At 34.6% G+C, this 60,948-nt stretch overlaps 8 protein-coding genes, 1 long non-coding RNA gene and 1 pseudogene across 13 annotated transcripts in view; 4 read left to right on the plus strand and 6 right to left on the minus strand.

Moving 5' to 3' along the window:
- LOC144553063 (BTB/POZ and MATH domain-containing protein 1-like) overlaps positions 1 to 919 on the minus strand; it is a 1,760-nt gene extending 841 nt beyond the window's left edge. Inside the window, exons 1-2 of the mRNA XM_078301135.1 lie at positions 758 to 919; positions 1 to 532 (exon numbers count right to left, since the gene is read on the minus strand). The exon at positions 1 to 532 is cut by the window's left edge and continues 841 nt beyond it. Of these exons, the coding sequence (XP_078157261.1) occupies positions 1 to 506 (506 nt within the window). The 5' untranslated portion in view covers positions 507 to 532; positions 758 to 919. The remainder of the gene's footprint in view (positions 533 to 757) is intronic.
- Positions 920 to 1,723: 804 nt separating this feature from the next.
- Positions 1,724 to 2,425, minus strand: LOC144552463 (BTB/POZ and MATH domain-containing protein 1 pseudogene; annotated as a pseudogene).
- A 5,736-nt stretch (positions 2,426 to 8,161) lies between these two features.
- On the minus strand, positions 8,162 to 9,265 carry LOC144552464 (BTB/POZ and MATH domain-containing protein 1-like). The gene has a single exon (XM_078300445.1). The coding sequence runs from the start codon at positions 9,263 to 9,265 to the stop codon at positions 8,162 to 8,164; it is 1,104 nt and encodes a 367-aa protein (XP_078156571.1).
- Positions 9,266 to 17,585: 8,320 nt separating this feature from the next.
- LOC144553642 (pectinesterase/pectinesterase inhibitor PPE8B-like) lies at positions 17,586 to 22,179 on the plus strand. Its single transcript, XM_078301888.1, has 4 exons — positions 17,586 to 17,729; positions 17,862 to 18,359; positions 18,683 to 18,887; positions 21,317 to 22,179. The coding sequence occupies exons 2-4, from the start codon at positions 17,913 to 17,915 to the stop codon at positions 22,027 to 22,029; spliced, it is 1,365 nt and encodes a 454-aa protein (XP_078158014.1). The 5' UTR covers positions 17,586 to 17,729; positions 17,862 to 17,912; the 3' UTR covers positions 22,030 to 22,179.
- Positions 22,180 to 22,943: 764 nt separating this feature from the next.
- LOC144552465 (pectinesterase/pectinesterase inhibitor PPE8B-like) lies at positions 22,944 to 29,920 on the plus strand. Its single transcript, XM_078300446.1, has 5 exons — positions 22,944 to 23,471; positions 23,609 to 24,097; positions 24,227 to 24,431; positions 24,528 to 24,701; positions 29,393 to 29,920. The coding sequence occupies exons 1-5, from the start codon at positions 22,944 to 22,946 to the stop codon at positions 29,917 to 29,919; spliced, it is 1,923 nt and encodes a 640-aa protein (XP_078156572.1). The 3' UTR covers position 29,920.
- On the plus strand, positions 26,655 to 28,860 carry LOC144553644 (uncharacterized). 5 transcript variants are annotated; one of them, XR_013511409.1, is made up of 5 exons: positions 26,655 to 26,941; positions 27,124 to 27,561; positions 27,978 to 28,041; positions 28,469 to 28,501; positions 28,605 to 28,860. It is a non-coding gene; the product is annotated as an uncharacterized LOC144553644 (long non-coding RNA). The 5 variants fall into 5 exon arrangements; XR_013511407.1 differs by lacking the exon at positions 28,469 to 28,501 and having other exon boundaries at positions 27,124 to 27,299; positions 27,456 to 27,561; positions 28,599 to 28,860; XR_013511408.1 differs by lacking the exon at positions 28,469 to 28,501 and having other exon boundaries at positions 26,655 to 26,945; positions 27,153 to 27,561; positions 28,599 to 28,860.
- Positions 29,921 to 38,104: 8,184 nt separating the features above from the next.
- Positions 38,105 to 40,707, minus strand: LOC144552747 (Plant invertase/pectin methylesterase inhibitor superfamily). The gene is made up of 5 exons (XM_078300743.1): positions 40,159 to 40,707; positions 39,661 to 40,068; positions 39,296 to 39,456; positions 38,801 to 39,138; positions 38,105 to 38,629 (listed from the first exon to the last, which is right to left on the minus strand). The coding sequence occupies exons 1-5, from the start codon at positions 40,686 to 40,688 to the stop codon at positions 38,270 to 38,272; spliced, it is 1,797 nt and encodes a 598-aa protein (XP_078156869.1). The 5' UTR covers positions 40,689 to 40,707; the 3' UTR covers positions 38,105 to 38,269.
- Positions 40,708 to 43,632: 2,925 nt separating this feature from the next.
- On the plus strand, positions 43,633 to 46,434 carry AIP2 (RING/U-box superfamily protein). Its single transcript, XM_078300529.1, has 5 exons — positions 43,633 to 43,855; positions 44,227 to 44,440; positions 45,225 to 45,454; positions 45,882 to 46,088; positions 46,226 to 46,434. Exons 1-5 carry the CDS (start codon positions 43,706 to 43,708, stop codon positions 46,373 to 46,375), a joined length of 951 nt encoding a protein of 316 aa, XP_078156655.1. The 5' UTR covers positions 43,633 to 43,705; the 3' UTR covers positions 46,376 to 46,434.
- Positions 46,435 to 50,344: 3,910 nt separating this feature from the next.
- Positions 50,345 to 52,000, minus strand: LOC144552564 (E3 ubiquitin-protein ligase RSL1-like). Its single transcript, XM_078300528.1, has 3 exons — positions 51,413 to 52,000; positions 50,750 to 51,079; positions 50,345 to 50,447 (listed from the first exon to the last, which is right to left on the minus strand). The coding sequence occupies exons 1-3, from the start codon at positions 51,880 to 51,882 to the stop codon at positions 50,378 to 50,380; spliced, it is 870 nt and encodes a 289-aa protein (XP_078156654.1). The 5' UTR covers positions 51,883 to 52,000; the 3' UTR covers positions 50,345 to 50,377.
- Positions 52,001 to 52,431: 431 nt separating this feature from the next.
- Positions 52,432 to 60,475, minus strand: LOC144552563 (AT-rich interactive domain-containing protein 4-like). The gene is made up of 14 exons (XM_078300527.1): positions 60,035 to 60,475; positions 59,369 to 59,554; positions 58,836 to 58,978; positions 58,214 to 58,472; positions 57,719 to 57,775; positions 57,597 to 57,628; positions 57,374 to 57,506; positions 56,957 to 57,118; positions 55,939 to 56,466; positions 55,102 to 55,239; positions 54,595 to 54,693; positions 53,774 to 53,874; positions 53,370 to 53,460; positions 52,432 to 52,893 (listed from the first exon to the last, which is right to left on the minus strand). The coding sequence occupies exons 1-14, from the start codon at positions 60,176 to 60,178 to the stop codon at positions 52,771 to 52,773; spliced, it is 2,196 nt and encodes a 731-aa protein (XP_078156653.1). The 5' UTR covers positions 60,179 to 60,475; the 3' UTR covers positions 52,432 to 52,770.
- Between the last annotated feature and the right edge of the window lie 473 nt (positions 60,476 to 60,948).

Genomic DNA, 60,948 nt, shown 5'->3' on the forward strand with positions numbered 1-60,948 from the left:
AAACCAACCTTGTGACTTAGAGGTGGTTTTTCCCATGCTTCGTTCATTACCTTAATGTCGCAAGAGAGAAAAAAGAAACCATCTCTGACATACTGTGACTCTAACACTGACCTCTGGATGAACGCACGGAAACCGTGGTAACAGTTAATGGCTCTAAATATGCATGTAGATCTTCTCCATGCAGAGTCTACGGGCAACAGAGTAGTTGACCAATAGCCGTTGTTGTGTAAGAGGCGAAAAGAGAAATTAGTGCATAGAAATTTTGCCTTGCTTTGAAGCTCTAGATAGAGAGAGATGTAGGTAGCGTTATCCTCAATGTTGGAACCCTTTGGTGAGTAGCGAATGACCCAAGTGCGACCTTCAGAGATGAAGGTTGGTGACCTGATGAATGTGCAAGCATCCTTGTCTTTGCTTGCTGAGTAGTCTATTTTGAAGATACCATCACTGTCAATTGTTATGCAATCGAATGCGTCCCTGATTTCACCCGTCTTGATTTTATTCTTCATTTTTTTTTTTTTTTTTTTTTTTCTACCTGCCAAATGAAACTATAAAGTATATTGATCTAGCCAGCTAGATAAGACTTAAAGAAAGTAAATTGGAATCCCCACTTGGTAGTTTAGTACTTTAGTTATAGCTATAGGTGATGCTGCAAATTGGCAACTATTGAAATTATTAGCACACAACTCAACTCAAATCAACCCTAAAACCCCAACCCCAACCCCAACCCCCATGGTTTCGAGAATCGGAAGAAACTCACCGTACGAGAATTGGTGCGCCGATTGTTGTGGATGCGGGTTTAGGTTTATGATCGGAAGAAAGAGAGAATTGGGGTAGCGTAAACGGGATGTAGGTTTGAGGTTTCGGAACAAAGAGGAACAAGGGTTTGTACTTTGTCGGGTGAGAAGAGAATGAGATGAGATCCGCTGCTATGGCTATTGCTAATTTTGCTATTGCTATAATATAATCTAGAATCTAATAATAATAAGGCGGTCACCGGTGAGGTGAGGGAAAAACCATTTTTATTTGGGCCGTCCATTTAGAGCTATTGGGCCGGCTATCATCTACTTGGGCTATAATATTATAGGATTTCTATTTTCTGTTTCAATTCCTTACAAATTTACAAACTGTACATAAAATTACATAAATTTATTAGTCCTAATCCTTGGTATTACACAATAAAATTAGTAGTTTATAATTATAATGAATAATTAATATATTTAATTAGCAGAGGTCACATGTCAACATCCATGTTCTAGAGTAAAAGAAAATTAAATGCATGTTGTTTCCCAGATTCAGCATACATTGATCTACATATATATATATATATAGACCGATCGATCGACACAATCATCTCTTCATAGTATTCATCCAAGTTGAAACATTCTGACCAAAGTTTAATATATCATTGTATTCTCAAATTAATTAATCCAATTCGAAAAATAAAAGATTCGTGCAACCTCTTGCATTGAATGAAATTAAATAAAAATACTAACTCTTGAGGAGGCAGGAGGGCAATGCCAATAATATATAGAGAAATTAATTAAGGAATTACCAAGACAATTAAGGAGAGAAGAGAATTAATATATAGGCCAATTTTCCTTTTGTATCTTAATCATCTTTATCAATCCTTACAAATTAATCTGGGATTAATTGCAGCTACAAATTAACGCCTAACATCGATCGTTTGAACAGTAATTAATTAGGAAATCAATATCCATCTAGTCTAGTCTAGTCTACGCCTTTTTAAGGTTACATGTGATGAACTTGAGCTTGAACTTGAACTTGAACTAGTGTTGTTAAAATGGCTCCTAAGCTCGGCAAGAAGTGATGGAGAAGTCTGCATCAACAGCACATAAGGATCTGTACTAGCCAATTTCACAAAATTTTCCGGCATTGTCACAAACTCAATACATGTATCTTTCAAGCGGTGACAGTTCAGTTGGTTGGCCAAAGAAAGCGAACTCACAACTGTTTCTATAGTGAGCCCCATGCAAAGCTTCTCTTCACAAATTTCCTTTAACCCCTCCAGCTGATACCGATCAGCAGCCATTAGTAAATGCTGAGCCAAACTATACAAATCAGTCATTTTCTCGCCAGATTCGCCGTCGAAAAGCTCAGCTACCTTAGGTAATGAATCAGTGTACATGAAATGTAGCAAGACTTTGAAAACCAAAGCACTCATATCGTTTATTTGAATGCATTTCATGTTTGCTTCGGCCATTGAACCGAACAGTTCAGCCTTGAATACCGGTGACCTTGCCGCCAGCACCAACCTATGGCCTAGAAATATCTCACCATCCACCTCAAAGGAAACATCTGTCATCTCCTTCTTTGCCAAAAGCTCATTGAAATCATCATGCAAGAACCGGAAAGCAGGAAAACCAACCTTGTGACTTAGAGGTGGTTTTTCCCAGGCTTGGTTCATTACCTTAATATCACAAGAGATGAAAAAGAAACCGTCTGATCTGACATATTGTTCCTCTAATAGTGATCTCTCGATGAAGGCACGGAAACCATGGTAACTGTTAGTGCCTCTAAATATGAATGTAGATCTTCTCAATACAGAGTCTACGGGCAAGAGAGTTGAGGACCATGTCCCATTATTGTGTAAAAGGCGAAAGGAGAAATTGGTGCATAGAAAATTTGCATTGCTATGAAGCTGGAGATTGAGAGAAATGTAGGCACCATTGTCTTCAATGTTGGAACCCTTTGGATGGTAGCGAATGAGCCAAGTGTGACCATGAGAGATGAAGGTTGGCGACCTTACAAATGTGCAGACCTCCTTGTCTTTCGTTGATGAGTAGTCTATTTTGAAGATACCATTATCACGGTCACTATCACTTGTTATGTAATCAAATGACTCCCTTACTTGGCCCGACTTTCTTTTCAAATTCATTTTCTACCTGCCAATTGCAAATAATATGTGTAATTAATTCATAACACTTAATGACATGAAGGTAAATTAATTAATTTCAAAACACAGACAGACCCATGTACACAAAAGCACACATAACATAACCCCTTTTTGCATATATCATCTAGGGTTTTAATTAGCGACAAATTAAATTAAGAGAGAGACCAAAGACAAGGAGAATCGATTGATAAACCGGCCGACTGCTGTGTTTTGATTTTGGGTTAAAGAAGAGACTCACCTTCCGAGTTGCATGCGCCGATTCTTCAAAAAAAGGTGGATGGAGAAGAGAGATTTGGTCGCAGGATTCGATGTAGGTTTCTGGTTTCGTTAATTAAGAGCAAGAAAGGTTTGTCGGCTAAGAATACGTTGGTTATAACTTATAATAATTAATAATAAAAAGAAAAAGAAAAAAAGGTAATTGTTTGGGCTATTAATGTTTTATGATTTCTATTTTGGGTTTTACCAATTTAGACAGTACATAAATTAATTAAAAATACCTATCATCTTGCCAAATTTAACAACGGAAACTTACGCAAATATTAATCTAGCTATTACAAGTCATCCTTGAAATTGCACAACTAAATTATTAAAATAATTATAATGAATATTGAAAATTTTCACTTATTTTGTCTGTTTCTTGTACTTTACAGTTTTTTTTTTTTTTTATTTTGTTCATACTTAATTAGTTGACTTAATTAACATAAAATTTATTCTAATTGTAATATATATCAATCTCTCTAATCGTATAAGAATGAATTTTTGAACTTTGAACAAGATTTAAATCTCAAAAATATAAAATTCAAATAAATATGAATTTGTAAATATTTGCATTTAAAAACAAAAATACATATACACGTCACGCGCAAAAATTAATAGACAAGCTCATGATAAAAATGTTGTAAGCATTGTGCAATATATATATTTAGCAGAGATACTTCTAAAAGACATATAACATGACAACATCCATGTTCTAATAAAAATTGAGTTAAAACAAAATATTTGTTTCCAAAATTCACCGTACGTACAATATTAATAGATCCTTGTCCTAATATAAGATTCACCTTAATCTATCACCATTCTTATATTATGCATGTAGTTGTCTAAATATATCTTTTTTTTTATTAAATACATCTATTTTATGTATAGAAGTCTAAATTTAGTTAAAAACAAACTTGCCACAAGAACTGCTACATGGTTTGTCACTATTAAAATTAAATGAATCCCTATCGATTTGTTTCCTTATTTCTCTTTACAACTATTTTCAATTCTTGCAATAAAATTGTTTCCTTATTTCTCTGTTTTCTTCATTTCATTTCTTCTCTTCCTCCATAGTTTCGACAATGAAAATGAAAACTATAATATCTTTCCAGATTTTGTTTAGGGCTACTGTATCTTTGTGAATAGATAAATAACAGATCTTGTGCTGATAAAAACAATCATATCTTTCTGATCTGAATATATATGTAGAGAAAATTCTTATTTGAATCATTTAATCATATCTTTTCCAATTTTATTTATTTACATATTATTTCTCCTCTAAATCGTTTAATAACATGTCTTGCTTGTGGAGAAAATTAGATATTAAATCGCAATGATACTTCAAGATTTTTTTTATATTATATTTGATCTTTTTTTTCATTTGTTGTTTCTTTTATTGTTATTTATTATTTGGATATCTATTTTTTCTCATTTGTGTCTTTTATTTTCATTTAAATATATTTTTTCTTAATTTTGTGTGAATGCCAAACAAAAAGGTCTCTTTATATTATATTCAATCTTATAATATGTTCCTATTGCAATGCATGGGAACGATACTATGATATATATAGAGAGAGAGAGAGAGATGGGCTATGGTATATTGCAATGTATAGCCTTCTTTGTACATTGGACTATAAATCACGTGATTCAAAGTCCAAATAACTGATCCAAACCATTCATCTTGTTCTCTATATTAATGTGTTTGGTGACCAAATTTTACATTTTTTGAATTTTTTTTTTACTATTTTTTTAGATTTATTGAAAATCGCTGTTTTCAGACAAATAGTAAAATATTTTCAAAGTGGCTTAATAAATAGTAAAATATTTTCAAAAAATATAAAATTTGGTCTCCAAACACATATTAATATGGAGAACAAGATGAACGGTTTGGATCAGTCATTTGGACTTTGAATCCGATGATTATAGTCTAGGGATCAAGTTACAATAATTTTTGAGTTACAACAAGCATTTTTTACATTTTCAAAGTTCAAATCGTCGATCCAAACCGTTAGATGTGATCTCTACAATAAAATGTGCTTGGAGACCAAATTTTACATTTTTTGGAATTTTTTTACTATTTATTAAGATGGGTACAAAATTCAATGGTATGAATTTGACTAGTTTTTGTACCCATCTTAATAAATAGTAAAAAAATTCCAAAAAATGTAAAATTTGGTCTCCAGGCATATTTTATTGTAGAGATCACATCTAACGGTTTGGATCGACTATTTGGACTTTGAAAATGTAGAAAATGGTTGTTGTAACTTGTTGTAACTCAAAAATTGTTGTAACTTGATCTCTCCTCTCTCTCTCTATATATATATATATATATATATATATTTATATAGAGACAGGCTAATATGCTTTCGGCAGCACTTCGGCCGAAGTGCTGCCACCCCATTTTCGATTTTTCAAAATCCAAATGGTCGATCCGAACCGTTCATCTTGTTCTCCATATTAATATCTGCTTGGAGACCAAATTTTACATTTTTTGGAATTTTTTTGCTATTTATTAAGCCACTTTGAAAATCGCTGATCCAACGGTGAACTGCCAAACAGTAAAATCAGGGGTTCACCGTTGGATCAGCGATTATCAAAGTGGCTTAATAAATAGCAAAAAAATTCCAAAAAATGTAAAATTTGGTCTCCAAGCAGATATTAATATGGAGAACAAGATGAACGGTTCGGATCGACCATTTGGATTTTGAAAAATCGAAAATGGGGTGGCAACACTTCGGCCGAAGTGCTGCCGAAAGCATATTAGCCTGTCTCTATATATATATATATATAGGAATATGTTAATATGCTATGCATAGCATAGAGGGCCTCTCTGTGCAACGGCTCAAAATTCGACTTTTCAAAATCCTAACGGTCGATCCAAACCGTTCATCTTGTTGTCTATATTAATATGTGTTTGGAGACCAAATTTTATATTTCTTGGAATTTTTTTACTATTTTTTTAGATTTATTGAAAATCGCTATTTTCAGACAAATAGTAAAATATTTTCAAAAAATATAAAATTTTGTTTCCAAACACATATTAATATGGACAACAAGATGAACGGTTTGGATCGACCATTAGGATTTTGAAAAGTCAAATATTGAGCTGTTGCACAGAGAGGCCATCTATGCTACGCATAGCATATTAACATATTCATATATATATAGAGAGAGAGAGAGAGGGAGATGGGCTATGGTGCATTGCAATACATGGAGGGGTTTGTGCATTGGACCATAAATTTAAAATTCAAAATTCAAATGGCCGATCCAAACCGTTCATCTTGTTCTCCATATTAATATGTGCTTGGAGACGAAATTTTACATTTTTCTGAATTTTTTTACTATTTATTAAGTATTTTACAAAATTGTTGATCCAACGGTGGCTTAACAAAACAGTAAAATCAGCAGCCACCGTTGGATCAACAATTTTGTAAAATATTTAATAAATAGTAAAAAAATTCAGAAAAATGTAAAATTTCGTCTCCAAGCACATATTAATATGGAGAACAAGATGAACGGTTTGGATCGGCCATTTGGATTTTGAATTTTAGATTTATGGTCCAATGCACAAACCCCTCCATGCATTGCAATGCACCATAGCCCATCTATATATATATATATATATATATATATATAGAGGAGGGATCAAGTTACAATAATTTTTGAGTTACAACAAGTTACAACAACCATTTTCTACATTTTCAAAGTTCAAATCGTCGATCCAAACCGTTAGATGTGATCTCTACAATAAAATGTGCTTGGAGACCAAATTTTACATTTTTTGGAATTTTTTTACTATTTATTAAGATGGGTACAAAAACTAGTCAAATTCATACCATTGAATTTTGTACCCATCTTAATAAATAGTAAAAAAATTCGAAAAAATGTAAATTTTGGTCTCCGACCACATTTTATTGTAGAGATCACATCTAACGGTTTGGATCGACGATTTGGACTTTGAAAATGTAGAAAATGGTTGTTGTAACTTGTTGTAACTCAAAAATTATTGTAACTTGATCCCTCCTCTCTCTATATATATATATATGAGTAAAGCTAATATACACTTAAGTGTACCATACACTTAACCCTATGACCGTCAGATTTCTTTAAAAGTCGTGTAGATTCTTTAAAAGTCGTGGTAGCACGAATCTCAAAGCTAATCGTACGGTCCTAGGGTTAAGTGTAGGGTTCACTTGGTACACTTAAGTGTATATTAGCTTTACTCTCTCTATATATATATATATATATAGGAATATGTTAATATGCTATGTGTAGCATAGAGGGCCTCTCTGTGCAACGGCTCAATATTCGACTTTTCAAAATCTTAACTGTTGATCCAAACCGTTCATCTTGTTGTCCATATTAATATGTGTTTGGAGACCAAATTTTATATTTTTTGGAATTTTTTTACTATTTTTTTAGATTTATTGAAAATCGTTGGTTTCAACAAATCTGAACCATAATAAAACAGCGATTTTCAATAAATCTAAAAAAATAGTAAAAAAAAAATTCAAAAAATGTAAAATTTGGTCTCCAAACACATTAATATGGAGAACAAGATGAACGGTTCGGATCGACAGTTAGAATTTGAAAAGTCGAATATTGAGCCGTTGCACGGAGGCCCTCTATGCTACGCGTAGCATGCTAGCATATTCCTTATATATATATATATGCCTGTCCAAATTTAAAGAAATCATTGTATTAATTGTCTTATTAATCCAATTGTAAAATTAGAATTTTACAAATCAAAGAAGACTATATTAATTATATATTGTCCAATGGTATGAGTATCCCACTAAGTATCATATATAATATAAGAAAACACACATAATTAAGCCAACAAAACTGACTGCCTTTCTGTTATATATGGTCTACGCACTTAAGTTGTAATTAACACACTAGCTAGCTCGCGCGCTTTTATATATGATTTGATGATACAATAACAGAAAGTGTATCATAGTAATATATATATAAGTACTAGCTAGCTAGCTAGTCTTCTCTTAGCCTCATTTTAATAAGGTCTTGAAAGGCAGATGATGATTCAGTACATTTCCGAAGCCCGGCCAATAAGGACGGATAAGTTTGCATCAACTGTATATATCCTTCTTTCAATGTCAACCGCACAAGATTTTTGGGCTCAGATGCAAAATCAAGACAAAAGTCCCTGAGCTGGTTACAGTCGTGCTCCTCAGCACAAGTTAAGATACTGGTAAATGTGTTCAAGGAGATATCTCTTATCAGCCTCTCTTCACATCTTTCCTTCAATCCATCCAGTGCATATCTATCAGCAGCTGCAATCAAGTCCTCAAGCAACACAACCAACGAGATATTCTCATCGTAAATATCTGGCAAAGAATCAGTGTATATGAAATGAAGCATGGCCTTGAATACCACCGGTGCCATATTTTCAATCCTGATCATCATGCTCTTTGTTTGAATCTCGGCTACGGGTCCAAAAAGCTCTGACTTAAAAACAACCGATCGTGCACCAAGTACCAATCTATGAGCATTAAAAATTTCCCCCTCGACTTGAAATGTCACATCCGCTCCGTCATTCCTCTCTAAGAGTTCCCCAAAATGCTCGTTTAAGCTACACGGCCTAATCCCAGTAATGAAACTCTTAGGTACTTCTTTGCAAGAGTCGTTTATAATTGTGACGCTGCAAACAACTGTGAAGAAATCATCTCTCACATAGTACGCTTCCAAATCCGATCTTTTAATGAATGCCAGGGAGCCAAAGTCATCATAGTCGCATGAAAAGGTGAATGTCAATCTCTTGCATGATTTCGGGCACAGATTGCCGTATAGGTCAAGTAGGCCAAATGCAAAAGATGCAGTGACATTTTTGTAGTTGCAATGAATTGCGAGATAGAGACCAATGAACTCACCTTTGCATTCCTTTGTACAACCTCTTGGGTAGTAACGGATTTCACAATCGTAACCGCTGATATTGAACATGGGAGAGGGGATAAATTCAGAAATTCTCATGTTTTGAGTTTTTGAATTCTGGACCTTAAACTGGTAACATCCTGTTTCGATCTCCTTGACAATCAATGGTAACTCACAGGTATCATTGCTTATCATCGTGTTCATTGTCGTTGTTTTAGGTTCGTTAAAATATAACAGAAAACTCTCGTCAGTACCTGTTATATTATATAATTTTGGTGGTTAGCTAGATTTCGTTGAAGCTGCATTTCATCAGACACCTTAATTAATTAGATACACAGTACTATGGTTATTGGTTTGGCTACTAATTAAATTTGTTGCATTAGATCTAGCTCTCAAATTGGAATGTGAGTTGCAACATATATCTAGCTATGTGATGTGATTTAATGAGATTTCAAATATGAAGGAAAATTAAAGGTCCAACATGCATGTACAAGTAGCATGCGTGCATCTATATATATAAAAGAAAAGAAAAGAATATATATTTGTTTTTCCCTAAATATATAGACCCACACTTACAGAAAAAATTGAAATAAATAAAATAAATACTAACTCTTAGGGAGGCCACTTTCATTATGGCAGGTCATGAAAGAGGCTTGAGATGAGAGAAGCGAATTTGGTGGGGTCTCCATTAATTAGGGAGATTAATTAATTAATAATAGAGAAATTAAATTACCAAGAGAAGGAGAGAAAATTAAGAGAATAGCTAGGGGAATTTTCCGTTTATATTTTACATTTATTAATCGATCTTAACAAATCTGGGATTACAACGTTTACTACTGATCATAAACATCTCTAGCGCGTTAGTTAGTTAGTTAGATTAGCTTCTAATTTTGTTTGATTTAATAGTATATAGAGGTGCTATCGGGTCGGGTCGACCGGCCTCTTAATTTAGAGCCTGGAGGGAAGTAACGGATTTTGCAATCATGATCATTCATTTTGAAGATCGATGCTACGTACCTCCATCTTCATTAATTAATGCTAGCTGCATCTCTATCTCTTGTACGTGGAGCTAGCCGTCCTTGTTTACCAAATTCATTATATATATATATAATTATAATTATAGAAGACTATTAATTTGATGCTTGTTATTTATAGGTATTTTATTTTAGAATTAATAATTTATTGTGTATTTTTAGGGATTGGGATCAATTAAACTTTAGATCTTCTGTTTATCTACACTGACTCGCTCCCTGATATGTCCGATGACAATGTTCCAGTACTGGTTAATTACAATGACTCAGCATTAATTTATTAGTAGCTGCTGACAGATATATATGCTTTGGATGGGTTGAAGATGTTGTGTGAATTAAGTTAGTTTAATAAGGGATATCTCTTTGGATACAGCTGTAAGTACCTTAACAGTGGCTGAAGAGCTGGGACTAGAAGATCTGAAGAATAAGTGCCTCTTTTTTGTTAGTGACCCAAAAAACCTTGTCCTGTTGTCGGTAACCGATGATTACACTAGTGGAGAACTTGGAATTAGTGTCGGCTGTTTATGGGTATTAGTGTCGGACATTAGGCGACACTAATCGGGCTGATACTAATACTTTGTAAATAGCCGACACTAAAAGTAAGGCATTAGTGTCGGCTATTTATTAAATGGCCGACACTAATACTAACTTTTAGTGTCGGCTATTTATTAAAAAGCCGACACTAATACTTAAAAAGCTGACACTAATACTTATTAGTGTCGGCCATTTAATAAATAGCCAATACTAATACTTATTAGTGTCGGCTTTTTAATAAATAGCCGACAGTAATGTTTTTTTTTTTTTAAATTTCAAAAATTCACTATAAATCATAGAAAATTCTAAAAATGAAAATTTTTGTTCTGGAATGCTCATATATTTTTGCTGAATTATATATAAAACAAAGATATCAAATAATTCATCATAATTTACAAATAACACTCACTAAATAAAATATCATCCAAATTGCTCATTTATTGTTATCATACAAACCCTAAAACAGAAAATACATAAAAGATACATAAAATACCCTTTATTGTTATCATACAAACCCTAAAACAGAAAATACATACATAAAAGATACATAAAAGACACTAAAAACTCTAAAATTATAAAGACTATACCAAAAGTCCATGAAGGAAGACTCGGATCGCGAATCTGAGCTCGCAGAATGGTGAAACGAATCGTATATTGGTTTCTGATCCGGTTTTGGGCTGTGGAGTTCCTGTCAAAATTTCAGTCCGATCCGACGGACGGATCAAAAGTTACGCCCCTTTTCGTGAAGAAGCGGCTATTTCGTGAGAAGATCAGATCGGAGAGAAGCGCTTTTCGTGAAGCATGCGCAGAAGAAGCGGCTGAGAAGATCAGATCGGAGAGAAGCGTGAAGCGAAGTGAATGTTTAAACCCTAGGCGTGCATTTGAAAGAGGTGCGCGAGACTTAAAATGAAATTTTTTTAGCTTTAGTGTCGGCTGTTTATAAATAGGCGACACTAATAACTGAGAATTAGTGTCGGCTGTTTATAAAAAGGCGACACTAATACATTAGTGTCGGCTATTTATAAACAACCGACACTAATACTTAACAATTAGTGTCAGCTATTTACATTACCCATATAGCCACTTTTGAAAGAGAAAAGGTAATTTTACAGTAATCCCCTATTCTCTGTTTGAACTTTGAAGTGATATAATTTGGATTTTATTTTGTTTATAGGGAATCTAGGGATACTAATTGTGGGAATGTTGCTGTCAAAGCTGTATCCACATTGTCGGTACGTAACTGCATGTATTCCTCGATCAAGTCAAATTTTGAGTATTCTAACGCATAAACTATAAATTGATGTTAAGCTTTAAATACATATATATATTGTATGCTGGAACTGTGTGTCAATGAAATTATATATATCCTAATATTTGGTTTGATTTTATGTTGAAATTTCTCTTCATGTGTTACTTTTTTGATATTGTAGTATAGCTTCCTTTTCTTCAAAATAATCCACCAACTGCCCCCACTCTCACATACACCGGCCCATAAATCGATCATAGAGATCCAAGGATATAATTAAGGTTTCAGACTTTGAGCATTATCGCAAACAGAATTAATAATGGAGTGCTTATAGAACGTTAACTTAAACCATTAAATAAAAGGCCTTCCTTTCCTGTTAATTGGTCTTAGTCAAGGAGAATGTTCCAAACCACCATGTTGAAGATTTTCCAATGGAAAATTAAACCATCAAACATTAAATCCATTTTGGTAGTAATAATTATTATTTTCTGTTTGTTTGGTGCGGTGGGAATTGGGATAAATCACCTTTAGTTTGCTTTAGTTGAAAATTAGGAAATTAATTAAGTCAACTAAACTAATTAATAATTCGGTTAATTTCTTTAGACATTAGTCACATAAAATGTCTGATCTACATATAAATTTTAAGAAATAGCGGGTCTTAACTATGATACTGGTTTTTCGGGTGACAAACAAAACAGAGGCAAATTAATCTCCTTAAGTTCCTCTAGGTCCAGCGTTAAGGTACTTAAAGTGTTATCCATAGTGATATCCATCATTAAACTACCTTCACACAACATCTTCAATCCATCCAAAGCATATATATGATCTGTCAGCAGCTACCAATAAATGCTGAGTCATTGTAAGTTGTAACAACTAACAAGTGGGATGGATATATATTGTCATCGATCGATCGGACATTTCAGGGAGCGAGTCAGTGTAGATGAAATGGAGCCAGCATGGCCTTGAAAACTTCTGCCTTTGTATCTTTAATTAATTAATAGTTATGGCCTCGGTTTTGCTTTCAACCATCGGATCGGCCCGAAGAGCTCGATCTGCATTAATTATTGAATACTGGTGAACATGCAGCGAGTATTGTTGATCTATGAGCAGTGAAGATTTCACCCTCCACCTCAAATCTCACATGATCAGCAGTCTAAAATAAAATGTTCACCTCAAATCACACGATGCCGTTAACAAACAAAATGAGGAATGAATGAGGATTGTTATACAAAGTGTTAAGTGCAATGAAACATATCCATCCCAAAAGCCTGGATCATTACAGGCTTTAAGTGGGCTAGGCCCAGAAAACCTTCTATAAATTTGCTAACATCAACTTCTCAACGCGCTATGCATAATATCATAGCCTCACTCTAGTAGTCTAGTATCAATATAAATATAAATTTGGTTTAAGCTTCTATTCTCATTTGGCATTAAGATGTGTTGGTTGGGAGACTGCTCTCTTCTTGGATCACGTCTGGTAGCTTTAAATGCCCTTGCAGCATTCTCTTTTTTTTCTCCTTCATTTTAATTATGTGATTGTCATTGTGTAGAGTAGAGAACATGGCAAATTAATTTCACGCGTTCACCAAATGGATAAGGGCCCATCAAGTTGAGACATCAATGTCATCTATTTTTGTTTAATATTTTTCTTCATATTTTAACCATTTTTATTTAATTTAAAAAAAAGAGAGAGGAGGTTTTACAGAAGAATTTTTATTTTTTTTAAATGAATTAGCAATTAAATACACAAATTATTAATAAAATTAAGAGACTAAAATATTTAAAAATATTATAAATTTTGTAATATGTGTTCTATCAAATTTGGTGCAATTTAAAGTTAATTAACCATCCACGGAGTGATTTGAGAAATTAATTGCTCGGTCTCACTAGTTCTTGATCAATGACCAATAATTATATATCAAATATTGCATCAAATTTCAGGTATATCTAAGGGTACGTTTGGATGCACTCTAGAATAGCTACTATTTGAGAATAGTAGATGGAAATAGTAATTTTTAGAAGAGTGTGAGAATAGTGTTGCATCAAATTTATCATTTCTGCAAATTTGAAGAAAAAAAAAAAGATAAAGAGACAAACTATATGTAGTTAAAAAATAATGAAAGCGTTTTTGATGAATGAATGTTTTTTAAGAGAGAATTGAGTTGTTTTCTATGTAAAAGCACATTAATTAAAGTGTTGCCAAATACATCACCAAGTCGGTGGCAATTGCTAAAATTAATTGTTTCAATTCTTTAGCTTTAATTGATGTGAAACATATCACGTGTTGAACACAGTCTATATATCTTTCTCTCAAACTGTTTAAGACCCAGTTTGACCGTGACATCCCAACTATGATAATTGATAATTGATAAGCAACTCAAAATTTTATAACAAAAATAATAATAAATTCATGTCATTTTCTTGAATAAAAATATTTTACTATATTTCTCGAGTTTAAATTTTAGCAACTGTTGTTTTGCTACACCAGATTTGCTAATTTCATAAAAAGAAATTGTAAATTAATGTCTGAGGCTACATTTATTAAAGATGATTAAATGATAATATATTTCAAAAAATTTTAAAAAAAAATCAAACAAATTGTAGTGCTAGCACCATCACCATTACTTCCCTTTTTCTTTTCAAATCTAGAAACACAACAAATTCATGTAAAGATTTATTGGCCGAATCTCACAGATTTATCAACCAAACTTTTCCATGTATACCATCAAACTCAAAAGCAAATCTGAGATACCATACTCCCAAAAAGGGGGTCAAAAAAGGAGGAAAATTCACGTATACTCCTTCAAAACATTGAAATTACATACTTTTCCTTTAAAGTTCATAATATTATATATATATGTACCCTTCCAAATTTTAAAAACTCACAAATTTATCTATTTTATTGTCTCTTTTTATTAGAACTCAATTTAAATTTGTAAATTACTTATTTTACCCTTTATTGAAAAATAAAAAAGATATGTAACATGTTAAAGAAAAATACCAATCTTTTAATTTCGTCATTTTTCAAGGGCAAATAGTTCATTTCTCTGTTTCTGACATCTACACAAGCGTATACCTAAATGTTAGTGTATATACGTCAGAAGTAGAGAATAAACGATCTTTGTCTCGAAAACCAACAAATTAGAAGACTAACATTTGCAAAAAGAGCAACATATTTTTTTAATAAATAATAAAATGAATATTTGTGTTCTAAGGTTAGTGGATTTATATGCCTACTAACGATTTTATTGATAAAGAATGTATTTGCAACGAGTCAAATGATCATCCTTCTAAAATCTAAACTCATTTATTCTCATAAAATCATCCAACTCACTCTAGTCAACTGATCATACTTATCTACACTCTTAAACACACTATTACCTCATTACCCATCTCTCTCCGCGAAAGATTTGCTTTCGTCTGATAGCCGCCTCGCTACGATAGCAGAATCTGCTCACCGTCGCGCTCCGATCAAAATTGAGATAGAGACTCTACGCTGCTTCATTTTCAAAAAAACATTTCTCAATAAAATGGATGTTATATAAAATTTAATATTAGCTGTAAAGAAAATACAATAAAATGGATAAATTTGTGAGTTTTTGAAATTTAAAAGACAAAGTATGATATTATGAACTTTAGAGGTGAGAATACATAATTTCGATATTTTTGAGAGGTATGCATGAAATTGCCTCCCAAAAAGACCATACACTAACATCTTAGTACGCGGTTGCTTTGCCTTCCTTTTACAAGGAAGCATTGTTTGATTCTGTACACATTAATTCCAATCTTACTTTTCTCTTTTTTAATTAATTGCACATGCTCTCCTTGCAATTAAAGTTGCAATCAAATTGCTCTTATTCTTTACACATCACATATGCTTTTCAAAATTTGCTATTTTGCTAACATTCTCCTTACATCAACGTGTGTTAGTGATTGAGTTCCTGAAATTAATTTGGAAAATCAATACTTTATAGCGGGATTATTATTTTTATGAATAATACAGATGCTATATTTTTAAAAATATATAATTCCGCTATCAAATCAAGGTAGTGATGCATATATGATTTTTTTTGGCTAAAATATAATATCGTAGGATAATTACCTATTCGTTTATTTTAATGAGTAAGGGTAGAATATAGATAAAACTAATTTTAAAGAGTCTATATTCCCTTGATATTTGAGGTGCAATATAAATAAATGAACGGTTCAGATTAATCTCGGTTGAATTAATCAAACTCAATCCGGTGTGTTGAAAATAAGTTACTAATTATTATTATAACGGTTAGTTTAGGGAGTTGTGTATAACGATTAGTTTGGAAAGTTGTGTATTGTAATAATTAAATTAGAAAATAGAAGTTAGTGATAGCAGTTAGTAATTGTAATTAATATGCAACAGCTAGTTTTTGAATTATTCTATAAATAAAGATACATGTAAAGCTCAAATTAAGATAGCAATAATAAAATAGTTTTCTTACATCTATTCTCTCTTACAAATTTTATCACGGGTCTATAGAAACTATAAAGATCTGCTTTGAGATCTGTGTCAAATTAAAATAACGGTCCGAATTTATTGATTGCACCTGAAATACTACCGCAGCCTGTCTTATATTGTATATCATTATTGTTAGATTAATTAGATCTTTGAGTGCATTTGGATTTGTATATGACCTAAAAAATTGAGTTAGGATTTAGGAATATTTTTCACTGAAGATGTACACAAACCCACAAAACCAATTAATTAAAATTCCCACAGAATTAATCCAATAAAAAACCATGCATGCATCCGAACGCGTCATTACTCAGCTTCATAACTAGTACTATTTTTTTTTATTTTTTTTTAATTTTATTTTGCCGTTGGTTCTTTCTTCCTGTGTAATTGCCTAGTAGTCTAGTACTACTGTATATATATATATTGATGACGGTAACGGTATGGGTTTGTTGGATTCACGGTTTATCATATAAAGCGATTAACCTGTGGCTCATTAATTAATTAGAATTTCACGCATAAATAATTAATTTGATCATCACACTTATCAAATGAATTTATTTTGACTTAACTTTTCTTATTAATTAATAAATTTTAATGAAATATAATTGTCATTTAGAAATGTTCAGATAATTTATTAAATTAAAAGAATTAATTTGATTATTGAACTTATGAAATACGTACGTACATTTACTTTGACTTAATTAATAAAGTTAATTGAAATTGTCATTTAGAAAATGGAATTCGATCGATCGGAGAAATTAATTAACCCTGGCAGTCGGCAGTCGGTCGATCTGAAATGACTCTTGTGATAATGCGATTAATTAGTTTAGTTACAACTTACAACGCAGAAATTAATTAACCCTCCGGCCCTCTGTAGTCATGATCGATCTGCTACACAGACCAAACCAGACAAATTTGCAACATATATATATGTTTCAAGTTCAATTTTGAATGGGATGATTAAAAAGCCCACAGTTCCAATTTTTGAACAATAAATGAATGAACCATCAAGTTCAAAGCTGGCACGCAGATCTCTCTCTCTCTTAATCTCTTTCCCCCCCACCTCCTCTCTCTCTTTCCCTTTCCTCCTGTTGTCATGTACTGTATCTCTCTATATATACACACAGTCACACACACACACGCAGACACGCTCTTAAGTCTTAAGTCTTAACTGAGCCCTCAATATAATCAAATTATCAAAATTCCATGGCATCTTCGTCCCTTCCTCTGCTTATCCTTCTCTCAGTCTTCATCCTCTGCCCTTTTACTCTCTCCAGTACATGTGCCAAGTCATCAGCATCATCTTCCTTCATCCCTTCCGACGCTTTCCTCTCCACACTCCGCTCCACTGTACAAGAGATCCAATCGGTACGTACGGTACATCCCACACTGCATTAATTTTCAAACCAACACAAAAACAAAAACAAAATCATAATGTACGTAGTAGGATTGATTAATTAATTTACCATTTTAATTAATGTATATATCATGCATGCACAGATAGTCTCTATCGTGTCAGGATTCTCAGATGCATTCGGTGGCGGGCTCCGCATGTCATCTGCAGTATCAGACTGTCTTGACCTCCTTGATCTTTCATCAGATGAGCTGTCGTGGTCCCTAAAATCCTCTCAGGCAACCACTACCAGTACCAGTACCAGTAACTCTGCTGGTACTGGTAACCGTCGGTCAGATCTCAAGTCATGGCTGAGCGCCGCATTGAGCAACCAAGACACATGCAAAGAAGGACTGGATGACACTGACTCGATGCTTGGTTCGCTGATTGGTACCGGGCTCGAGACTATCACTTCGCTTGTAGCTGAGAGCCTCTCTGACTTGGCTGATGTCTCAGGATCAAATGGTCGAAAGGGTGGTAGGAAACTTGTCGAGGGGTTCCCCACATGGATCAAGTCAAAAGAGAGGAAGTTGTTACAGACCTTGCCGCAAGGCATTGTTGCAGATGCTGTCGTCGCACAAGATGGAACCGCCAATTACAAAACGGTAATGATCGAACACTTAAAGAACAAATAATTCCAAGTAATTAGAATCTAATTCCATAATGCATTAGATATACTTACTAATTAATTTTCTCTAATGTTGTTGATTATTTATTATTATTATTACTTCACTTTTAGTACTGTTAATATATACAGTACGTGCCTCCTATTACTATATATTATTATGATAGTATTATTGTTGATACTATATATTACTATTAATACTACATGCCTTAACATAACTGATAACTACTACTTGTAAGTTGTAACTAATATATATATATATAGCGATGATTGAATTGGAATATTGGATGCATAACATGACAGATAAAAGAGGCGTTAAATGCGGCCCCTGAAATGACCGAGAAGCGGTACGTGATACACATAAAGAAAGGAGTGTACAAGGAGAATGTAGAGGTCAAGAAGAAGAAGTGGAATGTCATGTTCGTTGGGGAAGGGATCGGTGTCACTGTCATTTCCGGTGATCGAAATTTCATCGACGGCTGGACCACCTTCGGGAGCGCCACACTCGGTTAGTGTTTCTCTCTTCTTCTTTTTAAAAAAAAAAAAATTATTATCAACTTTAATTCATTAATTAGTTTATATGTCCGTTGCATTTCTGGTTAGAATAAATTAGGTGGTTATTTTGGTAGTTGCTGAATTAATTAATTAATTAATTAATTTATTATTAGGTTGTTACTATACGGCGGTTTTTGTAAATTTTTCGTTGAGGCATTAAAATTAGATTATTAATGTGGCAGCTACGACCATTATATATCATAACTAAAACCAAAAGCATAATACAAAAGGATAGGATTTTCATTAGGACCATTATTTTTATTATTAATTAATAAATATGTTGCTAATTAAGGACTGAAAACCAATATTAACACAATTTTTAAGCAAATCTTGATTTTGAGGCCCCTATTTGTGATTGGTTAAGTAGTTAATTAAATTCCAACCCAAATGTGCAGTACCTCTGTACTTGTCTCTATATAATCATGCAACTACTAAATTAAATGCTTTCATATTTTGTGCCTCCATCATGCCTCTATTTTTTTAAACTTTAATAACTCATAATTAAAAATTAAAAATCAAAATAAATATGTTAATATGATCTACATTATTAAGGAATTAAGGAATTTTTTCCAACATGAAGCGTTGTGTGTTGACTTATGTTAAATAAATCTTGCCATAATTATTTAATTAATTATGTAATAATAGTAAACCTCGTATGGTGAAAATAAAGTGAATGACAGGAACAGAAGGGTGGAGTTAAGAAGAGCAATAAATGATTTGCAAAGAAAAGCCTCATTTAATCTCTGTGCTAAAAAAAGGGTTGTATTTAATGCTAAACTTACTTGGTATTAATTAATTGAAAACCTAGTGCATTGCCATTGCCGCATTGCGTCGGTGGCGTAGAATTCCATGGCTGGAAGACTATGACTATGTCGGGGACCAGTCACCAGACTATATATAATTCTTTAAAATTTTAGATAGATAGATGGGAGCAATGCAATCAAGTATTTTCTTAAAAGAAACTTTCTTCTTTTGCTGCAAATTAAGTTTCATGTGAGAGCTACACTGTAAAGTTTCGGTGACGTACTGTTAATAATTATATTATATTCTATTATCAGATCGATGGAACCTTAATTTGTGAAGTTTGAGTTATATCAGCTGTGATTCCTTAGACTTATTTTGATTTTGTGCATTAATTGTAGCACAAAAATTGCATAAAATACAAGATTTCGTAAGAAATTGCTCCGATTTCTTCCATCTGACCGAATTAGGGTTGTCTTTTTTACTGCTGCTATAAAAATATTGATTTTCTTTTCTAAAATGAAAAAATGAAACTGTTTTTCTGATTGCCTGAGAAATAAAACATCAGCATTTATTAACAAGTAAGGAAATGCATTAATTGAAGAAGCAGAGCAGGCCAAAAGTAACAACTGAGGCATGTCAGATTATGACTGTGACGCGTGGGGACCACATATCGTACCAGTACTTACTGAGTACTGACTGACTAGTGAGTAGTGAGTAGTGAGTAGTGAGTAGTGAGTAGTGACTAGTCTTATCTTCATTGATTCCTTCCTTGCGGTATCTTTTTGCACTCCTCCTGTGCAATCCAAAAATATACGGACAATATCAATCAAATGTTGACTTGTATCTTTCTTTCTACCCATTTTTGATCTATAACTTGAAAAACATATATATAAATATAAAATGTTAAGTTGTTTTCTTCTTTTTTTACATAAAACCATTAACATGTTCCTTTTTCTTTTTCTTTGCACCATGAATTCACCTAAAAAAACTAGTACCATAATTTATATCATAACTTTAAGATTCTTACCGTGTTCAATGGAGCCTTTCCACCTCAATTATATCCACTTTTACTGTTTGCGGATCACACGTGATCAAACTTTTTAGGAGATCATGAAAACTTTGGACGCTTTTCTATGTTTTTTTCTTGTCAAAATATGCACTCAGTCTCAGTCTCAGTCTCAGATAGATTTCTTCTTCTTTTTACATTTATATAATATATATATATGGAGGCCATGAAAACCACAAATTAAGAACATGGAAAACCGACAAATTAAGATAGAACCAATCTTTGGTTGTCTCATAATTAATGCCACCAAAATTGGATGAACTTATATTCCTGCATGTGCTCTTGTAAAGAAAATTGAAAAATAAAAATCCTGCAATTCATTATTCTCATATAGCGAAAAAAAAAATTACTAAGAGAAATTGCACAGAGTTACCGCTGGGAATTCTCAAAAAGAAGAAAACATTATAGTTTCATTTTCTAGATGAAACTATTCTCGTGTTTACATCCTAGATAATTATTGAAGCGCCATTTTCATTTATTTGTTGGTCAAATTATTACAACAAAAAGGAAAAAAAAAGTACTGCTTTTATGAACTATTCACTAACCCAATTTTACTAAATTTCTACATGCAGCTGTCATCGGCAAGGGCTTCATATGCCGTGACCTGACTGTAGAAAACACGGCTGGCCCATCGAAGCACCAAGCAGTTGCTCTGAGGTCCGACTCCGATCTATCAGTATTTTACCGGTGCAGTTTCGAGGGATACCAAGACACTCTCTATGCACATGCGCTTCGTCAATTCTATCGTGACTGTAAGATCAGTGGTACCGTCGATTTTGTCTTTGGCAATGCCGCTGCAATCTTCCAAAACTGTCAGTTTCTCGCACGAAAACCCCTTCCTGATCAGAAAAACTCCATCACAGCTCAAGGACGAAAAGACCCAAACCAAAATACCGGTTTTTGCTTCCAGTTTTGTAATATATCTGCCGATGCAGATTTAGCTGCTGCAACACTTGCTTCATCATCTAACAAGACCTATACTTACCTCGGGCGACCGTGGAAGGAATATTCACGCACAATTATTATGCAATCTTATATTAGCAGTGTGGTCAGGCCTGAAGGTTGGCTTGAGTGGAACGGCGATTTCGGACTTGATACATTATTCTATGGTGAGTATATGAACTCGGGACCTGGGTCGGGTGTTGCCAGTCGGGTCAAGTGGCCCGGGTACCATGCTATGAATAGCACCAATCAAGTTGCGAATTTTACTGTCGCACAATTTATCGACGGTAACTTGTGGTTGCCAAGTACCGGAGTGAAATATACCGCTGGTTTGACAATGTAGTTGAGAGATACTTGTATAATGTAGAGAAGATATTAGGGGCTTTAATTATTTGCTGGTATATATATAAATGTAAACTTCAAATTAGATATCATTCTGAGCCTCGTGCTCCTGTATTGTCTGTAACTTTTTTTATTAGTTGATCTGTATTCTTTTTAGTTTGTGCTAATTATATATTTATATACGTTTAAACTATGATAAATATTACATTTTTACTAGATGCGTACTTTGGAAGAGTCTAACAATCTAACTTGTATATACATCATACTAAAAAGAAAGAAGCTAGCTACTAGCTCAATGTCTTGTTTCGTTAATTTGAGTAGTTTGTGCAGTTGCAATGGGCCGAAAGGAGGCCCAATAGATTTGGATAGCCCGATGAGTTAGCCGGTCCGGTCCAGTCCAGGGGCGTACAAGACTACAAGTACTGTTGTCTGTGGGATATGGGAAGCCTCAAATCAATTTCATTAATACGAGAAAGTGGGAGAGAGAATGCAACAATATGAATTTACTGTTACAGTTATAATTAATGAACCGGTTAACCAATTATTCATTTTAGTGTTGCAAGTTACAACTTGAATAAATTAATCCGTTAAGGAGCTAAAAATTCATTGACTATATATATATATCCTGATGCATTGAAACTAAACGCAAGCAACTGTGCAAATCGATCGTTTTAATTATGAGCAGAAATATGAATTAAATATTGATCAGTTGACGGGTGAAAATTGAGAAACTTATAATTAATGTCCTTTTAATAAAACAAAACAAGAAAATTTTCATTTATAATTAATTAGCTATTCTGAGCCATTAGACAATGAATGAATTATATATTGAATTGTGCTGGTCAACTCTTTTAATTAGTTTTAGGAACAGAAATATATAGCAAACCGTTATAAGTTTTGAAGGGAGAAGCTGGCATGCTTCTCTCCTCCCACCACCTCACCAGGCTCACCAGGCTCTCCGCTCTTCTCTCTTCCCTTTCTCCCTATATAAAGCTACCGCTCTTACACAAACCAATTAATATCACTGTAATTTCTCCAGCCATGGCCTTTCTATCCAATTTTCCTTTGTTATCTATCCTTTTTATCCTTACCCTTGGTATAAGTATAACACCCTCCTTTGGCCATTTCCCATCCACCGGGCTACCGGGGCTACCAGCCGGAATTGGCGGAGGAGGAATTGGCGGGGGGTCCGCATTTGGCGGGGGCTCCGGGATTGGCGGGGGGTCCGCATTTGGTGGGGGCTCCGGAATTGGTGGAGCAGGAATTGGCGGAGCAGGATTAGGCGGGGGGTCCGGAATTGGTGGGGGCTCCGGAATTGGCGGAGCAGGACTAGGCGGGGGGCAACCATCTGCCGGTTCAGGAATTGGCGGGGGGCTGCATGCCTTCATCCCATCAGGCAGCTTCCAAGCCACCCTCCAAACCACCATGCAACAAATCCAAAAGGTACATTACAATTACATACATTTAATGTTACCATAGCCACTCATCAATCATCATAATTAATTAATGTAAATTTTGTTAATTAAGTACATCCATTTAATATATATATATGTGTGTGTGTGTGTGTGATCCACATGCAGTTGATGCCCATAGTATCGGGGTTCTCAGGTGGAATAAGTGGCAATATCCGTGTACAGTCAGCAATCAAAGACTGTCTAGAACTCCTTGACATGTCATCTGATCAGCTCCAGTGGTCCTCCGCTTCCTGTGATAACCCCACATCAAATCAAGCGGCGGCTGAAAACCGCCAGTTCGACCTCCAATCATGGTTGAGCGCCGCTCTGACTAATCAAGGCACATGCAAAGAAAGCCTAGCTGCTTCAGGCTCGATACTGGGGTCAATGATGGCTTCCGGGCTTGATACTGTGACTAAGCTGGTGACCCAGTGCCTTGGGCAAGTGAGCGTTGCTGCCGGAACCACCACTGGGGTCAGTGCATATGGTAGGAAGCTTGTCGAGGGGTTTCCGGAATGGACAGAGAAGAAAGATAGGATGTTGTTACAAGGTGCATCAAAGGGCATTGCTGCAGATGCTGTGGTGGCGCAAGACGGGAGCGGCAAGTTCAACACGGTAATTAATTAATTAATGTTGAATTAGCATTTAGCAAATAACTACTTTAAGAAGTTATATATACAGTTTCAATTAAAATGATCCTAAAGAATGAATGAAGTTATATATATATACACGGCCGGGTAACAGATCATGGCAGCAATTAATGCGGCTCCAGAGATGAGCGAGAAGAGGTACGTGATACATGTGAAGAAAGGGGTATACAAGGAGTATGTCGAGGTGCCGAAGAAGAAGTGGAACCTCATGCTGGTTGGAGACGGGATGGGTGTAACGGTCATTACCGGCAACCGAAATGTTTTTGATGGGTGGACCACCTTCAGAAGCGCCACACTGGGTTAGTATGAAATATTTATTTTTGTGAATTAATTAATATGAAATATATAACCAATTAACTTAATTAATTAATAATATTATACCTGCATGCATGCAGCCGTTAATGGCAAGGGTTTCATAGCTCAGGACTTGACCGTAGAAAACACAGCTGGGGCGGCAAAACATCAAGCAGTGGCCCTCAGGTCAGACTCCGACCTCTCAGTCTTTTACCGGTGCAGCTTCGAGGGATACCAAGATACTCTCTATGCACATGCTCTCCGGCAGTTTTACCGTCACTAGTACAAAAAACCCCTTCACCGACCCTTAATCACCGACTGTTTTAACCAAAGCATCAGTGTTGCTATACCTACACTGACTCTTTTATTAAATAACAGTCAGTGTTTTTGTTCAACACTGACGCTTAAAAAACAGTCAGTGTTTGTTATCAACATTGACGGTTTTAAAAAAAAACAGTCAGTGTTGGTTGTCAACACTGACGGTTTTTACAGCGTCAGTGTTGAACACCAACACTGACGATTTTTCAAGCGTCAGTGTTGATACTCAACACTGACGCTGTAAAAACCGTCAGTGTTGACAACCAACACTGACTGTTTTTTTTAAAAACCGTCAGTGTTGGTGGTCAATACTGACGCTTTTAAAACAGTCAGTGTTGGTAATCAACACTGACGGTTTTTAAAAAACAGTCGGTGTTAATATCAACACTGACAGTTTTTAAAGCGTCAGTGTTGACAACCAACACTGACGCTTTTAAAACAGTCGGTGTTACTAAATTTACTGACTGTTTATTTTGTAGCCGTCAGTGTAGGTTGATTTACTGATTATTTCGTTTAGCCGTCAGTGATTTACTGACCTGTTTTTCATGGGTCTGGTGTGAAGAGCACATACATACTTAACATGAACATGGATTTTCTGTAGCAGAATTGCAGGTGCCTCATCGAATGGAGCATGAGTGTATCACTGACATGTGGGGACCCGACCCAAACTAATAGTTCTCAATAGAGATTCTACCAAAAGGAATAAAAAATATTTGAAAGCAGTTTTTGAGTTACGACTCTGAATTTGTACTCGTTTGGTGGTCCACACCGAATTCAAAGGATTGAAACACTTTGTTTTTCTGTTTCGTCCTTTATTTTATTTTTCTTTGAAAGTATAAATTCTTGTTTTGATAATATTGATTAGCTTTAAAAATATTTTTTAATTTTTAAATGAGACATTTAAAATATGATGTATACTTTATACATTCACATATATATGTGTGTGTGTGTGAAGAAAAATGGTGAAATTGATGTAAGTTATACTGTCTTGCATCAAAGTTTGATCAAAATTTATTTTTATTTACCCATCCATCTAGTTGACCAAAAATTGAAGCATCGTATGGCCATAAATATTTCTCGTTAGATCGAAGCTCATACATAATTAAACTTTCGAATTTTTTGGTTGGTTACGTTCAATGTTCTCCCTTGATCATTTTAAAATATTTATGCACTGTGTATATTTTGTAAGATATTTAATAATTAAGTTTGATTGTTTAAATTTAATTTATAGATGCAATAAATATTTTATTGTTGTAATTCATAAAATATAAAAATAGGATTGGAATTATATTTGTGACTGAAATATCAATTTACAATTATAGTTGCTGAAATATATACCAACTATTTATATCTTAATTAATAATGTATCACCCAACAAACATGCATCTCAACACAAAGCAACATAAACTCTTGTTTCGTGAGTTAATGAAGACGCACGAGAATATGTTGTCCTTGGTTTGTTTTTTTTTTAGAGTTTGGAGTTTGGAGAAAAAAAATATCCATGGTTTGATTTGTTTTAGGGCTTAATACCCAACAACAAATATTCATGCATAAAAAATAATGCAAACTAAGATCAAGAATTTCTATTCCCTGTAAATTTGTTAACTCTCTACCAAAAAAAATCACCGACGGTTTTAAAAAAAACAGTCAGTGTTGGTATTCAACACTGACGGTTTTGAAAAAACCGTCGGTGTTGAGCACCAACAGTGACTGTTTTTCAAACAGTCAGTGTTGAGAACAACACTGACGCTTGAAAAACAGTCACTGTTGGTGCTCAACACCGACGGTTTTTTCAAAACCGTCAGTGTTGAATACCAACACTGACTGTTTTTTTTAAAACCGTCGGTGATTTTTCTTTTATATGCCGCTGAAATCTTCGTTCCCGGGTTATATATTTTGATTTTAGCGAACTTCATTTCCCTCTGCGATAAACCCTCCCCGTCTCTCTCGCTCTCTTACAAAACCTTCTAGCCGCCAGACCTCACCCTTTTCGCCCAGCACTAAACCCTCTCCGCACCATCCCTACCCATCTCTCTCTCGCTCTCTCGCATCAGATCGGCACCATCCCTCTCTCGATCTCTCACCAGCACAGACGCATCAGATCGGCACCGGTTTCTCTGCCTCCGCCTCTGACGCTGCCACTGCCGCCGGTTTCTCTGCCTCCGACTCCTTCCTGCCACTGCCACTGGTCTCTGATGTAAGTGGTTCGATAATCCCTTCTTAATTTGGGAGCTCTTTGTTGTTTTAGGACTTCTTAAAAGTATCGGACTTGAGTCATGCTGGTACTGGTACCCCCTTTTCTGATTTGCTTCTGGTATGAATTAATTATGTCAAAATATGAGTATTTGTTTGTGAATTTTTGTTATAATACAATGTCAGAGGTTCAAAACTGAAAAATTGACGAGAAGGTTCGGACGCTAGAAATTCTTCACGGCCTTGGCGCTGCGCTGTAATTCTTCTTGTTGAATCAAATTAAGATGGTCTTCCGAAATCTGGCTTGGTTAATTGCTTGGTAAAATGCATGATTATGAAATTGCTTGGTTAATTGTAAATAGGTAATCCCACATATTAAATAAAATTGACACCCAATGATAAATTGGTGAACAATCTTGATTTCAAGCTTTACAAAACCTGTAAAGAAGAACAACACCAATTTTTATTATCACTAGACTATCTCGATCTTATTTGATATTTCACATTCTATAACTCAGATTGGTATAACATCAATATTCCCACAAGATGCGAGAGTGGGAACTTGTATCTCTGAAGAAGCATCTTCCATTTGGCAAGAAGTTTGATTGGGTGTCAAATGTACAGGTTATACAATTTTACTTTTATTCTTTCAGCTATTATTTATTAATTAAGTCGTGATACCCATTGTCTGCTCCATGAGATTTGTGCTTATGTTTTGCTACTGTCATTGTTGTATCCAATCTTGGTAGAATTACTAAGATAAATGGCATCATGACACAAGTATATTAGAAAGAAAGAAAAGAAGACGAAACAAGTAACATCTGCATGTAACTTTCAAGTAGAGCTTATTTACCATACTAAATTTAAACCGCAACTTCTAATAATTTAGCATACTCCTTTGGCATAATGGAAACCAGAGCCTAACTGCATTCATAACATTGAAGTTTAATTAGGCCAGTGTGGGTTTAAATGCAAAACTGTCATGATTGTTATTGCTCTATATAAATAATTGGTTAAGGATGGAATAGTTAAAATTGCAGATTTGGGGCTAGCAAGGGAACTTTACTCGGAGCCTCCTTATACTGAATATGTCTCTACGAGATGGTAAGTTCATTATTTTTGTTCACTAAATGAAATTCTACTGGTACCTCAAAGACCCCAAATGACCTTCTGTGACAGATCAGCCAGTGCAGGCTGATCAGAAGTCCAAACCAAAAATCCACATGAACAGTCAGATAGAGGACTCAAAAACACACACTTTAGACCCAAATTTTACATTCATAGCATTTTTCTATGATTTACTAGCTATTTTTAAAGTTGGCTTTCTGAATCTCCAAAAATTGCTGTTTTCTGCATCTTTTACCAATCTGCCCCTGCATTCAAGCATCTGTTAAAAATAGTTAGAAAATTACAAAAATCCTGAAACTTGGCAAGCATGTAGTTTAGACTTTCCTTTACATTTCTATAAAAAGAACAAAAAATTTGGCGTTGTAGATTGTCCAGAATGCATTAATTTGAGAATAATTTGCAGAGTGAGTTTGCATGGAGTGAATACACTTCTACGGTATATTGTCATACTACCCTCTTGTCAAGTTGTCATACACTTTATCATTGTGACATTAAATTTAATGGCACAGATTCTAATTTTCACTAATTGCTAGCTGTAGGTTGTACTAGGTGAAGTAGCAATGTGAGGTTGATTACGTTGAATAGGCCTCGTCAATTGAATGTCATCTCTTTTCGGGTGGTACTATCTTTTATATTAGTTATAGGTTGCAAGAAAGAGAAGCATTTTTTATTTAAGTCAAGTAAATAGATTTTAGATGCCAATTAACTTGGATAATTTGGTGTCTTTTGTGTGTTTTGTGGATATATGGCATGTAATTTGGATAGTTTTGAATGGCAATTAACTTGTTTGGTGTCTTTTGTTTGTGATTGTGGCATATTAATTTTTTAACGTCAATAAATGTTGAATGGTAATATATGGCTAGCAAAAATATGGAGGCTAGCCTAGAATCAAACAGAACCATGTCCAACACTGACTGTTTTTAAAGTGTCGGTGTTGGTACTCAACACTGACGGTTTTTAAAAGCGTCGGTGTTGGTACTCAACACTGACGGTTTTTAAAAGCGTCGGTGTTGGTACTCAACACTGACGGTTTTTAAAAGCGTCAGTGTTGGTACTCAACACTGACGGTTTTTAAAAGCGTCAGTGTTGGTACTCAACAGTGACGGTTTTTAAAAGCGTCAGTGTTGAACCCAACAGTGACGGTTTAAAAAGCGTCAGTGTTGAACCCAACAGTGACGCTTTAAAAACCGTCAGTGTTGAACCCAACAGTGACTGTTTTTAGAGCGTCAGTAAAAGGTAACATTCACTGGCGCCGGCTTTACTGACGCCGCTATAACAGTCGGTGTAGGGGTATTTCAACCGTCGGTGAAGGGGTTTTTTGTACTAGTGCGTGAATGTAAAATTACTGGCACAGTCGATTTCATCTTTGGTGACTCAGCTGCTGTCTTCCAAAAGTGTCAGATTCTGGCAAGACAAGCCCTTCCGAGTCAGAGTAACATCTACACTGCTCACGGAAGGAAAGAACCCGATCAAAATACGGGTTTTACATTCCAATTTTGCAACATATCTGCTGATACTGATCTTGCAAAATCTGCTAACCCGACCCCGACATTCCTTGGTCGTCCATGGAAGGAATATTCGCGAACTATTATTATGCAATCAACTATCAGTAGTGTGGTTAGTAAGCAAGGATGGCTTGAATGGAATGGCAATTTCGGACTTAACACGCTATACTATGCCGAATACAACAATACCGGACCTGGTGCGGCTCTCACCAGTAGGGTCAAGTGGCCCGGTTTCCATGTTCTCACTAGATCTCGTCAGGCAACAAATTTTACCGTTGCACATTTTATCAACGGTAACGTTTGGTTGCCTCGTACCGGCATACCGTTTACTTCTGGTTTCCGTGCATAGATCCATGCATTGCATGCATGAGAATATATATATAGACTCTTTGTTTCATCTGGTACCTGGACTGAAACAATTAAACCCTGCAATTGGGAAGATCGATTTTGGTTTAAGTGTACGACACACATCACATGCAATTTGATTCATGTTTATATAGAGACATGAACGTACGTGTGACCTTTATATATATGTACAAGCAATCTGCATGGTATCTCACCAACTGAGTTACTAGCTTATTTGTAATTAATTAATGTTAACTGTATAAATTAATCCTGTAATAACGGCAAATAATTTTTCTTTTTTTCTTTTTTCTTATTGAAGTAAATTTGAAAGAATTTTTCAGTACTTTGACATGTAAGCCATGGATGAGATTGCATTTGTAATTTAATAAATCTTTGACCGAATAGTGGTCTGTCCATGACTTCCTAATCACTCATTCCACAGCGCAATCCAAGCAATTTTTTTTTATCAATTGTTCAGATAATTAAAGACAGTTAAAAATATTTAAGGAAATTAGAAAATTGGGGATTCATTAATTAACAATGCATTACTTTGATAACCTTCACAACCATATAAAATAACTTGTAATTAATTTTAATTGAAATTTAAAATATAATTAATATATGCTCTATACACATTATCTATACCAAAAATAATGAAATTTGACAAAATTTTACCTTTTGTCAAACATCAAATAATTTTTGAATTGAATGAAAATTGATACACAACTCATTTATTAGAAAAAAAAACGACACATTTAATTTTATAAAAAATCTTAGTCCTAATACTTCGATGATGAGGGTTCAAATGCCTCTATTTTTTGTGCCTCCATCATACCTCTATTTTTAAAAACTTTAATGACTAAAAATTTGAAACTTAAAAGCCAAAATGAAACAGTTGGGCATGATCTATCATTTTATCTGTGCACATGTAAAATATTATGACATTTCAACTTTGTTTTGGTTGTTATCAAGAGATTGTAAAAAATGTACTAATGTGAATAGTTTCTAGATGTTGATTTTTCAACTTATTAATTCACATGAAAATAAAATTGAAATGTGATAATATTTTATGAGCATATTGAGAAAATAACATAGATCACATCTAACGGTTTTATTTTAACATTTATAATTTAAATTTTGAGTTATATAAGTTTTTTAAAATAGAGAAAATGAAGGCATTTGAACTCTCCTCATCAAAATATTAGGACTAAGATTTTTATAAAATTAAAAGTGTCGTTTTTTTTCTTCTAATAAATGAGTTGTGTATCAATTTTCATTCAATTCAAAAATTATTTGATGTTTTGACAAAAGGTAAAATTTTATCAAATTTCATTATTTTTGGGATTTATACCTCTATTTCGATATATAATGATCAAGGTACTTTTTATACCTCTTGTATATTGGGATTTAATTATGAGTGACATATAATAAGAATTAATCGCGCCGAACACCCCTTTAACAATAACTAAAAGTGATAAGAATATGAGCATCAAATAAAACAGATGATGCTTCATGTGACAATAACGTTGAAAAATTTAATAAATAAATTTAACTATATGGCCACTAGCTAGCTAGACGAAATATTGAGGTAAAGAATAAATTAATATCTTTCATAACGGAGGAATCAAATTGAGATTAAACAAGATAGATTTTAAAAAATGATTACAAGTCGATAGTAAATGGAAGAGAAACGAAAAAATATCGAGAAAAAATTACTTGAAAAAGAACTAAAAACAAAAGCAGAAATAGAAGAAAAAAAAAGGAAATTGAAAAGGAATCAAAACTTTCTGGTTTTTCTGAGTAAAGTTGTAAACAAATGCGGGGATGTATCTGAAAATCTATATGAGATTAACAATGCGCCATTATTGCTGGAAGTTTTTGGACTATCTAAGAGTATTAGCCGTTGGATCAGCATCCAATGGCTGGTAACTGTTGTAGCATATGGATACTAGTTTTCTTGTCAGAAATACAAGTGTTATTACTTAGATTTTTTTATGTAAGCCCCTAATAATTTTTTAATCCGGCATATATCTTACCAAGGTATAATTTAAATTCTGTAAAAATATAAACTCTACAGAAATTTTTTATTCAATCAAATATGTTTCTAGAGTTTTTATCTAATTAGAAGAAAAATAAGTGTAATATTGAATATATTTCACGATTATGAATGTACTTTTTAATTTATATATAACTATTTCGTTTACACACAAAATAATAAGGAAGTGTTGTTTCAGACCCAAATAATATTTTTCCATTAAAAAATAAAGTAATGTAAGAACAAGTATGGAGTGTTTGGTATTTTAACATACTTGTTTACAATATATACAAGAATATAAAAGGATCAAAACAAAATTGCAGTAGAGATTAATATGCAAACGAATCAAGGATTTTATCTGCTTGATATCAATTAGTTAATTATGTATACCTATGTGAAGTAACTAATATAGTTTTGTATAATCAATTTGGTTTCAGAATTTTTTTTTGTTTGTGTAACTCTGTGATGCTTGGGTTTAGGATAGGCAACGTAAACAATCTACATGCATAAGTTGTAACTATGTGATATAATAAAGAACATGCGACGTCTATTATCCAAATCACTGTTCCTATGTAACAATTCAAGTATGAGTAGGGTACACGGTCGTATACAGAGGTATACGGTCCGTGTATGTTGACACAGACACAAGATTTAATGAGGTTCAGTACTAATTTGGTACCTACGTTGTCCTCCACACCCACACATACTTTTTTTTTCTTTTTTTTTCTTTTTAATGTATATTTTACATGAGAGGAAGAGAAGAATATATAGAGAAAGATAATAACAATATTAGAAACAATCTTCTAAGAAAATCAGGATACAATCTTCTAAAAATCAGGAAACAAATAACTTAAAAATAAAGGAAATAATATGCTGCCTTCCTTCTTTGATTTGACGGCGCAGGTACAAGGTCCATGTATAGGTGTTTATGGACCGTGTATACATCTGTTTCAACAGCCTCCCTCAAGTTGGTAGGTAGATATCTACCATACCTAACTTGACAATCAATTCTTCAAAGCATTTTGTCGACACTCCCTTTGTCAACATATATCTACAAGTTGTTCCTTAGATCTCACGAATGGGAATGAAATGATTCTTTCTTCCAAATTCTGCTTGATGAAATGTCTAACTCTGTAACTATTTTTCTATGATCATACTTTGTTATTAAAGAACTTGTACTGTTTCGGCAAATCTAAGTCTGTAACTATTTTTCTATGATCATATTTTTTGTTATTGTTCTTTTACTATTTTGCTTCTGTACTTTCTGACTTGTATAATTAGATCTGATATGTTATTGTGATTGAGATAAGAGATATGCTAACTTATATATGGAGTTATGGTTAAAAGAGCAATTTAATTTGAACTTTACCTTTATCAGTTATAATATAAAATAAGAGGGTTTAAATACCTCCATTTTTTATGTCTCCACCATACCTCCATTTTTAAAAACTTTAATAACTCAAAATTTATAACCTAGAAGTTAAAATAAAATTGTTGGATATGATCTACATCATTTTATCCATGCACGTGTAAAAATTATCACATTTTAATTTTGTTTTTATGTGAATCAATAAGTTGAAAAATCAACATTTAGAAATTATCCACATTAGTACGTTTTTACAAGCTCTTGATGACAACCAAAATATTTATTGGTTAAATAAGCATACAAAATTTGATATTAATCGGTTAAATATGCATACAAAATTTGATATTTAATTGTGTGGATTAATCCAGTTCTATTGAAATGGTCGTTTACTGTTATTAAGCCAATTATAGAGAAACTGCGTCGTTAAATAACTGATTACTCAGCTTTGTAGCGGACTCTGTATTATTTTTGTTTCTTATTATTACGACGTAGGCTGACAAGACGGCGAATGAATGCAAGGATGTCGTTCTATCGCGTCACGTGCCCGGCCCGATCCCCGGGGCGTGACAAAAATGTTGGGGTGGTTTAGCACCCCTCCCTCCAGTATGAAGTATGAACCAAGTTCCGGGCCCCTGCAACGTAGGTCAATCGATCGATCTCTGTCATAGAAGCCCAATTTCATTGTAGACTGCTGATAGGGTGGAAATCAATGCTAATAATATTTATAACACTAATGTCTACTCTAATGTCGATTCACAAGCGTATGAATCTATCGTATAGTATAAATGGGGGTGTCAATCTGCAGGGATGGTGTATTAAGAGATCTAAGATGTAAACTAAGTTCTAGGTTATCGGTTCCTTTAGGTTAGTTGTGTTTGGTTGATTGATTGTTGGTTACTCGGTTGTAATGTTGAATTACAACAGAGAAGTAGTAGTAGATTAAGTGTTTAGAAGATGAGCTTCTAAGGAATCAAATATTATATCATTCAAACTTGTTTAATCTAGGTTTTGGTTGTCATAACAATTGCGCACGGTCTGTCACCAACCACATGCTACTGCTAATACCTGTCAATGTAAAGTTACTCAGTAGCATGCGGCTCTGTCACTATCCACACACGACTGGGTAAACAATACAAGGGCTGGTTTCTACTCCAGTTGGAATCGCATACGGTTTGGCCTTAACTGCACATGCCCTGCATCGGTATCAATTGCGATTTGAGAGCTGCTAATCCTGTTTTAGTGTCGATCACTGGGTCGGTATCACAACACCCTAATTGAGTAAGTCCTGGTTCGGGTACTTACAATTACATGAAGATTAATGATAAGTCCTAATTACTAATATTTCACAATACCAATAATCAAGATTACTCCATTATTAGTCATAGAATGCGACGTTCGTCTGCTAAACTATATCCTAATAGGTTCCTTACTGTAGTTCGAATACAAGCGGTCAACTGGTCAGTCATATTTTACTTGTATCTAAGATACTTATATTCTTAGAATATTGGTTAACCCCATAATGGTATGGCATGGAGTGTACATCTCAATGCATACGAGGTCACTTTAAGCATATAATAAGCAAGAACATAAGGAATAAATCTCAGTAAGAATTCAGATCATGATAATTATAAATGAACCACTAGATTAAACTCATAAGAATTCAAGATTACATGTCTTCACCTAGAAAAGGGTTGCTTAGCCGCTTATGACGGGTTTAACAACAAAAGAGACAAAAGATATAAAGAAAGAGAGCAATAAAGGAGAGATGGAAGGAGAACACCTATGTTGTCTCTTCTCTTATGCCGTCTTCAAATCTTGTCTCTTCCTCCTCTTATAATGGAGACCTTGCTATTCTATTGATTTCTCCTTTGCATAGCCTCCACAAGAGTGAAACCCTAATTCTAAGTGCTCTCTAATGTAAATGTGTCTTCAGATGTTTAGAGATTCGAGATAGAGATCTTTCCCTGGTGTCTATATGCTTATATAGGCCTTGATTGGGAAGTTAGATCTGTAACCGCTGTTTTGACAGTTTTTGCGTGCAGATGCCTGAGTCACATGTGGTTTGGATGTAAACCGCACAGATGGTATAACTGTCTGCGATAGCACTTCTGGGTTGCAAGCGGATGAAGGCATCCATACGGCTGAGGCTAAATGTCAGAATTGCATCGTTTTATGGCTGTTTTAGCTCCAATATCATTGAAAATATGCAATTCTCTAAAATCAAATGAAATAACAAAAATGAATCTGATTCTCTATAAAATAAGCAATTGTAACTCGATAAATGACAATAATTTAAGCTAAGTGATAAGGAAAATAACGACTTATTTCACCCCTATCAACTATAGGTTAAAATTTATAAATATATCATATACAATTTTAAACCTGCAGTCTACAATAGATCATATCCAATTTTAAATTTCATTGTAGACTGCAGGTTAAATCTCCATTAAATTTTGTAATTTTTATATGCATCAATTTTTTTTAGCTTTCTTTATAAAATAAAATTACACAATATTTGATTTTTCAATCTCCTCATGCAATCTCAATTTTCTAATCCTGCCTCCACTTATAGTTAATTTCTTTTCTGGCATTGTTTTCGATTTTTGTTAAAAGCTCAAAGGAACTACAGTTGTTGATTTTGTTTAAAAAAATATTTACAAAAAGATAAAAAATACTCCAATTACCACCCATAAATCATTTTTGGGGGAACCAAGGTAAAAAAAATATGTTACATATAGGACATGCTGTTGGTGCTTTAAAGAGTCTGAATTACACATTTTTAACATGTACATTTCTAAGGACATGTACATGTGTACGTACAGATCTGATTTCTGAATATGAAAAATGAAATATATAGTTGAATGCAAATTTATAAGAATGGTGAGACCCATCTAATATTTATTTGCAAATTAGTTTTAAAAAGCGATTGACATGCAATCTAAAATTGCTGAGTGTACATGACGTACACTATTTATGATCAATTTTAGGGTTTTGATTTTGCTAAATGCATTTGTTATGCACTGCCTCGGTAGGAAGGCGATAGATATGTTATGTGGTTGTTTATATAAGGTGCAATTTTAATTAAATTAAAGATTGTGGGACTAACGGAAATAAAATCCTATCCGGTTAATCTCCGGACACTAAGTTTAATATTTTGATGTATAATGATGTACTTTTTATAGACCCTGGACAAGCGTAATATCCACAAAATAGACTTCTAATTAAGTTGTAACCATATAATTAACCATTATGAGAGTTTAATTAGGTGGATTGCTTGATCAAGTCAAAAACCATCATAGAAGATTTTATTATTTTCTGGGCCCAATGCACTTAAGGCCTGAGGCCTGTTAAAGTTAATGGGCCAAGACAAATTAGCCTTTTTCTCTAGCTGACGAGTGACGACTACCCTTTCTATATATATATATATATTCCCATGCTTGATCAAATTCCCCACTGAAAATAATCTTGGAATTAATTCATGCACCTTAATTACCAACCATTGAAACAACGTAACTTCACATTCTTAGATAATCCAATTAATTAAGAACCACCAATAACTAACTAACTCCACATTCTTAATTAGATAATGAATTAAATTTGCCAAACAACAACGTACGGCTAGCTCCAACAAAGGTGATATCGATGCGGCATTTATGAACATGCATGGAGGTAATATCGGTTATCGGGGACATACCAGTTTAAAATTCCAAAATCATAAGTCCATAAGTCCATGTAACATAGCGGACCGTTATTGTCGCTACGCGTTATAGCGACCGTAGCTCAATTAGCGCAGTTTTATTCCGTAGCTTAGTTTTCTAGATTTAAAACTGCTATAGCTAGCTATTTAGAACACTGATTTTTTTAGTACTTTGAAGAGCTAGGGTGTTCTTAAGTTCACCAAGCCTCTTGGTGAACTCAAGTCTAAAACCCGTCAAATTGTCTTCAAATGATGAATACGAACCGTTGAAATCTGCCTACCTTACGAATGATGTGTCTACATGCGAAATTTTTAAACATTCAAATTAATTTAGTATAAAGTCAATTGGTCAAAATTAGAAGGGTAATAAATTAATTTTAATGCATTCATTTTTTGAATGTTCTTTGAGCGCTTGACTGTATATTAAATTAGTTCGAATGTTTAAAATTTTCACATATAGACACATCACTTGTAAGGTATCTGGGTTTCAATGGTTCGGATTCATCATTTAAAGTCGATTTAATAGATTTTATACTTGAGTTCACTAAGGAGTTTGGTGAGCTTAAGAACACCCTAGTTCTACTCTTATGTTTCATGATTACATATGTACTATTTGGTTCACCAAGGAGCTTGTTTCACAATTACATATGTACTTTTATATTAATTTCAAAAAATATAAAATTTGGTCTCCAAACACATTTTATTGTAGAGATCACATCTAACGGTTTGGATCGACGATTTGGACTTTGAAAATATAAAAAATGGTTGTGATAACTTGTTATAACTCAAAAATTGTTGTAACTTGATCCCTTCTCAAAAGGAAATTAAAATGATGTAGATACTAAATTATTTTAATACTTTTGTGTCTAATAGCAGAAAAAAAGAAGTAAAGATATTAAATATAGGAATACAGACCCATAAAGGCCCAACATAAAAGGACCTCATGAGGCGGCTACATTTACTGATACCAAAGCAATATGAAAACTGAAAAGACAGAGAATAAAGTTTTTTTTTTTTTTTTTTTTTTAAGAACTTGACAATGGGAATAATGTATTTGTTCATGAAAAGAATTAGTTGTATTTGTATACTACATATATATGTTCAACTTTTGATAACTCTACCATGACCAACTCTCTAAAAAATAAGCCAAGATTCAACATTGACCCCAGAAATCTGATCAAAATTAACAAAATTACATCTGTATTTTTCATTTTCCAAAATGAAAAAAATTTATTGCCCTTAATAGTTCATCCCCCTCACATGTATAAGCCAGTCTTAACTGGTGTTCCTGTCGGCCTGATCCACGGCTCGCCGTGCAAGAAATTGGTAACGGTGTATTTTGTCGCATCAGCTTTGTCCTTGACGAGCTTATACCCGGGCCACTTCACTCTGCCGGCAGTGGTAGCCCCAGGACCATTGTTCTTGAATTCCCGATAAGTCAGGGTCTTCAATGCAAAGTCACCGTTCCATGGCAAGAAACCGTCTGGATGGATGAAATCGTCAATCTCAGACTCCATGATCATGGTGTGTGAATATTCCTTCCATGGCCTACCGAGATAGCTTTTGATCTTCGCCTTGTCCGGGATGAGCGCTTTGTCTGCCACTATCTTGCATTTCTGAAAAATTTATATTGATTTTGTGATTTTTAATTTCTTCAAAAAAAAAAAAAACTGTAAATCAGAAACATATGTGCATGGTTTAATTCTCTTATTGATCGAGTCCTATATGTTGACATAAATTGCATAGTACCATAGCCTCACTCCTTTTTTTTTTTTTTTTGTTCTTACCTGGAGGACAAAGCCAGTGGTCTCATGGGGGTTGATGCGGCCCTGAGCAGTGACAATGTTTTGTTGGTTGTCAAGGGGACGACGAACAGTGAAGATGCAGTTTTGGAAGACTGCAGTGGCGTCACCAAAGAGGAAATCGATGGTGCCAGAAATGACACAGCTTCGGTAGAACTGTGAAAGGGAGTGTGCATAGAGAGTGTCTTGGTAGCCCTCCATGCGGCAGTTGAGGAAGATCGAACGGTCAGATTGTACCCGCAGCGCCACGGCTTGGTGCTTGATGGCACCGGCTGTGTTGCGGAATCCCATGGCTATTGCCATGAAGCCATCTCCCATGACAGCTGCATGCCACAAATAATTAAATTCTTATAATTAAACTTCATGTCCCAAACAAGTGCAATATATCTTAATTATATATATATATATGTTTGACATCTTATATATTTTCCTGCTTATAAATTAAATAACATATATAATATCTTCTGGATTAATTCTTACCAACAGTTGCGGTCTTGTAGGTGGTGATACCATCAACGAAGTTCTTGTTACCGGTGATCATGCTCTTTTGGGATCCATCTCCGATCATCGTGATGTTTGCCATTTTTTTTGGGATCAGTACTTGCTCATCATATTCTCCTTCTTTCACGTAAATCACATACCTTTTTTGTTAAAACATTACAAAATGAAGCGAAATGAAATGAATTAGGCCGGAATGCTTCGAAACCATAAAGCAATTAGATTAAAGTGGTACGTACGTAGTTGCCATCCAGCTTTACAAATCCAGGAGTCATTTCTTTTAATTAGGAAGATATATCCACTTCTAAATATATTAATTAATTGTTTTGATTCATATATATATATACCTTCCTTGGTATTCCTTTGGAATGGCCTTGAGTGCTGCATTGATGGAGGTGAAGGCGCCGCTCCCATCCTTGGCAACAACCACATTAGGCTTCAGGTTTCCCTTTACCTTTCCGACAAGAATTCTCCGATCCTCATCAGAGACCCAAGACGGGATTCCTTCCTTGTCGAGTTCCGGGTGAGCTGATTCTTCGGAAAGAAGCCTACGGTTAATTCCGGGGATCTTGATTTTGAGTGCAGAGAGAAAATCTGATAGCTTCGCGAGGATTGCTAAAGCATTGCTCGATAGTTCCTTGCCATCCTTCATTGCCTTCTCCATTTTGGTCTTGAGATCTCCATCTGGGAAACCGTCGATGCATGTTTCCTGGTAGCTGACAACTGCACTCAGCCACACTCTAAATTGGTGTGACCTATATATATATACAAATGCAAACCTTAAATGTATCATAACCTTTATTTATTTTTCTTTTATATATCTAAGTTAGATGGTGTGTGAAAACCTCTGAGGAAGATCGTCGAGTTTGTGCATGTCAATCCCATTCAGTGTGCTTGCCAGGTGATACTTGACATTCTCATAGTGTTCATTGCAATCCTCAATTGCTTGCTTAACACGAGGATCATTCGACTTAAGTAAACTTGCTACGCTAAAAGCATTACCAAGTTCATCATGTATCACAGACACAGTCGCTCGGATCATGTCCTTCGGTGAAGAGGTGGTGTTGGTCGCCTTGGTGATGCTCTTTATGCACATATCCTTGTAATCAGTTGGGGAACATATAACTTCTACCGATTTAGAAATCGCATGCATTTGTGTAGTTGATGGTGCATTGTTTGCGGGTTTCCCTGAAGAGCCTGACCCTTTGCTTGCCTCATGTGTAGGTTGACGTGATATAACTGCAACTCCTGCTATTACCACAATTAATACCACAAAAACCGAGCTACCGGCCAACACCATGCGCTTACGTTGCTTTTGCTTTAACTCGGCCCTTCGCCGTTCCGTGAGCGGCCCGAAATCCGAAAAAGTTGACATGATTTCTCAAATAATGATTACTATTGTTTGAACGGCCTTTTTGTTGTTTATTTTTGTTTTTTGGTTGCTTTTCCTTCTCTGCCTTTGGGCAAGAGGTTAAAGGCAGAGAGGATAGAAGGGGGGAAGGAGAGTAAGCAATGATCGTATTTGTATTTGCTGGTTTTGCTCTTAAAGGAGGGAGGGGAGAGAATCTAGGCATTTGGCTTTATTTAAATTACAGTTGGTTACTCATGTAATGTTAAATGAATGATTCCTATTGCTTGTGCTAAAATAGGATTGCCACAGTTAAGCCTGTATGCATGTGTCAGTTAGTTCATCAAATCTTCTCCATTCCTTCGATTACCAGATAAATCCAGTCTCAGCTAGCATGCATCAATAACAAACTGGCAACAGCAGCCGATCGATCGAGAAGGCAACTGGTACAGTCCAGTTGACCTTCATGCAACCTTGTGACAAAAATGATACATTCTAACTTCTAACTTCTAAGTGGAAGAACTCTAAACTGTAGGACTAAACCTTAATTTGCCTTTATATTTAGTTCTACTCTTCTTCTATTTCTTTCTTCTTCTTTTTTAGGCCTAAATTATATATACAAAAATTGGTTGGGTCCAATGTATGGAATATATGGGCTTCATATGGATCATGACTCAAAATCCAAAATCATCTCCGATTCATCTCATTTTAATTTTATTTTTTTATTTTTTGTTGTTGTTGTAAGAATTAAACTCACATCTGTCCCTGAATAAGGGATGTTTATTACTAATAAAAAAAAATGCTTATTTGCACTCTGGCAGTTGACACCTACAAGTGCCAAGAAAAAATAACTTGCCATTTGTCATACTAACCGAGAGAAATGAATGACAAGACCAAGCTAGCACTCTATACTTGCAAATGCCAAAAAAAAAAAAAAAAAATTGCCGTCTGTCATACATGTCGACAAAAAGAATTAATCTTTAATTAGTAACTTCAATAAAGTGAAAATGCTTGACACTTGCGAGTGTCGTGCAAAAGAAAAAAAATTGTTATCTGTCATATATATATATATATATATATATATATAGAGTAGAACTAGGGTGCTCTTGAGCTTACCAAAGTTTTAGTGAGCTTAACTCTAAAACTCATCAAATCGATTTCAAATGACGAATTTGAACTGTTGAAACCCGCCTACTTTACGTGTGATGCATCTACATGTGAAATTTTTTAAAGATTCGAATTAATTTAGTATAAAGTCAAGCGGTCAAAAACGTTCAAAAAATGAATACACTAAAATTAATTTATTAACCTTCTAATTTTGACCGCTTGACTTTATACTAAATTAATTCGAATGTTTAAAAATTTCACATGTAGATGCATCACACGTAAGGTAGGCGGGTTTCAACGGTTCGAATTCGTCGTTTGAAATCGATTTGATGAGTTTTAGAGTTAAGCTCACCAAAACTTTGATGAGCTTAAGAGCACCCTAGTTCTACTCATATATATATATACATATATACCAAAAGAAATAAACAGTAAGGCAAAGCATGTGCTTGCCACTTGTGAATATCATAAAAATTTAACATGACATCTATATATCATGCATGCCGAGGGGGAGAAAAAAAAAAGAATTTAATCTTAAATTAATCACTTAGGTATGTTTGAATGAGGTGAGAATAGTTAAAATAGGGGTTATTTGAGAATATAGGTTATTTGAAATAGTAATGTACATTCAAACAATATTTTTGTTATTCAGAATAGCTATAATAGTTGTTATTTTCTATTCCTTGTAAATGTTGAAACAGCTACTATTCGAAAGTGTAAAGAGAGAAATTTTTTTTTTTTTCAGATTTCCGCTAACACAGTCCTGAAATGATAAAGTTGACGTCACTTTTGACATCTCCACGTTGTAACAATTTGTTTAAGACCCTCTTACCTATCTTTCATCTTAATTAGCACCTTGTTGTCACTATTCTTTCTGAATTACAGCTATTCACTATTCCAAATATACAATTCAAATAACATTTTTACTAATTCGAATAACACAATTTTTACATTAATCTAAAAATTATTTTTTTCCTCTATTTTCATCTACTAATATAAAATTTCACTATTCCAATTATTCTAACTCACATCCAAACATACAAAATAAAAGATGTTTTATCCTTAACAGTAGTGAGAAAAAAAAAAAAACTGACTTACCATCTGTCATACATGTGACAAAATAAATGACAAGATCGATCATTCATGTATATACTTAATACTTGTGAATGCCAAAAAAGATAAAATTATCATGTGTCATACGAAATATATACAATAAGGTAAATTTAAAAATTCATGAAACTGCTCTAAAACATAAAATTATAACGAATGATCCGAATTCTAAAGACATCCTCCTATAAGGAATTAGGAATCTGAAGACCCGGAGCAACGTTAAATTAAATGTACAAACCACAGTTTGTAAGTATTCAACAATTCCTGTACCCATGCACGGCTGACGGCTCATTCATTCAAAAAGCACATCCTGTCATCCTGCACCCAAAAAGAAAGACCAACGGGGTAGATCCGTGGCACTGCAGATAAGGCAAACCATCAGGATAGTGGGCCCCGTTGACCGAAAAAGCATTTAAATGGCTCAAAGAAACCATAGGTAAACCGGGTGTACATACAAAAAACTCATCAATATTACCTTCAGACGTTGTTCAGATCCAGTGTAGTACCATACTGTGTAGAATGATATTTGCATCGTGTATTTTAACCTTACACGAATCTTAAAGCAAACGCCAATACAACACTAATTTCAGCTCGGCTCAAGTTATTCTACACAGTATGGTACCGCAGGGATACTCACCCTTTAGATGGAGATCGGACGGTGCAAAATCAGCAGAAATTAACATTTCCGTTTCCCGACTGAAACAGCTTTAGACTCAACCGACCGCGTTGCGCGTTGTGTCTTGACCTTCTATTTCTATAAGAGTTGATCGGCTTTTTGCCTCTCTCTCTCAGTTTCCCCTTTCTCCAAGAAAAGCGAAACAAAGCTCCAAATGGCATCTAACGAGTCTCAGCTTAGACAAGAGCTCGACGATTTACAGAAAAAACTCGGGAAGAAGCAACAATTTGAGGCGGCAGTTGCGTCCATTTCTTCGATCGTGAGAGAACAATACGCCTCCGCTTCTCCTTCTCTCCGTAATTCGGTAATATTCCTATTTTTCCTCCGCTCTTTCTCACTTCTGGACAAATCGTGCTCGGTGTTTGTACTCTCTGTTGCTGATTGCAATTACCTTTTTTTTTGTTATTGCCTTCTGTTATATTGTTATATGCTGGAATTAAGTTTAAATTCGGTTTCTCATCTCATCTCTAATCCAAATGGCCTATTTCTCTGCGTTTTGGCTAGGATTCTGTTTCTGTTTTCAATTTGAAGTTAAAAGTTTGATGAATTGAGGTAAAAATGGTACTTAAGCTATGTGAATCAAGTAACTAGAGCCACATAATTGGTATACCTGAAGAGACATGACTCATATGACAACAAATGCTGCTTATTTAATCATGTTTTCTCTTTAAATAGATATTTCAAGCTATCACCAGGGTGTCAACAGTTCTTCAGTCCCGATATGTTGCACCGTATTTCTGGAAAACAGGATTGAATCTATTTGAAGAAGCAGAACAAATTGTAACCGGAAAGACAGAGAAGGAGAATATAAAGAAGTACATTGCTAAGGCACAAGAATATCTTCGAGAGAATGACAGTGAGGCTCCAGCACCACCCAGTAGGCAACCAGGTACAATTTCAATCTGATGATTAAAATGCATACTGAAAAATTTCTTTGGTTTGTAATTAGTATATGTAATGCCCTCAAAAATATAAATTAACGAATCGCTTCCCTATAACTCGTTCAAAGATGTAAATTATCAAAATGTTCAATGAATTTTATGCAAATACCAAGAAGGAAAAGTAAAACTTCATTACTGTTAAGTGAATTTCCAGTTACAAACTTGTATCTGCATCCATCTCATACCAGTTGCAGATTCAGGTTATTAAACTAGTCAAATGAACAAATTACCCAATGTCCAGGGTTGCTACTGCAAAATAAGCCAAACTATTACAGTCAAACAAGGACTCAACACAGTTATGCACAAAATAACAGTGGTAAATAAAATATCAACTTGTAGGGGCAAGATAATTCAAATTTACAGAAGGCTCGTTTATATGCTAAGTAGTTCTTGGAATGACATCTACGGGACATTATCTTTGAATGTGTGTAGGTGTGTTTGCTTTTGTGGGCTGTATGATTGAATGGGGGGCTTAATATATGTGGTGGCATCAACTTACCCAGTGAATTAATTGCTGAGGACACATACATCTGGTACCGGTTATGTGGGTACTGAACTAGTAACAACATATTGGTACTGAACCAATCAATTGTTGTACTGCCAAATTACATTAGAGACAAGTTGTCAACTTGTACTGAAAACCAGCTACTGTACCAGTACCAGGAACTTTTCATCCTATAATAGCAATGATTTATTTTTATCTCATCTCTTACAAATTTACAATTTCCTTAGATAATCGGTATCTCTTCGAGGGGCATCTCACGGTGCAGCAGGAGCCGCCACCGCCGGCATGGCTTGTTGCTCAGCGTACTGCCATGACACTAGAAGCTTCTATGGGAGAATCCTCTAATAGTGACGAATCTGAGGAGTTTAGAGAACAACTCATGAGCCAGTTGATTGCAGCCATGAACCAAGTGCAAGAGTCCGGAGATTTTGAAAGCATTATTGATGCATCATTTATGGTTTGAATACAATAATTCAATTAGATTTTTACTTAAAAGGGTATATGAGTTAGGTTATGATACTATGCATAGCGCAGTTTCCGTACTACGGATCAATATTTTATTTTCCAAATTCCAAATAGTCGATATGAATTGTTTCTGTGATCTCCATATGAAAATGCATTTGCATACTAAATGTTTTACTTAGTAAATCAATATTCTTCAATGGTCTAGAATTTTTAGATCAAGTGATTTTTTAGATAGGTGATCTCCGTAGTACGGTCATTGTACGCTATGCATAGTACCATAGCCGCACTGGCTACTCTATATATTATACAAAGTTTATGGAACCTGAACTGAGGAGTGACCTGGACCTGATCCATAAAGTGGTCTATATGTTTTTAAAACAAGATTTGGGTCTAAGAAACAACATCTGATATTATTTTAGGACGGTTCTACTGTGCCGAAAAAACCTCCTGCGTCGAAAGAAGTGGTGGCAAATCTGCCAGTGGTTGATTTAAATGAGGAGATAATTGAAAAGTTGGGGAGTGAATCAGAGTGCGCTGTCTGTAGAGAAAACCTGGTTGTGGGTGATAAGATGCAAGAGCTTCCTTGCAAACATCTTTTTCACCCCCCTTGCCTCAAGCCTTGGCTGGTTAGTCTTAATTTTTATAAATCTTTATCATGTTATTGTAAATACAATTTATTTATTTATTTTTTTATTTTATCAAAGTGTATTGTTATTACAGTATAGTTACTTTCAAGTGATTTGAAGTTATTGTTTACTGGCAGGATGAGCACAACTCATGCCCTGTTTGTCGGCACGAGCTGAGAACAGATGACCATAAATATGAGAGCAGGAAAGAAAGAGAAAAGGAGGAAGAGGAAGAGAGGAGAGGCGCTGCAAATGCTGTTAGGGGTGGAGAATTTATGTATATCTGAGCAGACTAATATATTGTAAAAAACATATTTTACCTTGTGTTTTTTCTAATGTAAACTTTATATGGTTCCCTTGCTAAATTTTCCAAAATTATAGGATTACAGTTTGTGATGGATTGCTTGCAAGAGATATGCATGAATGCGTTAGGCATTACATCATACATAAGAGTAACCGCTTATTAGGAGGCTGATAATAAGCGAATGTGCACACTAATCCGTCATATTGTTGCTTGATAGCTGAAAGGCAACCAATTTATTTGCCAATTAGGTCAATTTGTTCGAATTGATGGGTTGGACCTGGCTTAGTGTAGTAGTCTTAACCCAATCCGTCTGTGCGGGTTGGAACCCGCTTGTACAATGACTTTGCATTGTTAATGATAAATAGGTTAAAATATTATTGCTCACCCTTCCTTGAAATAAAGCAACGCAAAAATGTTTATTAAATTTGTATTATATATCTCCCGCAAAATGTAGGACCCTCGCTCTCAGCTGCAAGGAATTGTCAACAAGCTTTTAACAATGTATTATAAGTATCTTTGGTTTATTAAATTTGTATAATCACTGTAACTTGTCTCCTTGTTTTATACTGTCTGAGCTTAGAATTAACCTTTTTGTAGTTGATATGATGTGAGTTTGAGTCATTTGATTGCATTGCATTGCATTCTGATGCTGAACAGGACTGGACTGGACTGGACTGGACTGGTATCGAATTAGTCCTTTGATTGCATTGCATTGCATGGTGCATAACAGATTCTTCACTGCAGGATGGACAGCTTGGAACAACATCATGTGTCATTAGCAAACTGGTTCTCTGAATAAGCTTTAACAAAATCTCTCCAGAAGAGGAGGCGGTTGAGAGTGTGTTTGATCAAAAGGGTTTTGCTGATTTAAGGGTGTGTTTGTCTGTTTGATGATTTCATATCACCTAAGGTGACAGACACAGTATTTTTGTTTAGACCCGGACCATCCAATCAGAATCTGCACAATTATTAGAAGAACCGTCATCCCGAACATTCCACCTCCGGTCAAATTGGTTCAGATTCTGATCAGTCGGTCCAGATCGATCTAAACAGAAATTAATATTATGTTACCTTGGAGGATATGAACTCGTGTTTGAGTTTCAAAAATGACCATGTACCCGGCCAAAATTGAATTAAACATATACCATCTTTGCTTAGACATACACTATGTTGGGTAGGATACGGCGATACAATAATTTTTAGAAATCTAGGATACGATAATTTCTTAAATTCTTTATATAAGAGATTTTCCTTAAAAAATAAATCAAGGTCCAGCTTTTCATTTATTAACGGTTTCATTCAATGTGACAGTGAGAAATGGAAATGGAAATGGAAATGGAATTGGAAATGGAAGGAGCAACTGCAAGAGTGTGGTGGCCAGCCTGAGCCAGTAGGCAGTAGCTCAATTTGTTTTGAGAGAGAGAGAGAGAGGAAACTGAATAACTGATAAACCGTAGGACTAGGACTAGGACTAGGAGTCTAGGAGTAGGACTCGGAGGGAGAAACACGATTGCTAATAGCAGCCCAACTTTTGGGCCCCAAATGGATCGGTCTTGGTTTCGTCTTGGGCCGTCTTTTAAAGCTCCAAGAATACAGGTCCCTCCAGATAAAAGCAACACATCACATATTCACATCACCATTTCTTGTAATTTCAACTGAACAACTTTTACATAGATAGGTAGAAAAGAAAATCACCCCATCTAAAGATTTAGAACCATCCGAAAATACAGATTTTCATCCCATTTAAATAAAAATAAAAGGAAAATTCTTCTATGGACTCGTTTTAATTTGGACCGTTCATTTGTTATTGATCAAACGGTTCATAAGTAATTAGCCGGTTCTTAGTAAACGGTACGGTAAAGGACCAGGTTGAGTCAAAAAGAAAAGTCTTTCCTTTCCTCGACCTCGAGTCCCTCTACCCGTTTACGCCACCTTAGTTTTCTACTCTTTTCTACTATTTTTGTACCTCCCGTTACATAAACCTGTAGACCTTACCGCGTAAGACTAATCGTGAGGATTTTGAGGTGACAATTTTTTTGCTTTTTTTTTTTAGAGTTTGAAACAGTAAATTCTTTTTGGGTTCATAATATATTTGGTTAAACCTTCCCCGAAAAGAAGTTCTAAAAATATATAAGAATTAAGTGTCAAAAAAAAAAAAAAAAAATGGACAATCAGTATAATACTTGTAAATTGTAATCAATAAATACTGTTTCTGACAAGTATGACTCTGTCATGTAGCTAGGGAAAGAAAAACCATTAACCAAAATAAATAAAAAATTGTAATGCACCCTTTCAAATTTGAAATATAGGAGATGGACACGAGTTGAAATTAAAGCAGCTTTGCTTAGACATTATATTCTTCTACTGAATCTCTATATAAACAAACTTCAAATTTCAACTTATGAATTGGCTACGGGGCAATCCTGCATGGGATGTAAATTTTTTCACTAAGATAAATTCTGGATGTACCTGCCTACGGGCTGTTTAAAATTTAAAAAAAAAAAAAAAAATTAGAAAGGAAAACCTGAAATTTACATGGCTGGTAAAAATAGAAAGATAAAGAAAAATAAAGAGTGTACTTATGACGAGTGGTTTTTAGATTTTGAATGATTTTCTGGTAGTTGTACATATTGGACCAACACACTCTGTGTATCGATGCGAGACAAACCTGATGTAGTTGTACATATTGGAACCTCATGGTATTATTTATTAGGGTTTTTACCCATGATGACAATTATTATCAACTAAAACACTGTTTCACTTAAATTTTCCAATTCTCAAAATCCTCCAATAACTAAAACACACCAAATCACTCAAATAATGAACCATCAAATGACTAAAATCTCAATTAATCAAATTACTAAAAAATGGAATTACCTAAAAATCCTGACCAAAATGCGCATAATGCCTGATCTTTGATTTGAATTGACTTGGTGTATCACTACATGGACTGAATCTGAAAATGATCATGGCATGGTCCAAAAGAATCAACTCACCCGACTTAACATATGCTCTGACTAACTAGTTCAACAAGAGGAATTAACAATCAACACTCAGTATAGCACATCCACAAACTCAGAGGCGGAAGCAAAGAGAGATTTTGATCGATAGATCTTAACATCGGAAACAGATATTAAACTTCCTCATTTTTTTTTTCTTTTTCTTCTTTGCCATGATTGAACTCTCTTCTAGCTCACCAAGCTCTGATGCTAACTTGTTAGGATTTCTAAGGAGATGTCAGAATCAAAGGAGAAATAAGAGACATAATTTTATGAAAAAAACTTAATTGTATTACTTGAACTCTTCCTTGCATAAAATACAAATGAAATATATATTTATAACAACATAAATCTACAAAAAGAGAAACCTATAAATAACACCTCCTAAAATATCATATACTACATACTAAAAATTTCCTCTTAATATAGTCTGTCAAATATCTTCATTTTTATATTATGCACGCAGTTGTCCTGATCCACCAATGACTGTGATTGAAAGATAAATTTTCAAATTGAATATCAGCCCTCCAATCACATAATATGTCTTATTTTGATTAAATACATCTATTTTATGTGTAGAAGTCTAAATTTAGTTAAAAACATACTCGCCACATAGACTGCTACATAGTTTGTCACAATTAAAATTGAATAAATCTCTAGCGATCTGTTTTCTTATTTCTCTTTATGGCTATCTCCGATTCATGCAATTAAATTATTTTCTTATTTCTCCGTTTTCTATGTTTCATTACTCATCTCCATCTATAGTTCCAACAATAAAAATAGAAACAACCATATCTTTTCAAATTTTGTTTAGGGCTACTACAAAGTGATTAATTATCAGCATAATAAGCAACTAAATGAGTAATATAGTAGAAACCAGGATAAAGTAAAAAATAAGTAATGTTGTCGAAAACTAGCATTAGGAATGTAAAGTAAAGAACAATATTAGAATGGCCTGATTTGCATTCTCTATCTCTGGGTAGAACTCAAGTGCTGCAGCTAGCATGAGTGATGCCCCACTTGTTCCCACAACCATAGCAAAACTCAAAACCACACCTACAAACAAAAGAAAAAAGTTATTCAAATACAAAATGCATCAATGTTTGGTATTTTTTTTCCTCATGAGACTGAACCAGACTTAACAAGGGCCTGGCTTACTGCTTCGTCTTAACTAATTAACATGATCCACTTGTGCTTGATTTAATTTGGTCATTGTAACTAATAGCCCTTCAATTCGGACCCAACTTGGAAATAGAGTGGTATTTGCAATATAGTCTCTTCTAAATTTATAAAGTTGATTAAGACAGAAATAAAATAGGGAGTTACAATGACTTTGTATTTTTTTTAATTAAGTCTACCTGCAAGTGATGTGCAAGCAACCCTCTCTCTTCTCCACAAAGTACTTGCAATGAGGGCACCTCCTCCATTTCTTCTCCTTTGCCACTTGCATCATCAACAGATCCTCCTTCCCACTCTCATTTTTCCCGAGTTTACCAAACTCCTGGCAACTCAAGCCTGAATGCCATGCAACTTTACATGCTGCGCAAAACAACCTCCGGCAACTGGGACACTCAGAGCGGGTTACAGTTTCTTCTCCATCATCTATTATCAGTGCTGAGCAATCCTTGAATGGGCAGTATAATTTCTGTGCACCTAGTAACATTGATTCGCATAATGCATTGCCCCACCTGTGATATTCACAGAAATTAATATTGTTCAACTTGAATTTTAGAAATATTCAGGACAGATTTACATTATGATATATGAGAAAGTTCAATGATTAATGTAACATTTTCAAATTCTCAAACTGTACTTACAAATTGACTTTCAAGTTTCAACATCCGACTTAATGACAGATATGTACTAATAGCCCATGTTACTATAAGGATCACAATTAAGATGGACTAAATTAGACTTTTGCAATAGCATCTATAAGATTACATACAAATGTTGCAATAGAGGATGCATAATTGGGTTCGTAAATAAAAAAAGCAATTAGGTTAAAAGGATTGTTAGATCACCTTTCAAAAACTTCACGAGGAAGTAATTCCTGGCACATTCCAGGTTCTAGTACAACCTTGCAATTCTCATCGGGGCACTTTACAAGCGATATGTTCTCTCGGATTTTGGTGCCCAGATAGCGGCTAAGGCAACTACGGCAGAATACATGGGAGCAAGCATTGCTTGTCTGGTACACCTCATCCACCGGTACATTCTCCATGCATATCTTGCAAAACAGCTGAGACTCAGATGAAGACAAAGAAGAACCTATGTTCTTCTTTTCTCTCTTTGCCGGCTGTGCCGAACCAGTCTTTGCCAGCTGTGCAGAACCAGTGACAGCTGAGAAGAGAACTTCCTGAAATTGGAGCTCCTCTGCATAACTCTCGTCGGAGATGGGTATCAGATCATGCGTCTCGTCGCCATGAGAAAGGGCAGAGAAGTAGAAATCATCTACATGATGTGTGATATTAGCAGAGGATGGTTCTCCCATGGTATGAAAAGAAAGAGTGACAGTACACAGACATTTTACTCACTGAGAGGGTTTATATTGAATAAAATATTCTTGGAAGCTCAAAGGTTTTTTGAGAAGGTTAATGTAATTGGTCCTTTCAGAGGGCAGGAGTTATTTCCAATGTTATTTAAATTTCCTATATGTGGTATGAACTTGCTTGGGAGATTGTGAGGAACTGAATCTAGTCTAATAGATTTATTCAAATTCTTGTTATACTCGTGCTTAGCCGAAAAGAGAGATTAATGAGAAATTAGAATATGAATAGATCGTTTATTTCCTTTCTCCCTTTATACAATTTTTTATTTTTTATTATACTACTCAATTATCATATTACCTATAATGTCAATTTGAATCTCTATTCGAAAGCATCTGCTAGAATCAGCTTACAGACTCGATACGGTATCATATTTGACATCTGCACCAACTACCAAGTAGTTGAAGCCAATTTGATTTTAATTTTCGACGCTTAGAAATTTGGGCCGATATGCATAGTTGCAGATTAGTTTATGGGCCAGGTCAAACATATACTCACATAATTACGGAAAATTATAAACTTTAAATCAGACAAGTAGTATATACAAGCTTCAAGACAGTTTTATCTAAAGAAGCTTTAACCACAGAATACTAAGATTTAACAGATACTAAAGCTAATGCTATTCTATATATATATATTTTTTTTTGGTGCTGTTTTACAATCTATATTCTATCAATCAGAAAACTGAGATATAACCATGATACGCCAATAAGTAACACTACATGTTTACTCTTTACTGAAGCTTTTGATCTCTCTACATCCCTCAGCTCACGAAAAATAAAGCAATAAGAAAAGGGAAAATCAATCTACAGTAAAAAAGAGAACTAATCAAATTAAGCATTCATTGCTACAGTTCGCATGGTTGATAAACCATTTGAAAATCTTGCCTTTTTCTTGACATTTGTTACGCTACAATGGGGGCATATGTACTCCAAACCATCAGTCTTTGCATAGTCCTGTAACATGAAATCAAATTTCAAATAAGATACAGCCTACTGACTACAAAAATCTAGTCCACTGCATGATGGCTAAACTCTTTTTTCTCTCTTTTATGTTCCAAAAAGCAGCTCAAAGTTAAAAGCACATAACGGGGTGCCATGCTACATTTTGGATTAAGCCTCACGAGTGTGTATCAGTGTATGTAGTTTGAGTGGTGTTGTAATTTTGAGTTTTAGTTGTATCATGTACTGGTGTTGTGGTAACAAAAGTGTGTTTGTTGAGAATCAGCTATGATGTCATTATTATGTAAGTTCTAACCCAACTGCCCAAGTGTGCCACATTTCACCTCAATTGTAAATCTTGACCTAATGAGACAAATGTTGGTCAACCATTATATTTCATTTACTGGCAAGTATGCCCATGTCCGACTTGTCCTGAAAAATAACATTTGATAGTCTTATGGTATGAGTAAATAAATTGTATAGATGTGCACCTTAAAAGTACCCAAGCCTTGCCGTCTGTCGCATCCGAAATGAGCCCACTCACCACAAAGCCCACAATTTACCCAATCTCCAGGGGCGCTACTGCAAAATAAGCCAAACTATTTGTTAATTTCAATATTTTCAAATGCAAGCAACAGCTTCCTATTATTCCAAGGGATAAATAATTTTGTGGTTTTTGCCTCAGCAACTAACACATCCCATTTTGTCCTCAGATCATTAGTGTAAAAAAATATCAAGGCTGATAAAAGGTTGGGTTTCAAGTTCAAATATGAACCAACAATAACTAACACACCAAATCATCTTATACTCACGAAGAAAAATGAATTTTAAATATGGTAAAATGTTGTGTTTGATTGCAAAAAGAGTACAAGGGAAAATCAGTGGGCCCTCAAACCTGCGACATAGCAAGCAGCACTCTCCATCCACGTCGTCATGTGCTAGTTCATACTCCAAAAGGTAAGTTTCATAATGTCGCTTGAGTGTGTTTCCAACTCCCTGAATTTAAAAAAATAATAATTAAATACTACACGAATTTAGTTCACCACTTGTTATATTTATAACTAAAAAATAATAATAAAAAGGAGTGATCCATACAGAACAATTTCAAATAAAAAATAGCAAAGAAAAAACTAGGTTAAGCAAAGGGGAAAAACAGCAAAATTTAAGATAAAAAAATTCCGCAATTAACAAACATGTGTTTATTGACAGAATTGCACTTTCATGGATATGTTAAATTGGTGAGAATTTGCTTGAAGGATATCTTAAAACAAAAGGACACAGAAGTTGACTAAACATTCAGATCAGTCTTTACCAAGGTAGACATATATTTAGACATAATTGTAAATTCCACCCACTGATGCAAATAACACAATATTTTTTTCACAAACAAACAAAAGTTCAGTCTCAAAGTACCAAACAAAAAGATTTACACTATTAGATGATAAAATACAATGAAAGGTACAACAAACAAAAGTCTTAACAATGTAATTACCCAATTGAAATATAACTAAGCCAAAAAAAATTCAAGTACTAATTTCAAGCTTTTTAAACCTGCTAAGTTGAATTTAATTTATAGTCCAGGCCAGCTTAGTCATCTTTTATTGTCTTATGCTGTTAGCCTCTAATTCAATTACCAGTATTATTTGTGATACAACAAATTAATTCATTTGATACATTATAATATGATAAGAGCAGCAAAATGTTAAGAAGACATACAGTCATTCTATTGGAGATAGTATGGTTGCGCATCTTTGAAAAAACTTGGCCTTTCCAGTTTATGCCATTTCCCACATAGAAACCTCCTCTTGAAACCACCTGAATATCAATGGGGAATTCTTCAATCATTTTCAAATTGCATAGCTCATTTAAAAATAAATATATATATATATCATGGAACATTATGCAGTAGTGAGAAGTACATAATATTGCAATGCCAGCGGTTGATTTTTTTCTGCTGGTAAACACCAAGATATGTGGAAGGCTAGGAACAGAATAACTTGTACACATATTTTCTGCTCCTTTTGATGGTATTTCATTTTAGTTTTACCACACGACTAGAATTCAAGACCGATATAACCAAACTATAAGGACTCAAAATATCCACTTAACAATAATTATTTTTTACAGTTCGATGGTATTATTAGGTTCCTGTGTAAATTGTTAAAATTTTGGGTGTATTATCCAAATAGTTTAAAAAGATAATTAAAAAGGAGGATAGGTTACCTCTTTATATAAGTTATAAAGATCAAGGCGCTTTGCATTTAGAATGGCATCAGGGAACTCAGACAGGCCCCCTTGTGGAACCAGTTTGTTATGCCCTCTTTGTACCAGAAACTGCATCACATCTTTCAAAAATTCTTCCTGCCAAACAAAAGCACATAAAAGATTAGATAGTGAATTGTATCAAATTGAAAGATTCATGAAAGTTTCAAAGTTTATTGTATATGTCACACCTATAGCATAATTTTATAAAAAATAATGACTTTACAAAAAAAGGAGAAGTTTTGAATCAAAGGAAAACCAACATACTTGGCATATTATGAAGATGCAAAATTATTTAGGGGAATAGCTAAAAATGAAACTTGCTAACCACTAAATCAGCATTGAAATTGAATCAGTATCAAATCGATAAATTACTTAATTTAGATTAACAATGGATATTTCTGATTCCCCAATTTTAATTAGGTCGTAAATCAAACTAAAACAAGTAAGATTCAAAATGTTGACTTCTAATTCCCGGAAACACTGCTAGTTCAATGCAATTCATTACAATGTTAGTCATGTCTTCTGCCAAAACAAAACTCATATGGTACTAATTTACCATCCCCTTTTGTGGGGTTTCTCTGATACTCCATTGCAGAAGTGATATTACTAGTTTCATTTGGTTTAAAACTTTAAATGATAAAGCCTGAAACAGAATTATATATTTTACTAGGCCCATTGTATAATTATAATTTAAACAATGTAAAATTGGACCAAATCAATGCTTGGACACAGAAAAGAGATTAATTTGAAATCAAATCAGGGCTCAATTGCACAGCTCGAGAAATAACACCATACCTCAGGGCAGATTCGAATTGGGGGACGGGTGCAACCATGCCTCTTCATAGGCAAAGGATTCATTGGCACCACTGGCTGAGACAATGGTTTTCTTTGTACAATCTTAGGTGCTAATCGTACCGGGCTTTTCTTCACAACCGGTACTGCAACTGGTGCTAACCCTAGTTTATTCCCCTTACTTACAGCACTCCCTTCATGCCTACAACTACTACTACTACTACTACTCTCCTCAGTACCAAAGTAAAGACTGCGTTTATGCTTCCTGGAGTGGGGTATGGGCCTCATGCTACTAACCAATTTTGGGTTGAGACCTCGTTTTGCTCTCTCCTTAGTGGGACAAGATGAACATCTCCAGATAGAAGGGATGCTTTGTGTACTTTGTGAATCTTTTTGGTTCTCTCTGCTGAAGAACAGGAGGCGATTTGCATCTCTTTTGTCGAAAGAAGCAACTGGTGTTCCATCCAGACTGGCAATGCCTAAAGCGACTAGGCCTCGGTAAGAAGCCTCCTTTGAAACATGTTTTAATACCTAAATATTTAGAAAAAAAACACAGTTAGATTTTGAGGTCAAATGTAAAGTCATAAAATGCAAAGTTTGAGTTGCATTCAGGATACTTTTTCATGGTAAAAGATGGTTTAATTCTTTTGTTAATATGTTCCAGTGTGATCGGAAAAATTAAAAATGTTTCTTTAGTTTAGCATTGATAAAAGAAGACCATAAAGAGTAAAGATTGACCAATAACTAGAGTTAATAATATACTAATATGAGCCAATGATATATTCTCAATAACAGATGAGAGATGTATCTGCATGTATCATATTAATGCCAAGCATGATATGTTCTAAAAAAACAAAAAATCTAGCTTCAGCTCAGTCAACAGCTTCAACCGAAAACTTTAGTTTAACAGCTTTCAGTTGAGTTCAAACCAAATAAACCAAATCATATGATACATGTTATGTCGTATTTACTGTTAAGTTGCAATGACTGAATTAAAAATACTTGTTAAGGAGAAGCAAACCTGTGAGGCCCATTTGGGGACAACCATGCGAACCTCAAAAACAGGGGCCCCACATGCCACTGACACAGAAGGCTGAGCACCATAGCTCTCCCCTGAGCTTGCCACTGCGCGTACTAGTTGAGTCTTCTCTATTAACTCGTTCTTTATATGCTTCTCTAATACCTGCACCATAATCATGTAAGTTTTCTTCGACATCTTATAGCACTTTTAGTAACTTTTTGGTGGTTTCATTTGGTCCGTGCAGAATTGATGGTTATTCAAGGTAGGATGGACCTTATTAAGGAATAAATAAACATTTGCAAAGCCACTAAAATTCAGAAGCTGATACAGAATCCAGTAATTTCTTAGTTCATTTCCTAATGAACCTAAGCACAATTGTCAAAAAAGAAAAAGAAAAGAAGGATAATAACAAAATACCTGGTCATCAAAACAAGTTTGAGCACCACCGGAGACTAGTAGAGAGATGTGGGCAGAACTGCAGGTTGTGATGTCACATCTCATAGTCACTATGCCATGATCAAGTGTTCCAGCTTCAAGAGGCGGGAGTGCACTGTGACAGAGTAAAATATTTAGATGGCCTTTGCCTCTTTAACTTGTCTGCCAAGATTTTAACTCAAAAGGAACACACACAATAACTAACCTTACTCGGTTCTGAAGCTTGCTTCCACGTATCTGCACAACCAAACATGAACAATATATCAAACATGATACAGACAAACAAATAGAAGTAAACTGCACATGGATAAGGTTTTTCTAACTTACTTCAACATTTAGAAGAGCAGATAAGCCATCTTCCAGAGAACCCAATAAAAATGCATCCTGGAAAACAATATAGGTTAGAAAATTGAAACAGAGTAGAGGGCAATGTATTTAAATCATATAATCAATGATCCGAATCGGTCAATCATATTACACACAAGAATAGGAGAATCAACCGAATCATGTGATTCAGTAGCATGATTCCCAATGTTATTCCTTTAATTCGTATTTAACATGCTTAAACAGTTGGACCAGATACTGGCCCCAAAATTGCATCAAAACTGGATTTTTCCCTTCTCTGCCCTTAAAAGCCCCATAATAGTGTAACACGACATTAGAACTCACCTTCTTTGCCTGGACAGCCTTAAAAAAGTATAAATAAATAATGGTTTCTACCACTACATTGTGCAAGCAATTATTATGCAGAGATAAAAGTTCTTTCAATAAAAGAAAACTTTCAACAACTAAAAAAAAAGGCTGTAAACAACATTAAAGTACCTGTCCACATGGAAGACCGCAAATTAGGAATCTTACATCCACATCCTCTTTATAAATTGTTATGGCAGGTGAAGTCTCCGAGGAGTCTTCTTCTTCTATCTCAGTTTTTGGAGCAGCTATTTGTATTTCTGGAGCATCCCCAAGGAGGCGGGGTCCCTGCTTAATGCCAACCTTTTGGCAATTTGTTTCGGTAGACATGCAATAAAGCTGAAATGATGCATTTGCGAGTTGAAATGCATCCCATGTATGGCTAAGTGAACTGCACCAAGACAACTAATTCTTGATATCACATATAGAATTCAGAAGAACAGAAAAATTAATTTCATTATGACCCTACAAACATTAAAAATCTAATGAATCCCCAATGCATGTTATGAAGTATTGAAAATACCCTGTTTAAATTTTGAAAAATCATGTCCATGACATACCTACTTGCTCACGTTCTTATATATGCACGCTATTGAAGAAATACAAATATTGATCATTTTTAGGGGAATAGGAAAAAGGTATATTTGATCCTTTTCATGTTTTCAACAGCCATACAGAATATTCTCATCTGAAATATCATGCAGGGCATTATTATTCATTTTCTCAATAGTATTATCAAATAAAGGACATTTACCTTTGAACAACAGACACCAATGCCTCAAAAAAATGTGAGGCTGAATAAGATGAGAATTGCTTCTTCCAATATATTACGTAGGGTACACCCTTTGAATGCAAGCTTTGTGCAATTTTCTCACCGTTGGGGACCTCTAGGTAGACCTGTAAGATGACATAAAGATTTTGAAAGGCAGTTCCAATCACAAAGTTCAAATAAATAAAAAAATTGCATAAATCATACCAGTATAAACATAGTGGTTTAATACACAGCAAAGAAATGAGGGATTGCAACCTGTGGTTTTAATCTAGAAGACCATCTCTGGAAAATCAAAGTTTGAACTTCACAAAATAAAAGGTTCTTTTACAAATAGTGGAAGATATTATAGTACATTTGGAACTAATACTAAACAATTGTTTAAGGCTGGTAAAACATAACTGAATTCTCCTGACCTTCCTACTAGTAATCAAACAGAATCATAGTTATGTGTTGGGTGCATATTTCGATAGTTATCAGCTTGTAATTAGAGAAAAAGGTTACTAGAAGCAACTTACAATTGTAGGTAAAGGAGGGTCAATAAGAGAAGCAAGGTTATCAGAGGCATCAATGGTTCCCCAAATGAGAGAACCAATCTCTTCTTCATCAGAAAGCTGTTCTCCTTGAAAAAATAATATAATGGGTCGTACCGACCTCTGAGCCTCTTTAAATTGATCGAAAGATGGATTCACAAGCTTATGCACCTAATTTAAAATTGCATATAATATGTACGTTAAATAAGATTTGATTATAAAGGTTTAAGGAAGAAACCACAACTAAATCACCCATAAACTCAAACAAAATCTCAATAATCCATATATACACAAAAAAAAAAGACAAAATGTTGCCTGCCTTTCAAAATGCCATTGTCTGCATGCTTATTGTACGCAAAACAAGAAATGCTCTTGGTAAAAGCACCGAAAATTTATTCGGTACCTCCATGATCATGTCTGAAACTAGTATGTAACTATTAAATGGAATTCATATGAACAAATTTGAAGACTACCGACACTTGTTTATTTAATCAAATGCAAATCAATAAACTGGTATTTTTGAGATTTCGATATGACCTAATACCAGAATACTCTTTTGTTCTCTCCCCACTAGGTCAGAGCATTACTGACTTTGCCACTCAGACTGTTAGAGAAAAGAATAATTACAAAAAATAAATAAAAAAAGGTAACCTCAACACGGCCAGCTGAAGTTATTTCGGGAAAGGGATATGGAATTCTCTTTTCTGTGTCTCCAATCCGTCTATTGGCATAATTCCCACAAAGAACAGCTAGAAGAGTGCATGTTTCTCTTGCTAAGCTCTTAATATTTGACATATTAACCCCACTAAGCAAAATCAACTGCTGAGAGAGAGAGAACAACTGCAAAAGGGCAGTTGAAAATTCTCTCAAATCGCTTTGAGAAGTATAAAATTGGAGGAATCAGGCATGCTCCAATGCCAAACTAAAGAAAATTCGACGAGATAAGGAAGAAAAGGAGGATTATGAGAGGAAATCAGAGCGGTTATGGCCTCGGAATTAGGAATGGAGGAAGGAAGAAAAGGGGGAGATTAGGGATTTAGATTGGGGAAAAGAAAAGAAAAGAAAATAGAATAGAAGAGTAAAGTCGAGAGCGAGAGATAAGCGAACCCTAATTGGACCCTTAAAAACCACACTGAAATTAAAATTAAAAAAATTTAAAAAAAAGAAGTGAGAATTCCCTAAAGATATTTATTTACAAGCAAAGCAAGCAAGCAACCTCTCATTATAGAAAAAGCACGAGAGGCAATTATTCCTATTTCTAATATCTCTATCTCTATCTCTATCTCTATCTCTATCCAAAGTTGTATTGTATATATACATACATAAAACCTAACTCCAATTAAAACCCATCCAAACTAAACTATAAACGGAGGCCAGATAAAATTGGAGCAATTAACAATCTGTACCACCGACAAAACCCATCACGCCAGAAATCATGATCTGTGGGTTTGGTTTGGAATAAGCGGAGAGAGAAAGAGGTGGGATCTTTTATTTAATGAAGAGAAGAGAAGAGGAGATTTGGAGAAAAATCAATCTCATCAAGCTGTAAAATAAATAAAAACTGA

Source organism: Carex rostrata, chromosome 4 (genome assembly GCF_964058835.1).
Source record: "Carex rostrata chromosome 4, lpCarRost1.2, whole genome shotgun sequence".
Classification (NCBI taxonomy): domain Eukaryota; kingdom Viridiplantae; phylum Streptophyta; class Magnoliopsida; order Poales; family Cyperaceae; genus Carex; species Carex rostrata.

What these genes read in the sequence shown, in the direction of transcription:
- LOC144552464 (XM_078300445.1), bottom strand. Translation starts at nt 9,265, where the DNA reads ATGAACACGATGATAAGCAATGATACCTGTGAGTTACCATTGATTGTC.
- LOC144552465 (XM_078300446.1), top strand. Translation starts at nt 22,944, where the DNA reads ATGCTTCTCTCCTCCCACCACCTCACCAGGCTCACCAGGCTCTCCGCT. An exon ending in CCATGCAACAAATCCAAAAG is followed by an intron (nt 23,472 to 23,608) that starts GTACATTACAAT and finishes ATCCACATGCAG; the next exon opens with TTGATGCCCATAGTATCGGG. An exon ending in CTTCAGAAGCGCCACACTGG is followed by an intron (nt 24,432 to 24,527) that starts GTTAGTATGAAA and finishes GCATGCATGCAG; the next exon opens with CCGTTAATGGCAAGGGTTTC.
- AIP2 (XM_078300529.1), top strand. Translation starts at nt 43,706, where the DNA reads ATGGCATCTAACGAGTCTCAGCTTAGACAAGAGCTCGACGATTTACAG. An exon ending in ACCACCCAGTAGGCAACCAG is followed by an intron (nt 44,441 to 45,224) that starts GTACAATTTCAA and finishes CAATTTCCTTAG; the next exon opens with ATAATCGGTATCTCTTCGAG. An exon ending in TTATTGATGCATCATTTATG is followed by an intron (nt 45,455 to 45,881) that starts GTTTGAATACAA and finishes ATATTATTTTAG; the next exon opens with GACGGTTCTACTGTGCCGAA.
- LOC144552747 (XM_078300743.1), bottom strand. Translation starts at nt 40,688, where the DNA reads ATGTCAACTTTTTCGGATTTCGGGCCGCTCACGGAACGGCGAAGGGCC. An exon ending in CTCGACGATCTTCCTCAGAG is followed by an intron (nt 40,069 to 40,158) that starts GTTTTCACACAC and finishes ATATATATATAG; the next exon opens with GTCACACCAATTTAGAGTGT. An exon ending in CCAAAGGAATACCAAGGAAG is followed by an intron (nt 39,457 to 39,660) that starts GTATATATATAT and finishes TTAACAAAAAAG; the next exon opens with GTATGTGATTTACGTGAAAG.
- LOC144553642 (XM_078301888.1), top strand. Translation starts at nt 17,913, where the DNA reads ATGTCATCTGCAGTATCAGACTGTCTTGACCTCCTTGATCTTTCATCA. An exon ending in GAACCGCCAATTACAAAACG is followed by an intron (nt 18,360 to 18,682) that starts GTAATGATCGAA and finishes ATAACATGACAG; the next exon opens with ATAAAAGAGGCGTTAAATGC. An exon ending in CTTCGGGAGCGCCACACTCG is followed by an intron (nt 18,888 to 21,316) that starts GTTAGTGTTTCT and finishes TTCTACATGCAG; the next exon opens with CTGTCATCGGCAAGGGCTTC.
- LOC144552564 (XM_078300528.1), bottom strand. Translation starts at nt 51,882, where the DNA reads ATGGGAGAACCATCCTCTGCTAATATCACACATCATGTAGATGATTTC. An exon ending in CCTCGTGAAGTTTTTGAAAG is followed by an intron (nt 51,080 to 51,412) that starts GTGATCTAACAA and finishes TGAATATCACAG; the next exon opens with GTGGGGCAATGCATTATGCG. An exon ending in TGCTTGCACATCACTTGCAG is followed by an intron (nt 50,448 to 50,749) that starts GTAGACTTAATT and finishes TTTTGTTTGTAG; the next exon opens with GTGTGGTTTTGAGTTTTGCT.
- LOC144552563 (XM_078300527.1), bottom strand. Translation starts at nt 60,178, where the DNA reads ATGTCAAATATTAAGAGCTTAGCAAGAGAAACATGCACTCTTCTAGCT. An exon ending in ACCCTCCTTTACCTACAATT is followed by an intron (nt 58,979 to 59,368) that starts GTAAGTTGCTTC and finishes GTCATCTTACAG; the next exon opens with GTCTACCTAGAGGTCCCCAA. An exon ending in AAGGCTTGGGTACTTTTAAG is followed by an intron (nt 52,894 to 53,369) that starts GTGCACATCTAT and finishes TTCATGTTACAG; the next exon opens with GACTATGCAAAGACTGATGG.